Below are 72,089 nucleotides of genomic sequence, written 5' to 3'. Positions count from 1 at the left end.
ACTCAACGAAATCGAGACCAGAAGAACTGTGGAACAGATCAACAGAACCAGGAGTTGGTTCTTTGAAAGAATTAATAAGATAGATAAACCATTAGCCAGCCTTATTAAAAAGAAGAGAGAGAAGACTCAAATTAATAAAATCATGAATGAGAAAGGAGAGATCACTACCAACACCAAGGAAATACGAACGATTTTAAAAACATATTATGAACAGCTATACGCCAATAAGTTAGGCAATCTAGAAGAAATGGATGCATTCCTGGAAAGCCACAAACTACCACAACTGGAACAGGAAGAAATAGAAAACCTGAACAGGCCAATAACCAGGGAGGAAATTGAAACAGTCATCAAAAACCTCCCAAGACACAAGAGTCCAGGGCCAGATGGCTTCCCAGGGGAATTCTATCAAACGTTTAAAGAAGAAACCATACCTATTCTACTAAAGCTGTTTGGAAAGGTAGAAAGAGATGGAGTACTTCCAAATTCGTTCTATGAGGCCAGCATCACCTTAATTCCAAAACCAGACAACGACCCCACCAAAAAGGAGAATTACAGACCAATATCCCTGATGAACATGGATGCAAAAATTCTCAACAAGATACTAGCCAATAGGATCCAACAGTACATTAAGAAAATTATTCACCATGACCAAGTTGGATTTATCCCCGGGACACAAGGCTGGTTCAACACTCATAAAACAATCAATGTGATTCATCATATCAGCAAGAGAAAAACCAAGAACCATATGATCCACTCATTAGATGCAGAGAAAGCATTTGACAAAATACAGAATCCATTCCTGAACAAAACTCTTCAGAGTGTAGGGATAGAGGGAACATTCCTCGACATCTTAAAAGCCATCTACGAAAGGCTCACAGCAAATATCATTCTCAATGGGGAAGCACTAGGAGCATTTCCCCTAAGATCAGGAACAAGACAGGGATGTCCACTCTCACCACTGCTATTCAACATAGTACTGGAGTCCTAGCCTCAGCAATCAGACTACAAAAAGACATTAAAGGCATTCAAATTGGCAAAGAAGAAGTCAAACTCTCCCTCTTTGCCGATGACATGATACTCTACATAGAAAACCCAAAAGTCTCCACCCCAAGATTGCTAGAACTCATACAGCAATTTGGTAGCGTGGCAGGATACAAAATCAATGCCCAGAAATCAGTGGCATTTCTATACACTAACAATGAGACTGAAGAAAGAGAAATTAAGGAGTCAATCCGATTTACAATTGCACCCAAAAGCATAAGATACCTAGGAATAAACCTAACCAAAGAGGTAAAGGATCTATACCCTAAAAACTATAGAACACTTCTGAAAGAAATTGAGGAAGACACAAAGAGATGGAAAAATATTCCATGCTCATGGATTGGAAGAATTAATATTGTGAAAATGTCAATGTTACCCAGGGCAATTTACACGTTTAATGCAATCCCTATCAAAATACCATGGACTTTCTTCAGAGAGTAGAACAAATTATTTTAAGATTTGTGTGGAATCTGAAAAGACCCCAAATAGCCAGGGGGATTTTAAAAAAGAAAACCATATTTAGGGGCATCACAATGCCAGATTTCAGGTTGTACTACAAAGCTGTGGTCATCAAGACAGTGTGGTACTGGCACAAAAACAGAAACATAGATCAATGGAACAGAATAGAGAACCCAGAAGCGGACCCTGAACTTTATGGTCAACTAATATTCGATAAAGGAGGAAAGACTATCCATTGGAAGAAAGACAGTCTCTTCAATAAATGGTGCTGGGAAAATTGGACATCCACATGCAGAAGAATGAAACTAGACCACTCTCTTTCACCATACACAAAGATAAACTCGAAATGGATGAAAGATCTAAATGTGAGACAAGATTCCATCAAAATCCTAGAGGAGAACACAGGCAACACCCTTTTTGAACTCGGCCACAGTAACTTCTTGCAAGATACATCCACGAAGGCAAAAGAAACAAAAGCAAAATGAACTATTGGGACTTCATCAAGATAAGAAGCTTTTGCACAGCAAAGGATACAGTCAACAGAACTAAAAGACAACTTACAGAATGGGAGAAGATATTTGCAAATGACGTATCAGATAAAGGGCTAGTTTCCAAGATCTATAAAGAACTTCTTAGACTCAACACCAAAGAAACAAACAATCCAATCATGAAATGGGCAAAAGACATGAACAGGAATCTCACAGAGGAAGACATAGACATGGCCAACATGCACATGAGAAAATGCTCTACATCACTTGCCATCAGGGAAATACAAATCAAAACCACAATGAGTTACCACCTCACACCAGTGAGAATAGGGCAAATTAACAAGGCAGGAAACCACAAATGTTGGAGAGGATGCGGAGAAAAGGGAACCCTCTTACACTGTTGGTGGGAATGTGAACTGGTGCAGCCACTCTGGAGAACTGTGTGGAGGTTCCTCAAAGAGTTAAAAATAGACCTGCCCTACGACCCAGCAATTGCACTGCTGGGGATTTACCCCAAAGATACAGATGCAATGAAATGCCGGGACACCTGCACCCCGATGTTTCTAGCAGCAATGGCCACAATAGCCAAACTGTGGAAGGAGCCTCGGTGTCCATCGAAAGATGAATGGATAAAGAAGATGTGGTTTATGTATACAATGGAATATTCCTCAGACTTTAGAAATGACAAATACCCACCATTTGCTTCAACGTGGATGGAACTGGAGGGTATTATGCTGAGTGAAGTAAGTCAGTCGGAGAAGGACAAACATTATATGTTCTCATTCATTTGGGGAATATAAATAATAGTGAAAGGGAATATAAGGGAAGGGAGAAGAAATGTGGGGAAATATCAGAAAGGGAGACAGAACATAAAGACTCCTAACTCTGGGATACGAACTAGGGGTGTTGGAAGGGGAGGAGGGCGGCAGGTGGGGGTGAATGGGTGACAGGCACTGAGGGGGGCACTTGAGGGGATGAGCACTGGGTGTTATTCTGTATGTTGGTAAATTGAACACCAATAAAAATAAATTTATTTTAAAAAAAATCCTAGAAGACAACACAGGCAGCAACCTTTCTGACCTCAGCCATAGCAACTTCTTGCTAAACACATCTCCAAAGGCAAGAGAAAGAAAGGCAAAAATGAACTATTGGGACTTCATCAAGATAAAAAGCTTTTGCATAGTAAAGGAAATAGTCAACCAAACCTAAAAGCAACTTACAGAATGGGAGAAGATATTTGCAAATGTCTTATCAGATAAAGGACTCATGGAGCACCTGGGTAGCTCAGTTGGTTAAGCCTCTGCCTTCGGATCAGGTCATGATCTCAGGGTTCTGGGATGGAGTCCCACATTGGGCTCCCTCCGAGGCCCTCAGCCTGCCACTCTCCCTGCCTGTGCTCTCTCTCTCTGTGTCAAATAAATAAATTAAATATTTAAAAAAGATAGAGGACTAGTATCCAAAATCTAAAAAGAACTTACCGAACTCAACACCCAAAAAACCCCAAAAAATCCAGTCAAGAAATGGGCAGAAGACATGACATTTCTCAAAAAAATACATATAAATGACTAACAAATACATGAAAAAAACGCTCAACATCACTCAGCATCAGGGAAATGCCCATCAAAACCACAGTGAGATACCACCTCACACCAGTCAGAATGACTAAAATTAACAAGTCAGGAAATGACAGATGTTGGCAAAGATACAGGGAAAGGGGAACCCTCTTATGCTGCTGGTGGAAATGCAAACTGGTGCAGCCACTCTGGAAAACACTATGGAGGTTCCTCATAAACCTACGACACAGCGATTGCATTACTAGGTATTTATCCAAAGGGTACAAAAATAGTAACTTGAAGGGACACATACACCCCAATGTTCATAGCAGAAATGTCTACAATTGCCAAAATATGAAAAAAAGCCCAGATATCCATCAACAGATGAATGGATAAAGAAGATGTGATTATATATATATATATATATATATATATATATATATATGTGTGTGTATGTGTATATGTATGCCTATATACGTGTATATATATGAAATGGAATGTTACTCCTCATCATCAAAAGAATGAAATCTTGCCATTTGCAAAGACGTGGATAGAACTAGAGTGTATTCTGCTAAGCAAAATAAGTCAGTCAGAGAAAGACGAATACCATATGATTTCACTCACATGTGGAATTTAAGAAACAAAACAGATGAACATAGGGGAAGGGAAGGAGAAATGAAATAAGATGAAAATAGAGAAACAAACCATAAGAGAACTCTAGGAAACAAACTAAAGGTTGCTGGGGGTGGAGGGGAAGGATAATTGGGTGATGGGCCTTAAGGAGGGCCCATCATTGACTACATTGATTGATTACATTGATTACATCATTGATGTAATGAGCAGTGGGTGTTATATGCAACTGATGAATCACTAAATTCTACCTCTGAAACTAATAGATAAATACATACATACCTACATAATGGGACCATACAGCACTGCCAAAATTAAGGCTCATAGATATACCAGTTGACAGGAAGACAAAACAGAATTATATTTTTCAGGTTTAAGAAATCTTATAAAACAGTATGCCCAGTGTGATTCTATTTACATAAATTTGCCTGTGCCATAGAGTAACATCTAGAAGATGTTCACTGAAGTACTCAACAGTGATTACCTCTACATTGGACCCATGCCTGTGTGAATGAAACATCTCTTCCCCTTCCTTCTACCTGGAGGGAGCAGACTGTGTAGGCTGGATGTTAGTTTCCACTGGCGCTTTGAACCAGATGCCTGCATGGCTACATAACTTGCCAGTGTATGGGGCACCTCCCTTGGGGTGCTGTTAAACACATTTTATCAGAAAAGAAAGATGCTTTTATTTTGAAAAAAAAAAAAAAAGAAGAAGAAATAAAAGCATACCCTTCTGAAGTTTTCCTACACAACCCATGATTTAGTTTGTAGTTTAATTCTCTAATTCCAACCCATAGTAATAAATAGTATTTATTGGCCTCACCATTTTAAAATACATAATTGATCACTTGAACTACCAATACTCTCAATTCTGCTTTTATGCCAGAACCTTCCAGGAATTCTCTGGTCCTTAGTTAATTTCCAAATTCCTCTCATCCAATCCCACACCCAACATACTGAGCTCTTTCTAATATTGTACATTGTGTTTTCAAATGTTTTGAATGTTTTCAAATTCAGTGGGTCTCAACCTAACCATATTAAAATGTTTTTACGACTCCTGTGTCAGATGTGTCTCTCACTTCACAAAAAATTCCAAACTTTTACCACCCTCTCCAAGGATTCTACCTAATACTGAACTTTCCTTTTTTATTTTTTTTCAGAAGGCTGACTTGCCACTTAACAAGAAAATTTAAAACATCAACATGAACTACCTCAAACTAGAAGCATCTCCTTCATTCATTTTGTTTTTCTTGAGGTCAATCTCCATTCCTGTTTGCTGCCTCTGGGACTTGGCTGCATTTCTTTTTTATCCCCAAGTTCTTTCTCTCTAATATTTCTTTTCCCTCAAATATCTCTCAGCACATCATGCCATCTCTCCATCTAGAGTACCTCCATGCCTGACACCCCAACTCTTCTTCCTTAGTTAAGCCCATTGAAAAAGTGTCATATTCCCTTTTCTCTTACCTTTCCTTCCACTTACCTCCAGCCACTCCTATTATCTGCCTTCAGCGGTCTTCACTTCTCTGACACAACTGTGACCGAAGTCATGAGAGACCAAACCATGCATTTTGCAAAATCCATTGAACACTTACTTCTTGCAATCCTATTTTATTGGATCTCTGCCACTTTTGATATAGTTTTGCAGTGATTTCTTCTTACTTTCTATTTTTTGTGGCTTCTGTGACATATATTACCTCATAGTAGTTCACCTAACCGGAGACTGTGTTAGCCTATTTCATGTGTTTACCACTGTCTTTCATTCTATCATTCCCTCCAGGTTCCATCTTTAGCTTTTGCTTTAGACTTATTTACCACATTGCCTATTTTAGGACTTAGGGACACAGAATGAGCAACACAAAATCTCTACTCTTGAGTAGTTTTCCTAGTTTGTGAATAGTAATTGAAGTCAGAGACAGAGAGACAATGTAATAAAAATAAGCAATAGAAAACAACAGATTACAATACGTGCTATGCAGAGAATTAACTGGATGTGATAGAAAATGATTGGGGGTCTGAAGGGGTTTCGTTAAGGAGGTGGCATTTGAACTGAGATTGAATGACAAGATGAAGGCAGCCATGTGAAATTGTCTGGAAGAGTAATTCAAGCAGAAAGAATGGCTAGTCCAATGTTGTAAATGAACTGATCATGTTTGAGGAAGACAGAGATGTTTATTGGGTTGTGAGTCTTATGGATAATAAGACATGGTGTATGTATCAGAAAATGTGTAACTTCAGTAGAGGTTTTAAAGCCAGTATGAGGAGGATTTAATGGGAAACAGAACTTATATCTTTATCAGATCACTCTGATTGTGAGAAATGAATTGCAATCAGGAAGGGGTGGTAACAAGGAGACCATTTAGGTGGATAATTTGGAGTGTTTGAGATATAACAACGGTTTGCTAGAGTAGAGTGGTACCAATAGAAGTGGCAGCAATGGCCATTTGGGGTACATTTGTATATAGTGGCAGGAGTCACTGGTACTGAGAATAGTGACCAAAAGGACAAATCAAGGCTCGATCAATGTGATATAACCCATTAAAATCACGGATGTGTGAGTGGTAGTGGTATCAAAAGCGTGTCTTGGGGTGCCTATGTGGTTTAGTTAAGCATCTGACTCTTGATTTCACCTTATGTTATAATCTCAGGGTGGTGAGATTGAGTCCCACATTGTGCTTCATACTCAGCACAGTGTCGGTGTGAGATTCTCTCTCTCCCTCTCTCTGTCCCTCCCTTCACGCATGCTAGCTCTCTTAGAAAAAGAACTGTGAGATTATTATTGATATACCCATGGAGGTGTCAGGGACTTGAAGTCCAGTTTGGAATTCAAAGGAAAGTAAAAGGCAGACGATATAAATTTAGAAGTTACTGCATATGACTTATGTTTAAAGCTGGGGACAAGATAGGTCTACTAGGTGGATTATGTTGCTATAAAGGGAGGGGATAATGGAGGACTGGTTCACTCCAAGGTTTAAGAATCACAAGAGCAATTGAGCTTAAGAAGAGAAATAACAAGAGTATTACAGGTCAAGAAAAAAAAATGTGTTTTAAGATGGAGAGAATGAATACCTGGGGTAATGCTGCTTTGAGTCAAATAAGATAAGTAATGAAAATACTCAGTTTTGACAAAGTGAAAGTCATTTGTGACCTACACATGGTCTCAGTGAAATAGTGAGGGTAGAGACCCTACCAGAGTTTAGAGGACAGGGGGAGAGAAAATGGAGTCCATCCTTTAAATCCCTTTTTTTTTTTTAAAGGAAACCAGAGTCAACCAGGTACAACTATTTCAGTACCTTGCATAAAATGGCTATTTCTCAGTGTTTACATAATTAAGTTCAAGCATCATAATTTGGGACAGAAAGCCTAATCAGGTTTCCTTGTTTCATTTCATCTCACTTCTTGTTCCAACATTTATCAGTGCTGAGGAAAATTAAACTACAGCTAGTTTCTGTTGCATATGCATATAGTTTGGGGCTGAGAAAGTTCTCTGAGCCACTTACCCACCCATTCCTTACTGCTGAAATTATCTACATGAGTATTTGTCTCCACCACTAGTGTGGGGTCCTTTACGACAGGGACCATTTATTATTCATTGTCTTTGTCTCAAACCATGATTGGTACTTTAGAAGCATTGAGTAGGTGGTTGCCAATCTAAACAATAGCCCACTAAGGAGATCTAATGCTCAGTGATATTTATGTGTTACAAATATCCTCTCACAGATGGAATTTCCATACTTGGAAGATAAAGGGCAAGTTACTTTAGCAAAAAAACCTATGGATGTTGGACACAGAAGAAATTGCCTTCAAGTTCCAGGATTACTGGGATCCCTGGGTGGCTCAGCGGCTTAGTGCCTACCTTCAGCCCCGGGTGTGATCCTGGATACCTGGGATCGAGTTCCACATCAGGCTCCCCGCATGGAGCCTGCTTCTCCCTCTGCCTGTGTCTCTGCCTCTCTCTCTGTGTCTGTCATGAATAAATAAATAAAATCTTTTAAAAAAAAAAAAGTTCCAGGACTACTGTTCATCAGCTAGTCTGTAAGTCATCTAGACTCTCTGAACCAGAGTTTCTTCAACTGGAAAAAAAGGGGTTACTGATATTTATTTTTCTGATGTTCTAATACTCATATTTTGATAAATAAAAGACATAATATTTATAAGACTGTATACTAGGATAATGGCCAGAAAATAATGTGTGGTCCACTAATGGTAATTTCTCTCTCATCTATGAAGTTCAGAATCATTCATTCCCTAAATATTTATTAAGCTTCAACTATAATATAGAAACCATTCTAGAAAATAGAATTCGACAATAAGCTAGACAGCCATGATTCGTACAGTAATAAAATGTATATACCCTAGTGTGAAAGACCAAAGCTCAACAATTACACGTTTTGTTATTTAATTAACATTCTGAGAAATACAGCCAAGTAACATAGTGTGATATGAAAGCACCAACCGTGCCACCCATAAGTTCTTTTCATTATTTCCCTTATATGTCCTTTGTTACTAGAGTTCACTTAGGCATTTGCTCAACAATATTACTTTTGATTTGAAAGCAACCTATCAGTAATCAAATATATATCAAGTGCTCATTAAAGCAAAGGTCTGGGCTACTCACTGTAAGGGATAATAGGAAGTGTATACCACAGTCTCTGGTGTCAAGGATATCAATAGTGGAAGATAGCACTAAAAATCAGTAAATAAGTGCCATAATAATTTAAGCACACAGATTCTCAGATGTGGAAGGCTTCAACCTGAAGGTGGTATCTGAAATGGCTAATAACTATGATCAATTATGCATTGTAATCTCTCAGAGCCTTCCTTCCTACCCAACAGTCACATTAATTTAGGCCCTTATTATTTGTTACCTAGATTATGAATAGGTCTTCTAAATGACCTTCTTCTCCAGTCACTCCCTTCTTTGTTGCTAGGGTATTCTGCGCAAAAACAAAAATCTGATCTTGTCACATCCCTGCATTTAGTCTATCAGTGGCTTTTTAGGTTTTCAAATAAAACCAGCATTCTCAATATGGCAACTGAGCTCTTACATGATCCAGGTGTCGTGGTCTGGTATTGCAGTGAACTTCCTGTGGACTGAAATCTAGTTACAGTGATGCTCAATTTCCAAATTGGCTCATGCTCTCTCAGATCATTCTACTCATCTCCATTCTCCTTTTGAAATTCATTTTCCAAACTCCTATTATGCTTCTAGGTTCAGATCATGTGCCATCTTTTACAGGAGCATTTACTGTAAATTGCTAGTTTCTGATAGGAGTGTTCTGCTCCTGTGAAACTTGCTGCCTACTTGTCTTAGAGAGATCATCTGTACCCACTTGTCTATTTGTCACTTTCCCCCATTAGACTGTAACTTTTCAGAGCAAAGACTATGTTTCTTGTCTTTTTCTCTCTAACACCTAACAAACTTTCTGATATCACCAGAACAAAACAAAAAAGACAAAAAATAATCATATTTTTGTATGGATAAATATATGAATTCTTCAAGTAGTAAAAGTATTCCAAGTCATAGTGTTAACCTGAGCAAAATGGGAAAAAAGAAAACAAGGTGTAATCTCTTAGATAATGGGAACAAGTCTAATTTGCCAAAAGCAGCAATTATCTGGAGCAAACAGTAGATAACAAGTATAGGAATATTTATTAGAGCTTTCGGTGATGATGAATATTTTCTATTTTGCATTGTCTAACATAGTTGCCGTTAGCCACCTAGTCTATTGAGCACTTGAAATGTGCTTACTGTATTGGAGGATCTAAATTTTTAACTTTACTCAATTCGAATTTATTTAATTTTAAATTTAAATGGCCACCTGTGTGGTCTACTATATTGGATAGCACAAAAGAGACAAGTTTGCAGTCATGGTAAGGAGACAATATTTTCTGGAGGTAAAATTTGAAAGGCTCTAAGTAGGAAACTGACATAATCCAAAGAGTATCTTAATGCACCATGAAATCTAAATACTAATAAGCAATAATATAAAACTATGAAAATCATATATTGTTATAATTAGTATTTTGGTTATTTCTAACCATTTTATTTTGTCCCTCACTTTAATCATGTAATGAGGTGAAGATAATGGACAGTAATTTTTTATCTAACTTACTAATGTAATATGATGCCATCATTTTTTGGAAATCTTACTAATAGAATTGTAATAAAAAGCTTGACTATCAATTACTTCTTTATAATCAAATTAACTGGATAGTAAAATGCATAATTTGTAATTCCGAAAATATTTTAACTTCTCATTGCATGTATTTCATATAATAGGTAAATAACATGTCACCTAATTGGTCTGCATCCAGAAACATTTCAGTATTATATAGCGAGCTGACCATGGCTTAGGCATAAGGTGACCATGTTTCTTACTCTCCTGGGGACAGTCTCAGTTACATCTGATGCATATGCATTGACACCTGTTAACAGATTCTTAATGGCCACATTCAGCCTTAAAAGTGTCCATGCTTTGGTGATAAATTATATGGTCACTATTTATGCACCCACCACAAACTACAGCATACTTTTACTATAGCAAATATGTGCATTAGACTACGTAATAGTAAAAACATACAGTATGCTTCTCCTATTTGTTTTTTCTCTACCAATGTAAGCATGAGCAGAGAGCCTGAGATTCTCAACTATGTAAGAGAGGACCAAAGGCTGAAGTGAAGACATTCCTAATATATTTGAAATGCTTATGGATTTCAAATTGTGAGATAAACTTCTTAAATTTGTAGACACAAGTCTATCTTCCTATGGTTTATCAGGATGAGCTAAAATGATTGTATAAAGTGCCCCACACAGCACTTGGCAGACCCCGATTAGTGAATATCAGCTGTGAGAATTCTTGCTGTTATTTTGTATTATTGTTCTTAATGTTGGCTTCTTGCTCTAGTGACCCTTTGGGCGGGCACAGCCACCCCAGGGTGAGATGTGGCCAGCAAGAACATGTCCGGCATTAGGCTGCTCAGACAGTTCCAGTCCTAGTAGGACACACAGGACACCAAAGGTTGGGTTTCTGTTTTTTCTTCAGCAGTAGAGTCTAGTATTTGTCAGAACAGGGCAGGTGCACAACTAACCTGATCAAACTTAGCAAGAGAAGCAACAAGACTCAAGTGGCTTGTGAGTTCTCAAGTAGGGTTGCCTGCATTTATATGTTGATATAATACTCCCCAAAGTGCTGCATATTTCCACACCCAAAGCAGGCTTGCTCATGCTCATTTCAAATTACAGAGGCATTGTCGTATAGGTGAGACTAGGGGTCCTACATCATCTTCTTTAAATAGTTTCCCTGCCTCTGAAGTTGTGATAATTAAAGATAATGTTTAGAAAATACTGTTTCCTAGTATTTTTTAATAGTAGCTACTATTTTCTAGTTGATTTAGAGATCATAATAGTTAAACTGTATGGAAAATGTGAACATATGAGAAAAAGAAAAAAGAAAGGCAAAGAAATTAATTCAAAAGAGTAGGCATTTCTAAAAAATCAAAGAAGTGTATCTGGAATTTAAAAGTATACAGGCAAGCTTAAATTATTTACTATATATATAATAAAAGTATATAATATAAATTAATATTAATATATTAATATATTAATATTGATATATATAATATAAGTATAATCACAGGAAGGCAACAAATTCAAACACACCAAAGATGTTTGGAAGAATTCAAGGCAGTGGATGAACGAAAGGCAGAGTAATATGGATATGCTCTGAGAGTTAAGGTGAGGTGTGTGTATATTATGTGAACCTGCTTGGCCATCAGCTGAAGACCAGGAACTAGAGAAGAGGTAGAGAATTTTGTTATGACATGCCTCAAAAGAAAATTGTAGGCTTCTAGAAGAAAGAATGCCAGGATCTAAATGATGGTTCAGGAATCCATTTTTCACTGCTGTATGTAGGGTGACTTGCACATGATAAGAAGCTATGGGAAGGTAATAATTAAATGGAATTAAGATGAGAAAAGCAGCAATTAAGATACAATGGGGGCAGGGTGCAATATGAGTGATTTAGCCTTCTTGTTTGTTCTTATAAGAGAAGAGAAAGCCATTCATGTTATTTTCAGATAATACTAAATTGGGACATGTTAATAACCTCAATGGGGATAGAAAAACAAAGCAATGATTCCCATATAATAAGCACATGAACCAACATATTAATTAAATTTAGTATGGAAATTCATCTACAAAACACTATTTTAATTGACATAGTCAAGCAGAGTAAAAGGAAAGTTGACAAAATAGATTGTTCATGTTTTCTTTTTGCTCCTCCCTGCTGCATGATACATAGCGAGTATATTTTTATATTGAATCACAGTATTTTCCCTTAAACTTGGGAAGATATTTAGTCTTTTGCTCAGTGTAAGATGTTGACTTTAATTAGTCTGAAAGGAAATATGTTCTAAATTTAACATCAATATTATATTTGATAATGCAGGCTCATTCCTCAGGGCAGGGAACAGGATGTATGGGAAAATGTTGCTGGATGTTTTTGCCAAGAAATAGTCAGGAGATCAGGACATAAAGGGAAAGAGATGGAGTGCAGCAAAAAACAAAAAAACAAAAAAAAAACAAAAAAAAACAGGGAAAATGGGGAGTTTCCTAAGGGATTATAACCAAGATATTGTCAAAACCAACTCAGACTTAGATAAGAGATTTTATTCAGGAGAAAAGCTATTGCATTAGGGAGAAAACTCTGATCTCAGAAATCTGCAAGCATCTCAAAATCAACAGAAAAGGCTTTTCTGTTATAGGTAAGGAGGAGTAAAGGAGGTAAGGAGGAGTAAACATAGATAAGCAGAATCTTTTATTTATTAGTTTATTTTTAATTTTATTTATTTATTCATAAGAGAGAAAGGCAGAGACGCAGGCAGAGGGAGAAGCAGGCTCCATGCAGGGAGCCCGATGTGGGACTCGATCCCGGGACTCCAGGATCACGCCCTGGGCTGAAGGCAGGTGCTCAACAGCTGAGCCACTCAGGTGCCCCAAGCAGAATCTTTTAAAGAGAAGTTGGACAACAAAGAGAAATGACCAATTGGATATGGCAAGGAAGGTGTCTTGCTGATTCCCAAGAGGAGCCAATAAGGAACACATTCTACTTTTTAGTGCTTGCTCTGGCGTGTGGGCAAGCAGAAGTTCAAGGACCTATAGGAAGAGAGAAGGCTGACTAAAATTTGGTCAAGACAAAGAGAAGGTTAAGAAATGGTCATTTGTGGGGAGTGTCTGCCTTAAGCTCAGGTCATGATCCCAGGGTCCTAAAATGGAGCCTGGGATTAGGCTTCTGGCTCAGTGGGGAGTCTGCTTCTCCCTCTCCCTCTGCTACTGCTTGTGCACACTCTCAGTCTGTCAAATAACTACATAAAATCTTAAAAAAAAAAAAAAAAAAAAAGTACTGTTTGTGAATGCTTGGTCAATATCTTTCCAATGGTGTGAATATTAGATCTCTATTTGGGTAGGAGGCAGTATACAAAATTCAAGAAGACAGGATCACTAGGGAAAGTAGTATAGAAATTAGGCCTTGTTTCTGAGCTGAAAATATAGGATGATGGAGGCCAGATTTTGGAACAGTTATCACCAGGGCCTGAAATCCTTACCTAGTTTCCTATAAATAATGTGCCAAATGCCCTGCATAGTTGAGAGGATTGCCCAGCAAATGGAGAAGAGTTGAGAGCAATAAAGGAGCCCCTCACTGAAGCAGACTGAGAAAATAGAGCAAACTCCTTGGTTAATAAAGAATGTGTATTCATAATGTGATTCCAATATTGGATATGAAATTTTTCTCAGATATCTCATTGTAGTAGGTAGTTTTAATGAAAAACTGACATGTGGAACACCATCTGACAAAAGTTTTAAAAAATTGATTTAGGATTGTCCTGGGTGATTCAAAGAACACAACTGCCAAGCTATGTTCAACCAGATACATATATATTCACAACAATAATAGTAATAGTGGCTAATACTTATTGAGTATTTGCTATGTGAGAACCACAGAGCTGAGGTCTTTCATTCAATATAACATCACCCTCTCAATAACCTGATGGATAGGTATTATTAGTAGTAGTAGTAGCAGTAGTATTAGTATTTTGTAGATAGTGATAACCTCTACTACAATCCCATCATGTAAGTAAATGAAGCTCTAAACATTTAATTAATTACTGAAGTTCACATAGTTCCTAAGGGCAGCACCAGAAATTAAAACCAGATGTTTCCAATTTCAAAAGCCATGTTCTTTTCCACTGCTCTACACTGTGTAAGAGACCCAGTTACATTTCAATGAGTGTGTTTTCACTATGTGATATTCTGTGCTGTATTCAGATTGCTGATACCCCTACACATACATACACGTTTGGACTGGACATGTATATTAAATATGGTCCCTTCATCATTCACACTGTGATCACTGGAGGTCTACCTTCTTTGGTTTAAGTCACCGTATTTCATAACTCTTGTACTATGCTAACTCTTACTTATTTCTAAGTGCTTGAGTTTTCCACACTGAGTCTTGTCTGCTCGAGTATCAGGAACCTTGAGAGTAAATACAATACTGTAGCATCCTTGACATTTCACAAAGATTCAAAGACATGCGTTGATGATACCTTTCTGACAAAATTACACACAGAGGTTGATGAAATAGCGTGCATCGTAGAAACAATGTCTAATGCGCATAATTCTTAACTACTTGCAAATATAATAACTGTTATGCTTCAGTTCTAGATTATTCAAGGATTTGGGGATTAGAGAAAGGAAAAGGAACTAACATCTACAGGGAGCAAACGACATGCCAGCCATTTCATATGTATTCTTTCACTAAATGGAAGCACTGCTGCCCTCTTACCAAATGAGGAAACCAGGGTTCAGAGATCAAACAACTTTCTTGAGTAGACATTGTCAATATGTTCATAAAGCTGAGACTTGAGGTTGGATTTCTATAGCATTAACACCTGTAAGTTTCTCCCCTTCCAGCTCCTCCATTTAGTTATCTAGTGACCTCCGCAACTTTCGTTTGAAGATTGCGCATCACTACATAGCAGAACAAACTCAAGAGCTAATTGACATGCATTTCTAAATTAATTTAAGTAAACTAAAAGGTTTCATTTTATCTTTCTTCCTTTGTAAGCATTCAGCTGTCCATTGCTAAGTGAGACATGAAAGAGATTGACAAACATGTAAAACAATGCCGCCCTTCTATTTTTTCTTTTGGGAAATGCAGTTACTATTAATAAAAATATGCTGTTTGTGTTAACATGTAATAGGGTTATTGCTGTTATTTTTAAATGATTTAAAATCTTCATTGTCCATTTTAATGTCTTTCTCCACCTCCCCCCTCCCAGGATATTTATTTGGGGGTTTAAGATATTTTTAGATTTTTTTTCTATTAACATCTTCTGAATTTCATGTATATAGTTTTTCTTCTTCTTTCACAATAATTCATATTTTCTCTTTTAGTTTTTACAACTTTTTCCTTTATATTTTTAGAGTTATACTCTTTTTTCTATATTCAGAGGGTTTTCCAGCTAGTTTGATATTCACACTTAAAGTCTAAAGTTAGCCAGTATATTTTATCCTTCTTCTTAACATATCAATACAAAGATCATAGAATACTTAACAATGATTAACCTTCCAAATTTAAATAATATTTTGTTAAAATTTTTTTGTCTAAACCCACACATTCCACACTTCATTGTTGTTTGTCAAGTCCCAGGTTTAACTGCTGATACAGAAAATATCTGTAAATATAACCCACATAAAAAACATTCTGATAGTCTCAAGAATTTTTAACAGTGTACAGAAATCTTGAGACTAAAAATCTGAGAGCTCTTCTTCTAACTCAATATTAGTGTTTTTTTTTTTATTATTATTTCTAAATCCAATAGGGGAAAAAAGTTTAATTTCCCACTACCCTACCCAGTGTAATCAGACAGTGCTTATATTCCTTTGTTTTATATTTATTTGGGGGCTACTATGGAGTCTAGAATCTATCTTGTGCCCCAGCAGTAAATAATTCCTGCTTAACAAATAAATTGAATCATTTAATACCCTGCCTCCCGGATTCAGCTATACATTAGTAGGCAGTATGCCCAGGAGACATGACTGTGTGCCTGAAAAAGAGGGAAGGTAAAGTTGCAATTTGAGGTCACATCTCAGAAGATTATTTTAGATAATAAATGATGCAGGAGAGCTTAGTTCTTGTCTCATGGAGGCGAAGATTGAGTCTTCGTGGACAAAGGAAAGTGAGTAAAGCGATAGAAATTTATTAAGTAAAGATAAAGAGATAGCTCTCAGAAGTGAGAGGGATCCTGATAGGGTTGCCACTGAGGACTTGTAGCGTTGGCCTTTTATTCAAAGCCAACCTGGGAACCTAAATCCTTTTAATATATCTATTGACATCACCATTGAGTGATAACATCTTTAATGGCTTACTTCTTCTTTGGGCTCTGGCTATTCTTTGTTGGTCATAGATGACTGTCATAAAAAAAGACACTGTCTGCCCACACCTAGGGCAGGGTGGTCTGGTTTGTTCCCTTATCTCTTGTTTCCTTACACCTCAGCATTTTTGGAATTTATGTGAGTCTGATTCCATGGTATCCTACCTAGCCCTACTTAACCCCATTTGTTCCTGATTCATAAATATGGCTCATTCACTTCTTTAGCAAACATTTATCATATACTACTCAGTGTGGGCCTTATTGTTAGACCTCGGGGAGACAGAATTGAATATGCTTGACACAGCTCCTGCAGTCTTGTCTTGGAACTTATGTTTTGGGGAAAGATAGCCATTAGTAAATGAATTGTACATTTAATGGTTGAATTATATTTGTAGTAATTATATTTGCAGACATCTTTAAGATGTTATAAGATCCCATAAGGCATATAGAGTTGAACTTATATTGCCAATTACATGCCTGGATAAGCCACAAAAAGGGTTTAGGCAGTTTCTTCCTGTTTAGAGTAATGCTAGAGCAGAGTGGCTCATTCCATGTAACCCTTGGGAGGGGCAGAGGAGAGGAAAAGAATCTCAAAAAGACTTCCTGCTGAGCATGGGACCTGATGCAGAGAGTGTGTGGTTGGATCTCACTACTCTGAGATCACCACCTGAGCCGAAATCAAGAGTCAGTGCTTCAACCCACTAAGCCACCTAGCCACCCCACACTTATCAAATTCTTATTCAGATTATTGGTTCAATAATTTGATCAATTTCTGTTTTCTTCACTCATATATAAGTTCCATGAAAGAAATGGCTATTTTTTATTTGTTCACAGCAGAACTCCCTGAATCTAGCAAAGCATATGATATATGGTGTATGCTTGATAATACACTTTTGTTGAGGAAATGAATAAATACCACATCTATCCAGAAGGCTTAGTAGAGCTTCCTAATATATTCCTACTAGAAATATATTTTTTCTTGATATATAAAATTTCTAATTAAAAGGACTAATAAAGGCTAAGGATATTTTTGATATTTTATTTATTTATTTATTTATTTATTTATTTATTTATTTATAGAATGAGCAAGTGGAGGAAGAGCATAGGGAAAGAGAGAATCTGAAGTAGACTCAGAGCCCTCATTTCTGGTAGGGAGCTCCTAAAACCCTTGGAACTTCCCAAGTGAAGAGAGAGATTAAGGTATCTTGTTATTCATACTACACCTGAGTTTATGTTAATTAATGGTCATTAAAGTGGTACCTGGAAAGACTCTTTTATTATTCTCCTGAAATAGTATACAATACTTAGTGGTACTGGTGCTGATTGCATTCTGCTTTAGGACCTTCACCAAGACTACAGATTTATGTTTGTGTGTGTGTGACCGTGATATTGTGATTATAAGATTATAAGAAGGCTCTAATAATAAGATTCATAGTAATTCTATTATTATAAGATTAAAAATTATAATCTGTCCTCATTTCTAGCACAGAGCTCCTAAAACCCTTGAAATATTTTAAGCAATGAGAAAGATTAAGATGTCTTTTGTTATTCATACCACATCTGAGTTTATGTTAATTAGGTGACTTTTAACAAGCCCCCCAGTATTTTAAAGATGGGGGCTGGTTGCCAGAAGAGCTAACCATAATTAGAGGACTAGGACTTTCAGCCCCACCTCCTGATCCTCAGGGAGGACAGAATGGCTAAATATTGAGTTTAATCAGCAATAACCAGTGGTTTAATCAAACATGCCCATGTAATGAAGCCCCCATAAAAATCCAAAAGGACAAGATTTTCTGTGTCGGTAAACACACAGAGATGCAGGAAAAGTTGCATTCAGAGAGAACAAAGAAGCTCCCATCCTTTTTTCATACCTTGCCCTATGCATCTCTTCCTCCTGAATGTTCTTGAGTTATATCCTTTTATAATAAACTGATAATCTAGTGAATAAACTGTTTTCCTAGTTCTGTGAGTTACTGTAGCAAATTAATCAAACATGAAGATTAGGTCATAGAAAACTTTGATTAATAACTGGTCTGTCAGAAACACAGATAACAACTTAGACTTGCTATGGGCATCTGAAGATTGGGGGGCAGTCCTGTGGGACTAGCCCTTAATCTATGGGATCTGTCACTATCTCCAGGTAGGTAATGTTAGAACTGAGTTAAATTAGGAGCACTTAGGTGGCTCAATTGGCTAAGAATCTGACTCTTGATTTTGGCTCAGGACAAGATCTCAGGGTTGGAAGATGGAGCTCCATGCACTCTCTCAGAGCTGACTCTGCCTGAGATTCTCTTTCTCCTTCTACCTCTGCTCCTCCTCACCCCTGCTGGCATGTTTTGTTTCTAAATAAATAAATAAATAAGTCTTTGGGGAAAAAAATTGAGTTAAATTGCAGGACACCCAACTTGTGTTCAGAGAATCTGAGAATTGTTTGATGTGAGAAAAACTACTCACATTTGGTGTTAGAGAGTGGCAGCAGTGAAATGGAATATTGAGAATAGAGGAGATACATAAAGGAGTGTTTTTCCTTAGAATGGTGGTAAGTAATTTATAGCAGTATTGTTTTATGAAAATAAGTATGTTCGCATAAAGATTTTATATAGTTTTTCACATAAATATAAGACTTCAAAGAAATCCATACTTGAGCAGAAATTACTCATCAGATCAAACCTACCCCCCCACCCCATGGTATATGTCAGAAGAAAAGGTGTAAATTTTCTCACTGGGTCTGTTTACTGAAGAGGGAAAGGGAATTCCATCATACCATAGAAATTGTACAAAGTAATTAAAATCCCCTTATCTTTATAATGTAGATAGATAATAGATCATTAAAACATGAAGATAATATCAAAATTCCTTTCTAAGTTTCTCTCCATGCTTTTCTAGCTGTTGAGTGGTACTGGCAACTGGTAGCAAAATTAACTAGTTTTAGTTCAACCTTTTATCTGCATCCCCATCTTCAGAAAAATCCTCCTACACAGATCAAAACTGTTGTGCCCAAGATTGCGAATCTGAGAAACGACCAAGGAGCCAACACCGATGCAAGCACACGAGGGCTTATTAGCAAGCTCAGGCTTGGGTCCAAGTATACCCGACACAGTGGAGCAGGGACTTGGACCCTGAAGTGGGTTACAGCTGGGTTTTTTATAGGCTGGTCTAGAGGATTTTTAGAAGGAGTGGAGGAATTTCTCAAGTTCTGTTTACATTCTGATATGGGGCTTTCAAGGGCATTGAGCTCTGTTCTCATTCTAATATGGGACTTTCTACCACGGGCGTGGGCTCTGTTGTCTTTCTGATATGGGATTCCCTGCCGAGGACATTCTGCGGTTTTTTTTCCTGTAAAGTTCAGCTCTTATTCCCAGGGGCCTAAGATGGCTGTACTTGTGCTAATGCTAAGCTTTTGGTGGGATGGCCTTAATTTTTCTCGGGCTCCACAAAAACATGTGGACAATCTAAGAACAAGAAAACTGCTATAATCTGAATGTTTGTCCCCCCCCCCGTCCCCCACCCACTATTATTCATATGTTCAAAACTTAATGCTCAGTGTAATAGTGCTAGTAAGTGGGGTGATTAGTTCATAAATGGAATTAGTGCCCTTATCAAAGAAGCCCCGGAGAGCTCCCTTCCTCTTCCTCTTTGTGAAGTTCTAGTAAGAATACAGTCTTCTGTGAGGTAGTAGGTCCTCAGCAGACACCAAACATGTTAGTCCCTTGATCTTGGGCTCCTCAGACTCCACAGAATTGTGAGAAATCATTAGTTTATGGTATTTTTGTTATGGCAGCCTGAACAGACTGATACAAAAACCAAAATTGTGAAAAATAGTAAAAAAGATTACTGCAAAGCCAAAAAGACTCCTGCAAAAAGATGGAAATCTTCAGTATTGCTGGGGGAAGAAGTCATGTGTTGTTTTGTTCTTTTGGCCATTTATGATGTTTGCTGCATGGAACATATGGCTCAGACATTTCTTGTCACTTCCGCATTCCTTCCAACTCAACCAGAAAGAAAACTTGTAATGAAGACAAGTTCACTCTTCTAATGCTAACAGCTGTTAAGAGTCTCATTTGATTGGGATATAAATAGATTTTGTGAAGACTGGTGGGCTTACCAATGATAATACTTAGGAAACAAATTAGGGATATAAATTGTTGACTAAAAATAACTGCTTCATAGGGACCCAGTCCCACAGTGAGTGGGAATGAGTAAAGCACGGTTCCTTCTGGGAATAAAGAACTTTCTAAGATGAATTACAAGTAATAAAAGAAGAAAGCCCCACATTCTTAACTGATGAATGGAAATCCCTGAGGAGAAGAGTGCTCATTTGTACTTTTCTCCTTTTGTGTAAGGCTGATTTTGAAAATGTTGATTTTATTGTGTGAACTACTTCTTTTCTGCTCTCAGGTTTGTCTGGACAGAGAAGATTGTCGTATAATTGCTCTGATTACTTTAACTCAATTTTACTAAGTGCTCCAGTATTAATCATTTCTTTTCATCCTTTAATTGATATATCATTTATGTTAGAGGCTATTAAGAAAATATATAAAAGATGCATTAACCAGAATAACAGAGATCTTTCTTCTCCTGCCCATTCTCATTTATATTACAATGACTGCCTCCCCCATCACCTTGACATATCCCACACCTCCCCCTTTTTATTTTTTTTATTTTTTCCCCTTTTTATTTTTTTCCATAATATTTGTCATCATCTGCCATATCATGTGTTGGGTAAGCATAAGTCCACGATGACCCCTTCCCCTTCCCCATGAATCCCATCCATGTATAATGCCCTACTTTTGAATCTAGACAGGATCTGTGACTTGCTTCTACATAAGAATAAGGCAAATGTATAGGGATGTCACTTCCTTGATTAGGTTATATTATGTAAGACACCTTTCTTAGCAAATTGAAGTCAGAAATTTTCCTGATAGCCTTGAAGAGGGAACCTACCAGATTGTGAAAAGCCCACACAGCAAGGAACTGAGGGGAGGGAGGAGCTCCAGAAGCTGAGAATGGCCCCTGCTGATAGTCAATAAGAAGGTAGGGACTTCAGTCCTATAGCTTCAAGCAACTGAGTTCTGCCAACAACCACGTGATCTTGGAAGAGAACCCCAGGCTCTAAAAAGGACCTCCCCACAGCCAACACTTTCATTGCAACCTTGCAGAGGACCTAGCTCAACTGTACCATGACACTTGACACTTGCCCATGGACACTGTTGGGTAATAACTTCATGTTTTGAACTGCTAATTTTGTACGAATTTACTACCAGGCAATAGAAAACTAATTTGGTGTGCATTTTATTTATCTACATATCTGCATATGTATTATCTGGCCCCTCTCCCACCCAACACATTCATTAGCTTGTAATTATCATGAGAAAAGGATTTTTTATTTTTTCCTGATTTCAAAATTGCTGCATCTCCAGTGTCTGAGAAGATTACTCAGCAGCTAGTAGGCTTTCCCTAAGTATATGTTTAAAAATTTTTTTTTTAATTTTTATTTATTTATGATAGTCACAGAGAGAGAGAGAGAGGCAGAGACATAGGCAGAGGGAGAAGCAGGCTCCATGCACCGGGAGCCCGATGTGGGATTCGATCCCGGGTCTCCAGGATCGCGCCCCGGGCCAAAGGCAGGCGCTAAACCACTGCGCCACCCAGGGATCCCTCCCTAAGTATATGTTAAGTGAAAAAATATTTTTTGTAAAGTTCCAGGTTTTCATCAGTGAATATATCTTACATCTAAGCTGTTATTAAATAAATGTCAGGATAACGTTGTTTTAAACTGAATGGCTTATTATAAGTTTATTGGGGTCCTTTTGTCCTATGGCTCTATTTTAAATTTTGATTTGACATTTTTTTAAATAGAAATAGGACATTTAAAAATTATTTAATCACACATTTATCTATTGCATCAAATACTTAGAGTGACTGGAAAACTATACTGGGAATTGTATTTGGTAGTACAAGCTGAAGGTAACTCACTTTTCTCTTCTTTTTAGTCCAAGATGGAAAATAATCAAGTAACCGAGGACTGCATGCAATTGCAGGAAATTCCATAACAGCAATATTAGCAAAGTGCTGTATAAACGGAGGGACAAGAATAATAACAGCTGGCATTACTGAGTTTTTGTTGTGTACCACACCTTCTTGCAAAGTACTTTACATATATTATGCCATTTTTATTTCTCTACTGTTTGCAGTGTTGTTTTATAGCTAAAGGAAACTAGGTCCAGACAGTGTCACCAACCCACAGTTACCTAGTGAGTGATCAAGCTGAGGCTTGAACTCATGCCTGCCTAATCACTGTACCAGTGATTCTCCAACACTACAGTGAATCGGCATTACCTGGAAAGTGTGTTAAACATGAGGATTCTAGAGGCTCCTTCTGCAGCAAATCTAGGAAAAACTCAGAAATAGATTTTTCTTTTTTTCAAGCAGTTATCCAATTGATGCGGATTCAGAGCATCCGGGACTATAAGTAGCATGGCACTTTACTGTAAGTTCAGTCTTAGGGAGAGGTAAACATGAAGGCTTCCTCCATGGGGTAATACTAAGGTATAAACCAGGTAGAAAAGGGGAAGGGAAATCAAGAGCCTAGGCCAATATTATCCGCCAAAAGGAGGAGAAGAAAAGGAAAAAGAGAAAGAAAGAAAAAGAGAGAAAATGGGTGGTTTCACTGACCCAGTTCCCTGGCTGTGGCCTGGCTGCCAATATGCTGTTAGGTTCTGAAAGTGGACATTGGATTTTCCCCCCCTTTTGTTGACTGATACAGAGGGCTGGTAATGTTCTCTATCCTGAAACAACATCATTGCTTCATGTGTTCCAGAGACTAACACAGCCGATTTCAGTTTTCAGTTCCTTCAAGTAGCCTTGGCCTTGCTTCTGGCTATATCTTGATTTACATCAACATACTTAAAGCCTTGTTAGTGTCACCCAGGCTAGACTGTCAACTGGGATGAGCTTTCTAGCAAGTTTTTTCCCACCTCCTCTCACTTTCAGGTTCATCAAACAAGGCATATGTTTCTGTCATTGCTAAATTACTGCCATACACCACAGAAAGTGCATTCCCATTAATTACAGGGCTGTGTCAAAAACACCTTGACACTGGAGCTGTCGAAGGTACCCATTATGCATGCACTAATGGTATACCTTGTACCCATCCCCCCAAAGCCTGGCTACAAAATGCCAAGGATTTGTCATCATGAAGTGAAATCATTAGAGGATATGGTGACTTCTGACAAATGTCTTCACTTGAAGAATTTTTAGGGAATAGCAAATCAAGGTAGCATATTTTGGAGAGAGTGAATTTTACAAAAAAAAAAAAAAAAAAAACCCAATTTTTATTTTAATATATATTGGTAAGTACAGAGAAGTCCTTGACTCTATAGAAGGCTCTAGCCCCGATCCCATAATAACAACCTTCCTCAGTATATCCTGTTAGTTACTATTGAAGAATCAGAGCCAATAGGCTGCAGGTTTATATATAAACATAAGGAATGTCCATGGGAAAGAAAGTCAACAATATAGGAACCAGTATATATTTTACAAAATCAGTATGTGGCAAGATAAAGGATGGATTTGGGGAATAAAAATGGGAGCGGCATCGATCATTTGAGGAATTACTGCTGAGTAAGAAAGGATGAGGGCCCAAAGTAGACCAGTGACTGGGGAGATTAGTCTAAATGTCAAAAGAGGTAATACAAACACAGTTTATTGCTTTGCCAGAATCCACAAGTATTGGTCCACAACCTAAGATCATCTCCAGTGGTTCCCCCTTCTAAAGAATAAAATGCAACCCTGTTGGTATCACAGCTTTATCTTTTGCTCATTAAACGGGCCATCCTCTGAATAATCTTCACCCCTTTTATTCTATGTTTGTCACATCGGATTAGATTTATCATGCTACTTCTATTAATTCATTTAAAAACTCATTCAACAAATATTTAGAACACCTACCATATTGCATACTTGTTTTTCCTTCAGCCTTTGTCCTAGTGATACAACTCAACATGAATTAGAAATCTAAAAATCAGTCATGTATTGAGCACCTATCATGTTTCAGGCAATGTTCTAAGTACTGGGAATGTGATTATAAACAAAACAGATTTAAGAACCCACCTGCAAGAGACTTACAGTGTAGCTAAGGGGAGCACAGTTAATAAACAAAATAAATAAAATATTTGCTGGGCCAGATGCATCTAAATACTGTGGAGAACAGCAAGCTGAAGAAGTTGGATAGGAAGTGAATTAAGGGTGTCAGCTTGGAGGAATCGAATTTTAAATAAGTCCGGGAACACCTTACCAGCAAGCTGTGTTTGAACAGGCCATGTAGAAGATGAAGAAGCAAGCCATGCAGGTATCCAATGGCAGAGCATCCCAGGGGGTGGAAAGTGTAAATGCAAAGTTCTGCAGTGGAAGTAAGTCTGGGGTATTCCAGGAAAGCAAGGAAATGCACTGTGACTAGGGCAGAGTGAGCATGAAGGAAAGTTAAAGCGATACAGGAAACATAGGTCAGATTGTATAGAACATTGTAAGGATTTAGGCTTAACTCAGCAAGAATTTTGAGAATAAGAATAATGCAATAGGATCTAGATTTCAACAAAGTACAAAGATCAAAGCAGGGAGGCTGGTGGGGAGGCTAGTGCAACCATCTTTACAAGAGGCAACATTATTGTGGACTTAGTGGCAGTTAGCTGTGCAGGTGGGAAGAACCAGTTAGATTCTGGACAAATTTTAATTTGATTCATTTACAGATAAGATGTAGAGTATTTGAGAAAGAGAAAGAAGAAGAAAGAAAGAAAGAAAGAAAGAAAGAAAGAAGAAAGAAAGAAAGAAGAAAGAAAGAAAGAAAGAAAGAAAGAAGAAAGAAAAAAAGAAAAGAAAGCAAAAAGAAAAAGAAAGAAGAAAGAGAAAGACAGAAGCATAAATCCGCCCTCCCCAGAAGAAGAAGAACGAAAGCCCACTACCTCCCGAAACCCTCCCTCCGCCCTCGATCCCGCTCCTTCCTCCAAGCCTCCCTCCCACTCTTTACTTTCTCCTTCCTTCTCCTGACTTCCTGCCGTCCTTCCTTCCTTCATTCCTTCCCTTTCTTTCTTTCTTTCTTTCTTTCTTCTTTCGTTCTTTCTGGAAGGAAGAACTCAAGGAGAACTCGTAAGTTAAGTTGCCATTTATTGAGATGGGTAAGACATTAGGAAAAGCAAGTCTAGGGAAAAGTCCAGAAGTTAGAGTTTAAACTGCTACAGGTCTGATGTCCACTAGAAACCTACATGGGGATAATGAGTAGAAAGTTGGATACAGTCTTGTGGTAAAAGGAAAGATCCAAGTTGAAGACAGAAATTTAGGGGATGTCATTTTTACTGCCTAATATGGGAGTCACCAGGCACATGTGGCTATTTAAATTTACAGTAATTTATGAAATAAGTAAAAAATTTAATGAGCCCCACTAGGCTCATTGCTCAATGTGGCTAGAGGCACATGTGCCCTGTGGCTATCATATTAGATAACCCAAATATAGAACATTTCTGTGATCTCAGAGAGTTCTTTTGGACAGCACCAAATTGAGAGTACTTAAAGACATGAGACATGAGACTTGCTGAAATCACCAAGATATTTGTTTCTAAGCTTGGAAAGAGAGAGAGAAATGTTGGCGAGGCTTGGGGGTGGGGATTGATTCTTTTTCTCACAAAGCCACAAATAATGGGTTGAAAGATTCTTCAGATTTTATACTCTTAGAAATTTATTTTAGTTAATCCCCACTTCTCTCCCTCTGTCTTCACTTTGTATTTCTGGCCTTCTTTAAGCTCCTTCAAGAATGATTACAGTAGCCTCTTAACTGATCTTTGTGCTCGGGTCTGTATCCGTCATTTTCATCCCCCACAGTCTTAAAATAAAAAATCTAAGTAATCCTTCAGTTTAAAAGCTTCCAATAGCTTCATTGCCACCTACAGAGTTAAGGTGGTAAATATGCTATTATTGAATATGAATATGAAGCTTCTATAACCTGTCCCTTCCTTCTTCAATCTCGTATCTCATATTCTCTATCTTTACAGTATGATCCAACGATAATGAACTCCTCTTCTAACTTCTGTTTCTTAGCTCCTTCTGGTCTCTTCCTGAGATAAATGTTCCACCTTTGACAGACTTTTAGCCACCTTATAGGGCAGAGTTCAAGTGTTGCTTCCTCTCTACTTGGGTGAGATGTTCCATTATATCTGTGCTCTTATAACACCCCATACTCCTACCATAATATTTAACACCTGTTACCAGAATGATCTGTTTCTTCATCCCCCCAGTAGACTATGGCTCTCAGAGGTTAGTGCCTCTACTTTCCATGCTTTTCATTCTGCAAGGCTAACTACACTACCTAGCATGTAGGAGGTAAACAATGACCACTTTTCAACTGAAAATGAAAGTAACAGAAAGATTTTGTGATTTCTCAGCAATACATGAACCATTCTCATGTTGCTCACATTACTTCAATATCCTTCTAATGCCCTGAATTGTCCTACTTTTCTTGCCCTTCAGCACTCAACTTCAATGTCATTTTCTCTGTGTACCTATGTGTCCTCACCCCAACCTCATCTTTTCTTCTTAGCACTATTTATATATCTCCAAGATCCTACTTTTTACAGTGATAATCATATCTCTTTGGCTTTTGTAAGTATGTTTTCTGGAAAGGGAGGGTATATGATTCTTGCTTACAACTTGTCTTTTGTACATAGTACCATTTAGCACATAGTAAGCCTTGAATAAAATACTTGTTGAATAAATCTCTTAATTTATATTGATTTCCTAAGAGATCCTGAAATGGATATCATTATATAAACTGATTACAAATCAAAAAATGATTAAAAGTACATATGAATATAGAGGATTTCATAAAATGATTAAATCTGGAATGAGCTTTGAAATGATCTGATTTTATAGGTGAAGGAAGTTAGTGCCAGGGAAGTTAAAATGCCAGGAAGTTATAATGCCAGGGAAGTTAAAATGAGTTTGGGGGCCAGAAAAAATTTAAGTATCTTGACCATCACCTTGCCTCCTGCTTTGCCAACTCTATATCCTGCTGCTTTGTTTCTCCTCAATTCTTCTTCACCTGGCTTCTCACCTATGCTCTCAGCCGTGCAGTGCTTGCACAGCCATTTGATATGATGGACAAAGATAAATATGTATTTCCCCAGCTTTGCATTACAGTGGCATTTTGATTATGAGGTTAAGATTTCTGCCTGAGTAAAAACAAAATCTAACACAATACTTAATTTAGAAATAATATTCATCACAAGCCCACTCCCTTTCTCCTCATGGGAGTCTAAACCCATCCTGTACTTATTCAATAAAGAGAAATGGAATGATCAGGTTTCTTGCAATAAACTGTTTCAGGCCAGAACAATGCTTATAGGGAACTGGAAATTCTCTCTCTCGAATGTGCAGTAACACTAACAACTGGCACACAGAGAGCTGAGCTGACCATACCCATTTTCTCACATACAAGTTAATTGCATGAGAGTTGAGTTTTCTAAGAGAAAACCTTCCATAGACACGATCTCCACTATTTAGCCTCGCACACATACACACACAATGGACAATGTGCAGAAATAAATTATAGTAATTTCTCCCCCAAGAAACTACCAGAGAGGGTGGTAATACCAAGAACATTAAAAGACTTAATAATGAGCATTTACTGTGAGAGCCACTGAGCTAATTACTACTTTCTAATTAAACACATTTGGACAAATAGAAAAATACTCATAAATGTCATTGATCCAGAACCTTAACCTTCAAAATATATATTTGTCTTTTCTTTTGGAAAGTGGAAGGGGGGTCACATATCTTTAAGAAATATTCTCTAAAAGCATTAAGGAAAGGATACTCAATCGTTATTCTAAATCAAAATTATTGAGACTATTTTTAGTTTTCAAAGAAATCAAATTATAGCCTGAATTTTTTGTCAGGGAGTTCGGGGCAGGGGTGGTGATATTTTGCTGCAAGATTTTTGTCTTGAATAACCATTTTTTCAATGTTTTTCTTTTATGGAAAATGCTGTTTTGAACTAATTTTCTCTTTTTCTCGTATGTATAATGAGCATGACTAAGAAATATAAGTGAGAAGCTCCCAGAACTTTGTTTTCTTTGTGGTTGGGGAGTGGAAAGTGGAAAAGGGTCTGAAAAGAATAGGTTTTAGAGCTAAGATTCTTTAAATCGAGTGCTCCAAACACTGTGGATTTGGTTACTCTTGATTGACAGATCACAAACTCTGGTCCCAGTTCAAAAGATGAGCTCAGTCCACTGTTGCATTTACTATGGTTTACTCTCAGAGCAACTAATGTGTTTTAGAAAACATCTAAACGGATAAAAAAGCACAAGGGTGGACATAGATTTCCATTGCCTCCTTGTATTCCTCTTAATCATGTCCTCAAGTTCAGAGCTCTCAGAAGTCTGTATGGAGAGAGAAGTCCTCTGGGTCAGAGGCACACAGAATGGTGAGCTCTGACTTTTATATTCAGAGCCACATCGGCACATAGCATCAACTCATATTTTTTTACTCAGGACACCACATCACAAAGCCTGCTTTCCAAAAATCTGGTTCTTGAAATTCTTGTCATGTTGACACAGGGATAATGCCTCCTTCCCTATGTGTGCCTGACTCACAGATCTTGCATGCTCTTTTTGTTTTGTTTTAACTCATTTCCATATGAGGACTTCCTGGAGCAGACCAACCATACACTACTATAGTGCTCAAGAAAGAAAGTTGTACTTGCATTTTTATGGGACAATAAATAGCGGCTGTGTTTGGATCCTTGGTCCTAGGATCAAGCCCCACATTGGGCTCCTTGCTCAGCAGGGAACCTGCTTCTCCCTCTCCTTCTGCCCTTCCCCTTGCTTGTGCTCTCTCATGCTCACTCTCTCTCAAATAAATAAATCAAATCTTAAAAAGAGAGAGAGAGATAACATTAGGTGAAAAGAAAAAGGAATTCAGTCTCCATGTTCTCAATGTCAATTATATAAAAGGACCTCCTGATGAAGTTCTGCAGTGATTTTTAAAATTTAAGCCTGTTTTAGAGATTGCCAAAAATCTCAGTTACTACCAAGCATCACATTTTAATTTTAAAGCAAAATCTATTTCACAATAAGCCAATGTATGTTAAGTACTTTATATTATCCAGCTGAGCGAAAACTAGAAAAAAGGGGAAAAATTAATATTCTTGCAAACAATTTTGATGTCTACTTCCATGAATTATTCAAAAACTTGCAAGAGGCCATTATGTATTTCCAAGGGATATTTTAAATTAAAAAATTATATATTCTTGTTCCAGATGTCATATTGTAAATAATATGACAGTCACTTTTACATATTTCTCCCTTGTCAAAAGAAAGGAAGAATTATATATAAATCTCCTTTAATATCCTCTGCCTAATGTATGATGTTCTGAGCAGGTAGGGACTCAGTCTATCTGGAAGGAATATTATCAAGATTAAAAAATAAGGATCTGTCCCAGATTCTACAGAATTGATAGACTGACCCAGGCATGTAACCAAAGGCACAAAAACTCCCCAATATCACCAGCCTTCCCCACCTATAAAGAAGGCTTCCCCATTGTCCCTAAAACACAGTCTGGCCATGTGAATTCTGCACTAATTTTCATATCATTTCACCACTGTTAATCTCTAGATCACAAAGTGATCAGTGCCATAATAGATGTGAAAATAGTGTGTAATGGAGACATATTGGTGATGTTCCCCACTCAAATGTCTGTTGTCTGTTGGACAACAGACATGGAAGGAAATATATTATTTACTAGGCAAAGAATAGATGATGGCCATTTTAGAAAGAGGAATGATTGTATGAAAAGGAATAAAATTGGTATTTTGTAGGAGAAAAGTTAAGAAATATTGACTAGATTTAGGTTTTGGAGGGTCTTGTGTGATTTACCAAGCCTGGATTATATTCAGAACATTAGAATTTAAAAAGCATTTGAAAAGAAGAAAGAAAATATACACAATTGTATTTTGGAAAGAGAATTCTGGAAGCAATGTGGAGAATAGATCCAATCAAATTAAGACTAAAGACTTAACTTAGTTTAGAAGTAACTAAAATGCATTCCTTCCCCAGAGAGAAATGATGAGTGATTGAATTAAGGCAATGGCTATGAAAGCAGAGACAGGATGGGTCCCAGAAATGTCATCTAGCCTAGTGGCCAACAAGATGGGGAAGGTAATGGAGGGTGAAGAATTCAGAATGATTCCCTAGCCATTACCTTGAAAAATTGTGTAGATGATACTACTCCTCACAGAGATAGGGACTTGAGGAACCAAAAGTTTTCTTTGGGTAGAGTGGTTAAAAAAAAAAAAGTCATAGTCAAAGTAAACGTTGGGTTGTCAAATAATAAAAATAATAATGTAAGCTAACAAGCACTACTCAATCTTTATGTCATTTTTTCCTCACAAAAAACCTCTGTGAGGTTATTACTATTCTTATTACTCCATGTTACAAGTAAAGGAATTTAAAGAAACTAAGTAATCTTTCCAAGGATAAATTAAATTCCTTTTACATGCCCAGTAGACTGTTGGATATGCATGGTTGAGCGCAGAAGAGAGGGCTCACCTGCACACGTAAGTGTAGAACTTGTTAACTTTGTATCTGATGTCATGAGAGTAGACCCATCACCCCAGTCATCATGTGTGGAGTGAGAAGAGAATATCAACGGCAAATCTCTGTGGTAGACAGATTGCCCAGGAACAGAGGAACCAAAACATGGAAAGGCAAGAAGTGTAGGTAGAAAATATTATCCAAAAGGATGAAATGCTTTAAAGTTTCAAATTTGCATATTGGGCAGGCAATGCCATGTCTTCAGATTTGGTGTTCAGTAGGTCAGCAGCGATATGAAGTAGAGAAAGTGTAGGGGATGTTTCAGTGCTGAAATCAGATAACAGTGTGTGCAAACATTATCAGGAGGATAGCAAGTGAAGACAGACAGAAAGCCAAACTTAATTTTTAAAGATGCCTCACTGTGAATGCAGAGATTAGTAAGATCTGGGGAGTAGGTTGATATATTGCATCATGGTGGTTTTAAGATGGGTAAAATTTGGGGAGAAAGTGTCAGAAATAGGCTTAAAAAAGGGACAACTGCTTGAATGATGTTCTTTGGGAGAAGGAATTTTAGCAAAAGGAACTAATGAGCCTGAAACAAAAGCAAGAGTTCCTTTTCTACTAAGCAGAAGGAAAGTTCTCTGCTCTCAAGACACACATCTTCCATTCAGGCTTTCTAAACAAAATAGAGGGATGTATGAGTGAAGTTGTTTATTTTTGTTTTAATGCTATGTATTTTGAGTATTTTCAAGAATTTGAAATTCCTCTTCCCGACAATAGTCTTCAGCTAATGATTGTTTCAAGACCAGAGTCTTTCCTTTTTGTGTATCATTGACTTTCATTTTTATATCTCTTTTACTTGTGGCATAGCTGTGGAATACATAATCCATTCAATCCTCTAGCAGACATGTTCTCTTTCTTCTTTCAAAATACATTCTTCTATTGGAAGCTTAATAGCAATTCCAGGTAAGGGAAGAAGTACCTGAAAGGGATGGGGATATGCATTAGAAAGTTTTGACTGTCCCTGTTGCCTTTGAATTCTAGATACATCTACTTTTCACTTCCATGATTGTCTCTGTGCCTCCAACTACATTTCTAATCCTTGGCTGCCTTAGTCTCCTCAGACTGCCGTAACAACCATAACTGGGTAGTTTAAACAACAGAAACTTTTTTTCTCACAGTTCTGGAGGCTAGAAATCCAGGATTAGGGTTCCACTGTGGTCCAGGTCTGGTGAGAGCTCTCTTCCTTGCAAACAGATGCCTTCTCTTTATGTCTTCTCATGGTAGAGACCTATTTCTTCCTCTTCTTATATATCTGCAGTCCTATTGGATTAGAGCTATACCCTTAAGATCTCATTTAATCTTAATGATTTCCTAAAGACTCTTTTTCCGGATATAGCCAAATTAGGGGCTAGGGCTTCAACATATGGATTGGATAGGGTGATGACATCAGTCTTTAGCATTGGTATTTATTACAGTTAATACCATTCACTAAATGACCAACCTGACCTTCTAGCATGATCATAGTTGATCATTTAAGAGCTCATAAACAGCACATTTGCCACACCTGGGTCAATATTTAGTAAAGGAAACCTAATAAGGAATTCACAGTCCTCTCATTGGCTGCAGTTCTGAAGCAGCACAAAGGGGCTTAACAGGACCTGTGGATAGGGAGAGGAATCCTGACCCTTGGGCTTGGAACTTATCACCATATGAAAAGGAAGTACCAATGCGGTCTCTAAAAAGATGAGGGGCCAGTCCAAGGCTTGAAGTTAAAGTAGTAAGAGGTGGTGAAATCTTGTTTTGCCTTCTAAGTAGTCTGCTGGGATAGGTATGCCTTATGTCCTAATTCAAGCAGTTTTTCTATGCATTAGGCCAGCATTTGCTTTGGGCTATGGGTGCGGGGGGGCCAGTCTCACACCAACTTAACCCCAACCTCTCATTTTCCTACCCTACTCACATACCAGCCACTCACAGCCGCTTTTTTTCTAAAGTAATTGAAATGTTTCACAAACCTAGTGTTTAAGTTCCCTCTTCTCTCTCTAAGTTGCCTAGGATTTCTCTTCTATTTGGGGAATATCTTCTAATCATCCTTCACTTATGAGACATTCTCTATCCACCACAACACAACCAAGAGAAATCTCTTCCTCAGACGTTTTACCACAGCACTTGGAGTATTCCTCTATGACGGCACTTACAATATCATATCAAAGGTATTTATTCTATTTATTGAATATGAAATTGCTGAAGGCAAAAATCATATCTCACCCTTTCTTCTATTCACAGGCTTTATTACCATGCCTGGTTTATGGTAGATCCTTGATAAATGTGTGTTGAGAAAATCCTTACATAAAAGAATTTCTTCAGTCTTAGAATTCCTAAAAGCATGTGTAGTGTATACCTTACATTGTGTTTCTTTTTTCATTGGATCAAGGATTTCAACAAAGAGTTATTTGATATTCTGTATGTTCCAAGCATCATACTAGGTCTGTGGATAAAATCATAAGGAGCAAAGTGGAGTCTGGAGTCAGAAGGACTGAGCACACCGTGGGCTCATCCAATAGCTCATGACTTTGGACAAGATACTTTATCCCTGTAAGCTCCAGTTTCATTATATATAAAATGGTGAGGATCATAGTGCTTTCCTACACAATGTGCTATGAGAGTTAAATATGACAAATCAATTTAAAATGTTTAGTACTATTGTGACATAAAGTCAGTGAAAGATATTCTTCTTTTTCTTCTTTCCCTTCTTCTTGTCATTGTTACTCAAAGAATGATCACGAGTCTCATGTATCCCATCCTGAGTAAGTACACAGGAGTTGACATTTTTTCACATGCATAGATATTACATGTTTGACAAGATTGTATACTCCTTGGAGGCAGGGATTCTGTAAAAACAGACCTCTTTGTGAAGAGCAATTTTTTCCTCCATGATAACACCGTAGTATCATTGTTAAACTCAGGGAAAATATTTAATTGTTTGATGTGTGCATTAAAGTATGCAATGAAAAAAGAATCAAGGTTGATTCTTATCCATTGGGTGAACAACAGTAAGTACAACAATAAGAATATGCTTTGAGGGAATGGTTGCCATGAATCAGGCACAGTGCTCTACGTGAATTATATTGTTTTCTCCTCCCAGCAAACACTTGATATAAATATGCTTTATCACTGTAGAAACTGTTTTAGAAATCTTAAATAACCTGCCCAGTCACTTCCTCATTTACCCATAATTCCCCAGGATAATGAGTCCCAGTTTTTAAAAGAGTTAACAATGCCCTGGCGCTTTATATTTGGTTTTGTGATATCCTGTCTCTTCCCAGCCCCACTTGTATCTTTCTGTTCATCCCTAAACTATAAAGCAATATGTGACACATCACATATTTGTCTCTTAGAAATACACTTAGAATATTTTTGTTTTGAGGCTTTTCTTTAAAAAAATGTGGAGCACTAAAGAAGGATAGAAATCTTCTGAGAAATGGGGAAATCATCATGGGAAATAAGCAAGGATAACATCGCACATGTTGTATTTGGGGAGCATCAAATATATACTGGTGCAGTCTGTGCCATATTTGGTCTCCAGCATGGGCCAAAAGGAGCAAGTGTACACAATGGATGTGACAAGCAGCCTCATAATTTAGCTCAGTTTATGTTATCTTAAAATAGTTCATAGTCTTTGTGGTGACTGTTATATATTTAGATTTGGAAAGTTTTTGTGAGTTGCATTTTTGTTATGAAATATGTATATATTCTCAAGTGAATGGTCATTGGGTATGGTCACCTTGTGTCCTGATTTAGCAAATGCCCTTCATTTTCATTTTTAAATAAAGTGTTGTTGTTCATAATTACAATAAAATAACCAAGCATGGGTTTGGAAGACTCCCATTTTATTCCTCCTGCTGGTAACATGCTCACATCTGCTGATTTGTGAAGTTGTATGTAGTGAACATAAATCACACTTTAACATTTGTTTAAACCTGAAAGATGACCAGAGATAGTTGATCTTTTTCCCCCAACTCTTATGGGTCAATGTATCTAATAACACCCTTTCAAGGGAAGCATGTTGTGTATTCTCTGATAAGGTGAAGTGCTCTTGAACACTATGGATAAGAGCAGCAGATTTCTTCCAGTCTTGGATATAAGTGGAAAAGTAGTCAACACTGTTGCCCTTCCTTCTGAGACATTTGGTAAACCTGCTATTATGCAAGGGCCCATGCAGTGACCTAAGAATGCACAAGCCTGCCAGACTCTCAGACTACTGGCCTGTAGTGTGCCGGATAGTCAAAATATGACAGTCATTAAAGTGTGCATCCTAGAGGCACCTGGTTGGCTCAGTGGGTTAAGCATCTGCCTTCAGCTCAGGTCATGATCCAGGGGCCTGGATTCAAGTCCCAAGTTGCTGGGCTCCCTGCTCAGTGGGGAATTTGCTTCTGCCTCTCCCTTTGCCTTTCCCCCTGCTCATGTTCTCTCTCTCTTTCAAATAAGTAAAGAAAATATTTTAAAAAGCAAAGTGTGCATCCTAGAACAATGGTCTCCTCAGATCTCTTTATGTGATCATTGCTCTGGTGTTAGGAGAGAGTCAGAACTGCTGAGTAGAGGTCTCTAGTATTACTTACAACCAAAATAGACCTGTTCTCTCAGATAATGCTTCTCATTGTTAGTAATCCATTGATTATTGTGCCCATTGGTAAGAGAGATTGGTGTTTAGATTCCATCTACATCATAAATGTCTCTGGTTATAACAACCCAGGCCTTTTCTGGACTAGAAGTGTGACCATGACAGTTTTGCAGTTGTCTTTCTCACGAGATGAAGCTCTGGGCTTCTGCTATTTATGATCATACCTCCTGAACATGAAAGGTACACTCATGTGGACTCCTAAGTGTTGAGTCATGTACTCTGAAGTCCTGGCGAGAACTTCTCCTTGTTTTAAACTTTGGGGAAAAATTACTGATGTAAACTTTGAGGAAAAATTACCTTTAGGTTGTATGCTTTGGCCTACAGAAACTAGATTGCTAGTTTTAAACAAATTCTCTTGGATTCAGTTTTCTCTATCAGATGAATCTGTGTTACATACAGATAAGAACTACATGGAAAAAATAAAGCAGTGAAGAGAGATACAAAGTTCTATGGATTTCAATTTTAGATCAAGTAGTCACAGACAGTTTCACTGTAAAGATAATGTTGTTTTTTTTTTTTTAAGACTTCTAGGAAATGAGGAAGATATCATGATATAGAAGAGGAAAGAACCTTCCAGACTGAAGGAAAATGAAAATACAAAGGCCTTGCAACAGAGGCATGCCTGGTGGGCTCAAAGAAGATGATATGGTAAGACATAGTGAAGGAGTAGCAGAGAAAGGAAGTCAGAAAGATAATACCAACTGCTTAGAGTGGCAACATCTGGTAGAAATATAAGATGAGTCACATAAGTGATTTTTCAAAAGATTTATTTATTTATTTATTTTAGAGATAGAGAACATGTGAAAGAGTGGCAGGAGGGGTAGAGGGAGCCAGTCTTCAAGTAGACTCCCTGCTGAGTGAGGAACCCCACACTGGGGATCTCAGGACCCTTAAATCATGACCTAAGCTGAAACCCTGAGTCAGATGCTTACCTATTTACTGACTTCCAGTCACATAACTAATTTTAAATTTTCTAGTAGCCACATTAAAAAAGTAAAAAATGCAAAATGCAAAATTAATTTTAATATGTTATTTAATAAACATGTGAAAAATATTATCATTTTAACCTATAATAAATTCAAAACATTGATATATTTTTAAAAATTTTTGTACAAAGTGTTTTGCACAAATCTAGTGTGTATTTTCTGCTTATAGTACATCGCAATTTGGACTCTACCTCTGGAGTACTCAGTAGCAACCTGTGGAGATGGCTACTGTGCTGGACTTAGGGACTACAAAGCTATTTTAAGGACCTTTGGATTTTACTCTGAGATAGGTCCTGGAGGATTTGTAGAATGAAAAAAGAAGTATGCTTTGACTCATACATTTTGACAAGATCATTCTGACTATTGTGTTAAAAAACTGAAACATGGAAAGGGATCAAATTTGAAGACTATTGCAATATCCCACATGAAATAGGATAGTAGCTGAGGTGTTGGTCATGGAGGTTATGAGGAATGGTTGAATTCTAGATGTTTTGAAAGTGGAGCTGACATAATTTGCTGGCAGATTGATTGTCAGATATGATAGCAAAGAGTCAAACAGATAAATTGTCCCAGATATGTATGTTTTTGAAAGTGTCTCTTATAACTGCAAAGTGCAACGTTGGTCAAGAATCATTGGTCTGGGGGCACCTGGGTGGCTCAGTGATTGAGCATCATCTGCCTTTGGCTTAGGGTGTAATCCTGGGGTCCTGAGATCAAGTCCCACATTGGGCTCCCTGGATGGAGCCTGCTTCTCCTTCTGTCTATATCTTTGTCTCTATGTGTCTCTCATGAATAAATAAATAAAATCTTAGAAAAAAAAAAGAATCATTGGTCTGGTGGCAACTCCTGTGTATCTTGATGTAATCCCCACTGCTTGGCTTCCCTGATGAATCTCTAAGTCTGGAAAGTTATTTATTTTGGACAGGGAGGTAGTAGGATTTGAAGCAGGGAAAGTAGGTTAGGAGATCAAAATACCTTCAAAGTTAGGCAATGATAAGATAGGTTAGAAGCAGCAAGTGCCCAAACAAAGGGGTCCCGTGATTAAACTCTGATTCAGAAAATGCCAGTGAAGGGAAGGAGGGAGGTTGCTGTGAAGTCTGTTCTGAGGGCCAATGTAAAAGGTTCTAGAAGTTTGGACTTGGGAACTCTGGTGGGACTGATCATTTCTGTTTATAGATCAGGATTCGGTTTATATGGGCATTGTCACTGTCTGAAATTCATGGAACTATACAACTATCATAGGTCATATATATGTTTCATAAGAAAGTGAAATAAAAAATAAAAATAAATTGACCATCTCTCTGAAATGTGCCACCATTCATCAGAATAGTAACATAAAACCTAAAAGGCCAATGCTTTAATTTATAGTGAAAATACAACTATATTATTTAGACTGAACAATTGCCTCAGTTGAGTTTGGCAAAATGACATAAGATGCAAAAATATAATCAGGAGGTGGCTGGGTGAAAGTGAAAACAGAAGAAATAGAGTCATTAAAATGAATTGATGGCTGGTGTTACAGAGCCTTGATAATGTAATTCACTCATTCTTACCACAGACACGGAGCTTCAGAGCTCAATGTTCTTTTCTGTGGAGACTGTTGAAAATGGTTATGTCTCACTGACCCCCTGCCTTTCACTGTTCAACCACCTACCCAGTCTGACACAACTTTTGTTATTTTCTTCTTGAAATGCTCTAATGTCCTAATAAGATCTTGGAGATAAAGCTCTTTTAAGATTCCTTTCTAGGTCCTATTCTAGAATAGTCATATTATAATTTAACTAAAAACAACTTCTAAATTTCTTGAGGGAAGCTACATTGAGATTCTCATGTAAAATCCATAGTATCTTGGTGACATGCTAGATAGGACACCTAGAGGATGTTGAAAAATCAAAGATGACCTGAAAGGTCCATGCCTTGGAAAAATATTATGTTCTTCCACTTACTGAAACAAACGTAGCAGGAGTAGGAACAGGATCAGGGAGGATGGTGATAGGTGTGTTTTGAACACGTTAAGTGAGAGATGATCTAGCCAATTGCGTTTGCTCTGTTTCTCAAAATTCCAGAAGAAAGTCTGAGATGTAAATATGTTGATTACTTTCCTCTGAAGGAGGCTACAATTGTGAGAATTGTTGAAAGCACCAAAGGAAGGAGGGGGAGGAAAGAAGAAGCCTGGATCAGGCAGGAGCTTGTGGAGTATGACTATTTATAGAAGGAAAGAAAAAAAAAAAAAAAAAGAGAGAGAGTCTGAAACTGCAGAGAAGATAAAATATCCTAGATCTAGAAAGATAGGGGGACATTTTCAGGAGAATGTGTAACCTGCATTATAAAAGTAATGCTAAATTTTACAGAATATTAAGACTGAGATTTGGAAACTTAATTTTTCTAACTTAAACATTCAACAGAAGGGTTCCTGGGTGGCTCAGTCCTTTAAGTGTCTGCCTTCAGACCAAGTCTTGATCCTAGGGTCCTGGGAAAATGCCCCTCGTCAGGCTCCCTGTTTCTCCCTCTCCCTCTGCCCCTTCTGCTCACTCATGCTCTCTCTCACTATTTCTCTCTTTATCAAATAAATAAATAAAATCTTTTTTAAAAATGTCTTAAAGATTCAAGGGAATCTACTCAGTAAATGAATGGTCTGCAAAAGTCACACTTTGTCTCTTACTCCAAACTGGATATATCAGGAGTCAGAAGTTATCAAAAAAATAATACTTTCTCCCATTGTTTTGACTTATGTTGAATCATAATATTAATATATGCTTTATTCTTAAATACTATTATTCTTAAATACTATTATTCTTAAATACTATTAAAAGTAAGCGGGAAAGTTACAACACAGTAGGTTGTTCCTGTTGAGAGATATGAATATCCTCTGTATAAGTTTATTGAGTAGAAATATCTACATAGATATTTTTCGCTTTTTGCCTTTAATTTAGGGGGGAAAGTGTATTCATATAAGGGAAAGAAACAGTGAAAGAAAAGTCCAAAATAGTTAGAAGACAATCAAACCAGGTAGGTTAAAGAGGAAGTGTAGAGAAATTGAATGAGTATACGAGCTGAGAAAGCTTTCAGTAAGAAAACACTGTCTTCATCCTAGAGAGCAGAAAGAAGAATGAGCAGAAAACCTGAAAAGATGATGAAGTGCAAACATTAAGGAACCACTTTCAGATGGTCTGAAGATTTACAATGACATAATATGGAATATCTGATATTAAGGCCATTGGTTGACAGAGTACTTTAGTATGTTGAGACAATTTGAAAAGATCTAGAACAGCCTCAGAAGAGACTATGTAGATGTACACAGGGATTGCTGAGCAGTTTTTAAAAAGCCCATAAAAGGTTAGACTGCAAAAAATGTATACTGGAGTCTTTTTTATTTTTACAGATTTTTTTTTTAAAGAATTTTTTTTAATTTTTTTTATTTATTTATGATAGTCACACAGAGAGAGAGAGAGAGAGAGGCAGAGACATAGGCAGAGGGAGAAGCAGGCTCCATGCACCGGGAGCCCGACGTGGGATTCGATCCCGGGTCTCCAGGATCGCGCCCTGGGCCAAAGGCAGGCGCTAAACCGCTGTGCCACCCAGGGATCCCCTACAGATTTTTTTTTTAAGAACAGCTTTAGGCACCTGGCTGTCTCAGTGGTTGAGCAACTGTCTTTGCTCAGGTTGTGATTCCAGAGTCCTGGGATCAAGTCCCACGTCAGGCTCCCCATAGGGAGCCTGCTTTTCCTTCTGTCTATGTCTCTGCCTCTCTCTCTCTCTCTCTCTCTCTCTCTCTCTCTGTCTCTTATGAATAAATAAATAAAATCCTTAATAAGAAAAATATAGAACAGCTTTAGGCTCATAGCAAAATTCAGCAGAAGATACGGAGATTCTCTGTATACCTCTTGCCCACAGTGGAGTCTTTTAACATGTTTAAATAAGTGTGTTAATGCATCCCTCAACAGCTATTAGTAGATAATATTTTATAAATAAAAGGAAATAAGGAATATAAAGGACAGGCAATAGAATTTCTAAGTTGAATTCCTCAGAAAACTCAGGGTTCAAGTCTTGAAAGTAGTCAGATTTGGTTTGCTTTTGTTTTGCTTTGTGTTTGATAATGACTAAAAGATACTAGTGGGTTGATGAAATGAGATGCTAAAAAAGTTCATTGGAATTTGGGACATTAAGTAACTGAGAGTCCAGGACTTTGGAAAAGTTGTTGATATACCTTTTTTAAGTCATTGAAAATAAACACACAGAAGAGGAATGTATCTGTCCGCTATGTGCTTCAAGGAAGTCAAGGTATTGTTCAGGGATGAGTGTTGAAAACAGAAACAAAGATTAAAGAAGGTTGTGGAGCAAGAATCCAAAGAGTGACAGAAGGCAACTAAACAAGACAACTTGCAGGGAAGCAAGAAGAATACCACTTATTTCTTGCATTCAGGATTCTGGAGGTAGCATGTCTACCACAACTAGAAAAGAATTAAAGAAAAACGTGTCAACAACTGTAATGGCTGAAGCTGCATTTAGAGAATTTCTGTTGCCATCTCATTAGATATTTTTCTGGATTATTTATTCGTAGGTTTCAAAGGTGAGTTTTAATAAATTTTTACATTTGCATTCAATTCAGATGGAAAAGCCATATGTTGATAAACTTACTGACACACAATCTGCTTATCATTGTTTCCCTTCAAACCCCAAATTGCATATAAACAGAAAAACTAATCAACTGAAGCAGAAACAGTATCAATTAGGCTGGTGCCTGGGAACTGAAAAAAGAGCAAACAAAATTAATTCCAATCAGTTTGGTAATAAAAAAATCAAAAATATGTAATAACTCAAGATGACTATGCCAGAAAGTTGTTGTGATTTGGCTAAGTATTTTTACATGAACGTTTATAATCCTTCAAAACAGTATTCGTATATGTATCTTATCATCATTTTAAAATTATGCTTAGAATCACTGTTACAATAGTTAAGACTATATGAAAGAGGAAATTGAAATTTTCAAACACACCTCCATGTCTCTTTTGTGGCTACAATCACATATTGCAGATATTTCAAAATAATAATGATAAACATATATTGAACATTTATTTTGTACTTTATACATTTTTTAAAAATCATCATACTAGTCATTCAAAGCATGATGGACTTCATTATTATTGAACGACCTGCAAGTCTTTAAGAGGATTCCAGTGAGAGAGGGTTCTCCAAATCACCTTCACAAGTGCCCTATGGGAAAAGAGTAGGTTTCAAAGCCTAGCAAGCCAAGAGAGGACCAACTCTTAACAACCTGGATGGAACCAGTCGAGTAAGATTCAGGAGGCTTACATACCACCTAAGAAGTGGCAGAGAAGAAAGAGCACAGATTTTATAGGAAAAACAGGAAGATAATGACCATGCCCCCTCCTGCTTGCTTGCCAACCTTGTAAGAGGGTTAAGCTACAGAGTGGACAAGAGTTGAGTGGGGCGGGAAGTTTGGATTACCTAGGATTGAACAGATTAATTACTGAATTGGTGTTTTTCACTAGAATTCATTATTTGAATGTCTAGAAAAGTTACTGCAATTTTTCTTCAGTTGAATTCCATGAATATAGAGGTTCCAACTGAGTGGGCTTTCCAAGGCATTAAAAAAAAGGACGCAGCTGTTTTCTGATTTTAACCTATGTGTTTTAATTCAATCTAACAATTATATCTACATAACTCTGGTTGCTTAGCATAGCATTCAAGGCCTATAGAAAGTGGGACTTGCTTGCCTTCTCTGCTTCATGCATTCCCCAAACTATTCTTCTCTCCTATATTTAAAGTATATGTGCAACCCCTAGATGCCAGGCAATTTTATGAGTCTGTTCTATGTTTGGGGTTGATGAATGAAAATTTCCATACCTTGTTACTAAAATACAATTTTCAAAAAAAATTGCATTATTGTCATGCAAATATAAAATGAACCAGAGGGAAAAAAATACATATATATAGACCACTGGGCCTGTACACACATACACACACACACACACACACAGTATTTAGTTAAGAAGCTGAAATAAATTTGCATATATTTAAGTCTAGTTAATATCCCATATCCCATAAGGTTATAAAATGCAATGTTTAGTATTTTCATTTGTGCTAGATAGAAATCAACTCTATCTTTCCTGGGAAAAAATTCATTTTCATTCCTATGAATGAATCATTTGTACAATTCTTAGTTTTCTAAAGTTAAACCCTATCCCTTCAACACTGAAAATAGAGGAAGTCAACCAAAGGTACACAGCTCTGACCCAGTAAATATTACTCAGCACTCCCCTGAAAAGATAACCAACAATTTCTTTTGCTTTATTTCCATGTCTTGGACGATTTTTGTGATACCATTACTTTCCTGGTAAACTCACTCATCTGTCAAGACTCAGCCCAATGGCCGCCTCCTCTATGAAAATGTTTCAACCGCCTCCAGGAAAACTCTTGGTCTCAATTTACCCTGATTCCTCTGTCACCAACATCTTTCTATAGATCGAGACGGTAGTTATTTTGTATGTCTTTTCTCTCTTGTTAGTAACCAAGAGTATTCTTGGCATGTGAAACCATAGTCAAGTTGCTGTGTAATTAGATCTGAAGTCTGGCTTCATCGTTTAGTAGCCATATAAGCTCAGTCCAGTTATTTAACCACTCAGAGTTTAATTGATCTCATCCTTTAAATAAGAATGATGTCTAATAAACACAAAGTTTTATCATGAGGGGTAAATGAAACAAACTATATAAAAATTTATTTTGATGCTGTCTCTCCATAAATAGTAGCAATAGTGATAAAGATATCAAGAACATAGGAAATGATAGAAGGAAGTGGAAGTGAAATTTTCATATACATGTTTAAACTCGAGTTTTGAGAACATCTCAGAATGTGTATTTTATGTGTGACTTGATATATTTCACTGGACCATCCTTAAATTTGAGTCAAAAATGTCAGTTTCAAGTCCCACTAAAAGTAGATGGTAAAAAAAGGTACAAATCATTTACTTATTCAGTCTATTAATCATAGTAATTCGCAAAACAATTTAAGCTTTTAAAAAAATTTAGATTCCAAAGAATTTTCTAAATGCTTTTTTCCCATGTCCTTTTCATTTATAAACTACACAAAATTAATTTCCTGCAACTGTATAATTTGCAGGACCTCCTACTCACATATTAACATTTTCAAAAGAAAATGAAAAACTCATAAATTATCTCTAGGAAAACATGACTTAATTAGTGAGAAATTTTTATTTTAATTATGGCATTAAAGAACACAATTCTAGGCACAAAGAAGAAGTTAGAAACCCTCTCTGTGGTTCCTGCAGGGTACTTACACTCACCTGAGTGGGTCCCAAGAAGGGAAATACAGCACTATTGGATCTAGAGAACCTACTCTAGATTTTCTTCCAAACCATCGGCTTTCTCATTTTAGAGGGAGAATAAAGAAAAAAAGTGACTGTATTCTAACAAACAGACAAAAGGGAGTCTGAAATATGACAACAAATCACCCGCATTCTTCATGGAGGTTTATCTTCAACCCAGCAGAATAACTGCTACCAAAGCAAGTAGAAAACTGACAAAGAGGTGCACCACCTCCACACGCTAGTTCAATTCTAAAAAAAGTTTTTTCTAAGTTGGATTTTTGTAAATTGAGTCATCCTTTAAAAGCATTAGAAGGACTAAGGATTTAAAGGAATCCATAGTTGAGCCTGTTTTTATAATACAAACATTCAGTGGCTTTTTCCTTTCTTTTATTAACTTATATTTTCATAGAACAGAATCAGAAGTTGGCTTATTTGTTAGGTTATTTGTTCTGAATATTCTACATTCTCCTACTAGAGCTGGAATGCCAGTATATAACCATGAATTATATTATCATGAATAATAAATACATCTCACACACTGAGTGCCTGCTTTGTGTGAGGCAATGTACCAAGTGCTTTGCATGGATTATCTCATTTGACCTATAATGAGGTGTATCTTTATTTATCTTGATTATAGAAAAGGAAGTATATGTCCAAACGAAATTATGTACTCTGGATCAGAAATAGTTTAGTGACAAAGCTAAGTTCTTTGACCCTACCATCCAAAGTAGGTGGTAGAGTCCAAAGCTCTACCATCCAGCTTTCTTTATCTTAAAGAGCCTGATAAAGTAGTGACTTTGATTTGTGAAAAAAACATAAATTCTTCATTAAATATCCAAGATAAAAGTCCTCATTTTCAGTGGCCCAGATGACTAAACTTAATAAATAGTTATTTATCTTACAATCTTGAGGGGAATTTTAAATGCCCTTTATTGGCAGTGTGGAAGAAGCAATGATTATTTTTCATTTTTTTGTGAAAGGATTTGGGTTGCTTTGACTCTGAATTTGTGTAAATGGAAAATGCATTTAGAAACTTGTTACCTACAACTCGTGGGGGTCAATTTTTAGCTGTAATGACATTCAAGAGAGTAAATAATGAGATGAATGTGTGCTTTCTCACATAAAACTAACAAGGCTCATAAAGAAGTCGGCTTGGTAGAATTTTGGGATGTCTCATCAAGATGGCCATAGTTCCTTTCTCATTTATCTTTCTCATCAGAAATACTGCATAATTATACATTAGCTATCCAAAGGAATAAATTAGAAATCCTAAGGGGAGCAAACTTTCTTTAAAAATAATGACTAATTAACATAATAATAATCTCAGTATTTCAATTAATAATCAAGAGATTCTGTTGAAACCCAAAGGGGTTGCAGACATGAGGTCGAATACTAGAAGTGGTGTGGGTGGGTAAATAACTTTCAGTGATTGTATTCCCAGATATTTAATTTCTCTCTTTACTAACCCTTCTATGAAATCATAAGCAGGAGCCATATGACTGTCAGCATTGATTTGACAACAGGACTATAATCTAACAGAAGACAAAACAGTGAGAAATTGCCAGAGATGGGTTGTAGTTATTGGAGGGATCACTTTGTTGTCTTGGAAAATCAGTGAAGCTTAAATCTTAATAGAATCCAAATTTTAGTTGTCTTTTTAAAGTTTAAAGGTGAAAAAGACTCACTTTAGTGCCCTAAGCCTATAGGCTATAACCTCTGACATTTTTAAACTTTGCCAAAAAAAAAAAAAAAAAAGAAAAAAAAACTAATAAGAGGATCCATTAATAAATGGAAAAATTCATAAAATGATAAATTTTAAAGCTTGCTTTAAAAAGTGATTAACAGTATTAGTATGTGACTGAGTCTATCACATGTGGTGATCAAAGCATTTTAAACCTTGGAGGATTAACATATTAAAATAAGAGCTAATCTAGCTGTTTTAATTGCCTTGTCAATTATCCAATTATTTAAACTGGCTAATTTATAAATCAGATTTAGAATTAAACCTTTCTTTCAGAGTTGAACCACGGATCTAAGATTAGCAGCTAAAATCAAGCAGTTCTATTTGGCTGATCTTGTAAATGTAGAACCTTCCAAATCACAAACTGCTTTTGTTGTTTAATTATTCTACAGGTAAAAGGACTGTGGATGTGTGACTGTGTGAGGAACCATTCTACTTCTCATTTCTCCAAGAGATGAAGCCTAAACAGTTCCACATCCTTTTTGTCATCCTAATTTACTCATTGACAATAAGTACATTTTCCGTCTTCTTGCTAAATGTAATTCTCAAGCCTTAGAAACCAGCTCTTTTTTTCATGCCACTAAAGGCCATGTCACTTAGAAACCAATCATTAAGAGCAGAGTGGAGGCTGCTCCCACCCACCAAGATTGATGAATCACCGTGAAGATGGCTTGACTGTAATCCATTATCTCCAACATAGCCCATAACATAACAAAAGGAAAAAGGAAAAACTAATGTCCTTTCCATGGATAAAATCTCTCTAGCTGCACCATCTTCTTTTTTTTTTTTTTTTCTACTTTACACTTTCAAAAAGAAAAGTAAAACTGGAGTGGCATTCTATTCCAAAGCAATGCTAATGTATCTACAATCAAGAAAGAAGAAAAAAAGAAACAAGATTTTTTTGTATTATAATTACAACCGGTGCATGTTGGGATTCTCAAGTTGGAATGTGCATTGTGGAATAATAAAATAAAACGTATTTCCTTTCATCATCACCATCAAAGTACATACAGCTAAGAAACTTGCCATTAGATAAAAGATTAGCAGCGAGAGTGATTTTACTGTTTACATGATTAAGTGCCCTTGTGTGGTCTAATGTATGTTGGGAGATGCCTCAATCTCTGAAGGTCAGGCACTGAGAATACAAAGTAACAGTGAGGAAGAAGATAAAAGCTTGCCTGTGGCAAAAACATTTCATAGGAAAAGAAACATCTGGTAGTGACTCATATTTATGGGACTAGAAGCTGTCCCCAAGTACCTTGAGAAAACTCGTAGACTCATGCAGTTATTAAAATGAAGAATGTCTTCAAATCTTTACTGGGAATATATTCTCCACATAACACAAAACAATTGTCAGTTAATTTTTACATAACTTAGAAGCTATATGTTATTGATCAGAAATAACAACAAAAATATGACAGTGTGTTGGTATCCAACTGCTTCTGCAAAAAAAAATCACAAATTCAGGGGCACAAAACAATACAAATCTATTCTATTACAGTTCTGGGTGCAGAGTCTAAAATCAGCGTGTCATTTGGGCTGTGTTCCTTTTGGAGTTATCAGAGGCAATTCTGTCTCCTTTCCTTTTTCGACTTTTAGAGGCTACTTGCATTTCTTGGACCACGGACCTTTCTTTGCATAACTCCAAGTCCTTCCTTCTGCCATCACATCTTCTGCCCCTCATTCACCCTCTTGTCTTTTTTTTATTATTATTATTCTTTTTTCTTATAAGACCATTATTGGTCTTATATAGATGTGGATAGCATAGTTGATTAAGCATCCAACTCTTGGTTTTGGCCCAGGTTGGTCATGTCAGGGTCCTGATCAGGGTCATGAGATTGAGCCCCACCTCAGGCTCTGGGCTCAGCACGGAGTCTGCTTAAGACTCTCTCTCACCCTCTGCACTTCCCCATGTGTGCATGTTCTCTCTCTTGCTCTCAAATAAATAAAGGAATCCTTAAAAAATAAAACCATTATCATTAGATTTGCCTCCTCTTTTGCTCCCAGATAACCCCAAATAATCTGAAAATTTCTGATTTAATCACATCTACAAAGTCTCCTTGGACATATGAGGTAACATATTCACAGGTTACAGGAATTAGGACCTAGTCATCTGGTGGGAGTGTGGAGCAACATTCAGCCTACTATAGGATGTCCTCTGGCATCCAAATATTCATGTCCATCCCAAATGCAAAATACATTTGCCCCATCCCTGGGTCCCCCAAAGTGTCAAACCATTACAGCATCAACTCAAGCCCCAAATCTCATTAAGTGTCATCTGTTGAAAAATCCCAAACCTCACCATTTAATTTATCTAAATTAGGTATGAGTGAGTCTGAGTTTAATACATCCTGGGTAAAAAATTTCTCTCCATACGCAAACTTATAAAACTTAAAAAACAAGTTATCTGCTCCTAAATCACAATGGTGTCAAGCATAGGTTAACAGTTACAGGCATTCTCACCCAAAAAGAGATAAAATGTAAGGTAAAAGGAATCCTTGGTCCCAAACTTTCAAAATCCAACTGGGCAAACTCTGTTAGGTTTGAAGACCCAGGAATAGTCTTCTCTAGCAACTGAGTCTTGTTTCTAGCCTATTTTCTTCCTATAGAATCTTGGAAGTCTAAAAACCTCCTTTCATTTCATCTTCTCTCTGTCCTTTTCAATCCAAACTGACAGTGTTTCTGCTGGTATAACATTCTAAACAAACCGAAGGTCTTCTGTGTATATTCAAGGATTCACTCCATTAGATAAGAAACTCCTCACAGACCCTTCCCTGATAATCCTCTCTCTATTCCCTGCCTCTGCTGGGATGACTGACGGGTCCATGAGTGACATGCCTAATCTCCTCAAAGAGCTCTCTGTGTGGCTGGATACTTTGACCTTTTGATCCATTGGAGACACTGTCAAGAGATTATGCAGCCAAACACTTGACTTCATCTCTAGAGTATGCTTTCCTTACAATGAATCCTCTAATGTTAGCATCTTTTACCATGTGGATAGGCTGAGAATTTCTCAAATCAAGTTTGGGTTTCTTTCTGGGTAAGAGGTCTTTCAATTTATCTCTTTCCTCTTGCATTTTACTATAAGCAGCAGGAAGAAATGAAGTCTTGCCTTCAATATTTGCTTGGAAATCATCTCAGCCAAATATCCAAGTCAATCTTCCACAAATTTTGCTTCTAACACAAGTGTAGGACATAATTCTGGTAAGTTTTCTGCCACTATGTAACAAGAATCACCTCCCCCCCCCCCCGCCCCCCGCCAAAAAAAAAAAAAAAGAATCACCTTCCCTCTGGGACTCACTTCCTTCTGAGCGCTCAACAGAAATAATCTTCAACATTCATATATCTATATGCATTCTGCTTTTAACTATTTTAGTATTCCCTAAGATGACACAGGCTTTCTGTGTTCCTCACTTCTTTCTGAGTCCTTCCCAGCAACATCTTTAACATTGACACTTCTACCAGTAGTCTGTTTGAGGCAAAACTAGGCCTTTTCTATCATTCTCTCAAACTCCTCCAGCCTCTGCTCATATAATTCCAAAATCATTTTCACATTTTTAGGTATTTGTTAAGGAGCTCTCCACTTTTACGCACCAAAATATGTCTTAGTTTCCTATGGCAGCTGCAGCAAATTATTATGGAATAGGAAGCTTGAAATAACTCAAATTTATTCTCCCACAGTTTTGGAGGTCAGAAGCCTAACATCAAGATGTTGACAAGAATGCGTCTTTCTAGAGGCTTTATGGGAAAATTTATTCCTTGGCCTTTCCCAACTCCTAGTCTGTCTACATCCCCTAGCTAATGACCACTTACTAGACTCACTACTACCTCTTTCTCCTATAGTCACATCTCCTATTCCACATGGTCTCCCTCAAGGACCACTGTGACTATATTTAGGACCCATCCAGATAATCTAGGATAACAATCTTTGCATCTCAGAATCCTTAATCACATCCTCAAAGACATTTTTGCTGTATAAGGTAACATATTCACAGGTTCTAGAGATTAGGACATAGATATCCTGGAGCGGGCATTATTCAGCCTGCCATAAATAACCAATGCTGACTGCTAAGTGGTAAAACTATCAATGACTTATGCTTGTACATTCATTCATTTCACTCATTCATCAATTATTCATTCATCATCCTCAGTTCCTCTACATGAAAAATATCAAGCTTGATGCTGGAGATGCAGAGAGAAAAACACAATTCCCATCCTAAGGAATTTAGTGTCTTATCTGGAGAAAGACAAAAAGATAAAAAGATAAAAAATTGAAACTTAATGGATCTCTTTCCTCTTTTAAGAAAACTTTTAACTCAGACCAAAAGAAAAGGATAGGTCAAGGAAGATTCAGGGATCAGGATGACATGTGATGAAAAAGTTGAAATCAGTCAGCCAAATTATGGGGCATAAGGTGAGTTCAGGCAGAGGCAATAGCATGAGAAGGAAAGCATTATCTTATCTTCAGTTACATGTTTTAATATTTCAGAGAAAACCATAAAGTTGCGATAAATGTTAACCATTTCTTTTTCCTTTTTTGATCTGTACTTTTCAATCTTTTATTTTATTTTAAAAGATTTTATTTATTTATCCATGAGAGACACAGAGAGAAGGGCAGAGACACAGGCAGAGGGGGAAGCAGGGTCCATGCAGGGAGCCCAATGTGGGGACTTGATCTCAGGACTCCAGGATCATGCCCTGCGCCGAAGGCGGCACTAAACTGCTGAGCCACCCAGGGATCCCAGTAAGAATCTTAAGTAAGAATACGTAATAGTTCCTATCACTACTCATTGATGATTAGTCTGTTTTTGGACATGAAAATAAGCAAACTATTACTGGCTAATAATTATTCAGGTTTTCTCTCTCATGTATTGAGACTAAGAAACACAGACTGAGGTTAGTTGGTGGTAGGCACTGGAGCTGAGATACTATGATGTAGTGCAATGGTATATAAGAATCACCTATAGAACTGTCTAAAAATGTAAAAACACCAATTAGCCAACAGATATTCACTGGAACAGGCCAATTTGAGAATAATAGTCAAAACTAAGGGGTTTTCCCCCACTATAGTACATGAGTGAACTCAAGAAAGGCACACCAAGATTATCTGAGGGGCCAAAGCAATCTGTCCCCTATGAACTCTCAAACTGATCCACCAGAGCTCCTTTCCAGAATGTGAATCCACGTTAAAGAGTAAGTACTAACAGTACTAATGGCAGGATCAAAATTTATCAGGATAGAACAGAAGCAGAGGAAGAAAATGATCCAGTGGGGGAAGTAGACAGAGCCATAAAATCCTGCAAAGCAAGCTGCCATATGTAAATTTCTTAAGCATTAAACACACACACACACACACACACACACACACACACTCATGCATGGAGAAGAAAAAGTCTGTGAAGTTAGACAAGTTACTTAAACCAAGACCCTTAATGAAAGTACGGGAAAAATAACATCACACACACACAAAATGAGCAAAATGTAAGTATCAACACTTAAAATTCCTTACAAACATCTGCTGTTTACAAAAGATTTAAATGAAGACTTTGTTAAAAATAAGAATATCTGGCTCCTGTACCACGAGGTCTTGTCTATTAGTTACTGTAACAGCTGCTTCCCCTCAATATCCACATTATTTACTTTGTTATGCAAATATTCAAGTATCTCCATCTTAATATCAACAACAAACCTCTAACCATGTCTGTATTTTATGTCTGTATTTTACTAGTTTAATTCTCAGAAGATAGCATTTCTTCTACCTTTTTTCTATAAGTTCATTGCATCCCACTACATTTATGTGGACTCTTCTTATCCTCTTAAAAAATGGTTTATATCTCCAAATGTATCCTAGTCTACTTTAATGAGAAAATGTAGAAAAAGAAAGGAACCAAGGTTAAATTTCCTATAGATATAGTGAGTGAAATGTACTTTTAAACAAATTCAAAGGGGTTAACAGAGTGTATGGTAGAGGACACAGAGTGAAAAATATTATTTAATAACAGATATAAGAAAACACATCAAGAAAACTGATTAATGTGGTATAACTCTGACTATAAAAAAAGTAATAAAATGTAAATAGAACAAAGATAATTTCACTATGTGGTGTTTCAAATGGCTATGACAAATGGCCTCTCAAACTTAATTCCTAGGTGATGACTAAAAGCATACATATCATCAATTGAAAAACATTTTATTAAATTTTTGAGCTTATATTTTTGGATTACAGTTCAGCATAGTTTAGGTAGATTGGCATGAATTGTATATAAAACCACCAGTTTCAATATATTAAAACAAAGCACCAGGGAAATGGCAGGTTAATGTGTAACCAGACAAAAAATTTCATCTGTGATAGAGTCAAATGCATTTGCATCTACTCAGGGTAGATGTTAAAAACAAATGACGGTATGAGATGTTCCTTCCAACCCTTAAATTATGCACTGAGGTTGATGAGACCAAGCAGGACAAACATTCAGAGAAGTATTCAAGAACTTGATGTGTAAAATGGATTTCTTGCTGTATTTTCTGTATTATTGTATTCATTTTCATGACTATACTTAGAATTTCTTCAATTGCTATAAACAGAGGAAAACGCAGCTTTCAGAAGACTGCTTATCTCATGGTGGGTTTCTCTGTTATATTCAAAATAAATTTATAAAGTAAATATAATAATACGAAATGTATGCAAATTTGTGAGTGTAAATCTTATGCTGGCAATTTCCATTCATAGCAACTATGAACATCATCAGTCTCCTCTGCAGACCTTATCTACTGTGTTAGTAAGTTTAAATATACTAAGCATTATATTACAATCAGTACCTTTGGCTCGTGTTATGTATTTCGCCTATTATGGTACTAAAATCCTTTGATTTAAAGCCCTAATATATAATCTGGTAACCTAAATAAGAATTAACACCAACACTGTTCAATTTTATCGCATCTATATTTTACTTAGTGGAGCAAAGGCAATTAGCCAGACCCTTTGATCAATATTTACAGGCAAACTTGTCCAGTTTGGCTATTACCCTGAAAATAGACATTGGAAATTTGCTTTTCATTTTTATCCTTACTTTTTTATGATTTTTAAATGGAATGTTTAGTTTACTTCATCTTTTTCTGACTTTCGATTTTATGAACTCAAAGTAGGAAGCTGTGAGTTTAGTTTAGTATTCCCTGAATTTAGAGTGAGCTACAACCAGATCAAAAAAAGATATTTTACTTTTCTCTAGTCTAGAAAACATTGATACCATCTCTATATTTGAAAAAAAAATTATAAAAATAAAATATAGATTCTTTGTACTTATTTTAACCTATACCACATAAGAGTTTTTTTCCCTCCAGATTTAAAATGAATCTTCACTCATCAGGATTCCCAATTGGGACACCTGGGTGGCTCAGTTGGTCAAGTGTCTGCGTCTTGATTTCAGCTCAGGTCATGATCTCAAGTCCTGAGATTAAACCCTGCATTGGGCTCTGAGCTCAGTAGGGAGTTGGCTTGAGAGTCTCTCCGTCTCTCTCTCCCCCTCCCATGCTCTCCACACATGCCCTCTTTCTGTAAGAGAATAAATAAATAAATCTTTTTTTTAAATTCTCAAACATTTGATTAAATGTCTTTCCTTCACAAATCAACTTAACACTAGGTTTTGTCAGATGGTTTAAATGAATTGTGTCCCTCTCATATGAAAAAGAACTAAATCCTCTGTGTCTGGAATCTGTCCATCATAAAGTTTGAATCTGGTACCTAATGCCTTCTGTTATCTACTGCTGTATGTCCTTCCTTTAGAACTTGAGAACTGCGACCATAAACGTGACTAGTGTAAGATAGCAGAGCAATCCTCCAAAAGAAAATTAATTTAGTTACTTTATGACATACTTATTTGGATGATTACTTATTGATAATTAGCATCTGTTTATTTTTTTAAGAGCAGTCATTTTAAGTGTCAATACATACTTGGCTAATAGAAAGAAGTTAAAACAAAACTCTTTCTTTCAAATTCTCAAAGTCATATCTGATAACACGAGAGAAAGCAGATCTGACTTGTTCCAATCATGTTTTTTATCAAAAAAAAATTTTCCTGACAAAGATGAACTTGGCTCATCATAGAAAGAAGATTCTCTGGAGACTGTTGCTAAACTCACTTTGTTTGAAAAAGTAAATTTCAAGACATGATAGTTCAAAGGGTAAGTTTTTCATTTGTAGACTAATTATAGAACATTCATACACTATTTGTGCTTATTATTTAATTTCTAATTTATTTTAAAGAATAAGAATTATGCTTATAATTTTTACTTTGCCTAAATATACCAGTATATCCATGAATAGTGACAGAATTAAGACAATTTGATATTCTTTTTTTAAATCTTTTTTAAAAAAATTTTTGAGAGAAAGGAGCAGAGGGACAGAGGAAGAGGGAGACAGGCAGACTCCTTGCTGAGTAGGAAGCTGGACACAGGGCTCCATCCCAAGACCTTGAAATCATGACCTGAGCCGAAATCAAGAGTTGGATGCACAACTGACGGAGCCACCCATTAACAATTTGATATTCTTAATGATTCTCTGTTGAAACCTGCACACTGGGTCAAAGGGTGTGACAAATGCGAGGCTCCTACAAGTTCTGTGCATAGGGATTCTCCTCTTTGGAATCCAGGCATCTGAGCAAGCAGCCTCTCCCCAGATTAAGTCCTCAAAATTTTTTTCTCAACAAGTAGTCAAGTAGTCAAGTAAAACAGTGCTAAATGGAGAGTTTCTTTTCTTTAGGTAAACCTAGGAGATCTGAGTGTTCCTGGAACCCCCATGGGGATGTCATGGGCTGTCAATCCCTCGAATCTGAGTAGTTCCTATTAAAGATTCTATGGGAGTCAGTCATATTTTTACAATCACTGTTAAATGATGTCTCAACTTTGTCTCCAGCTACTCTGAGGGAAGGAAAAAGGACTTCTCTACTTCCAGGATATTTCAGTCTGGCTTTGGTGGAAGCAGAGTTCAAAGAGCCCATGATTTGAGGTCCAGGTGTAAGGGTATAATTTTCCATGTGAGAATCCTCAAAGCACTTTCTTTCTTTTTTTAAAGATTTTATTTATTTATTTGAGAGAGAGAGAGAGAGAGAATGAGCAGGAGCTGTGAGGAGGGATAGAGGGAGAGGGAGAAGCAGACCCTCTGCTGAGCAAGGAATCTGATGCAGGGCCCCGAATTCATGACCTGAGCCAAAGGCAGATGTTTGACTCACTAAGCCACCCTGATGTGCTTCAAAGTACTTTCTTGATTGTATGGGTGCAATCAAAGAGAGAGAGAGAGAGAGAGAGGAGGAGGAGGAGGAGGATCAGAGGCACCTGTATCTCCCAATATGCTTCTACCTTTGGCTACACACCTAGTTATAACATCTGAGGACCAAACCCTGGTTTCAAATTTTCAGATGGCATCTGTCTGCTTAGCATCCTCACCTGCTACAATCTTCTTTTGTTCCTTATGTTTTCCCTCTGAGTGATTTGTCTTCTTAATATTCTCACTTCCGCCCGACAAGATTCAACAATTAGCTCAGTCTTTCTCATCTGCACACACTGGCTTGTGTGAAGTGTGTTATAAACCTGCAGATCACCTTGATGTCTTTCATTATTCTATCCTTGTCAAGAGTCAGTACCCCGTTCTTTAGTAACTTTGCCCTAACTCTGGGAAGTATCGAATGACAGAAGGCCCTCTGCACTCTTGCTGGCTAGTATTGCCTACATTGGGAAGAACAAAGGATTTTTTTTTTAGTTCCTTCAATTTGGTCTACAGAAAACACATTAATTCTAAAGAATGAGTGGGAGTGTTGGTGATAGAGATGAAGCTGAAGAGAAAGAAGATGAGATCCTGCACACAGGGGATGCAGATGAGCCACTCATGGAAAACCTGTTCTCTCCATGTTTCTACTGTATGTTTCATTGGTCTGTACCACCAACAACTTTCTTTCTCCAATCTTTAAAGATCCCATCCAAGCTCTTTTCACTAATTTTGCTTGTGCAGTTATAAAAACTCAAAAATTTTGAATAAGGCTGATGACAGATCTCAATTGTTTGCAAAAATTCTGTGCTGCTGCTTTGTGAGTCACCAATGCTAAAGATTTCATGTTGTCTTACCTCCTGCACCAAAAATCCTTCCTTGAATGATCCCTTACAAAGAGCAGTCCCCAAATAATAGTCATGCTTAGGCTGGTACCTCCATGGAGAGGGTCAGTCTTGTCCTGGCAAGAAAGGGCAGAGGGAGGCAGATGAGGCTCTGGTTGACCTATGCCTGTGCTCAGGACTCCTGACTCCTGATAAAGGTGGATCCAGGTCCACACTGACTCACATACAACACTGTGCGACCTCTAGAAGTCCCCATAGGTGTCTCTATATAGATTTATTAAAAAGCGTATTTCCTTTATATGTATTTTAATATTTATTAATTCAACTTAAGTTTCTTCCTCTTTTAATAGAGGTTTTTAAACCACTTAAACTTATTCTTCTAATTGTTATTTAGATGTCAATCTTCTATAATTCTATTTTATGCTCTTGTTTTACTATTTCTTTCTTAATAGCATAATTAATCATTTTATAATGTATTACAAGTTTTGAAATACAAGAATAGTCTTTTTCCTACACATCTTTGAAAGAAGAGAATTTGACCACTTTTATAGTTTCTCTCTTACCTTCTGACACTTCCCATGTACCTTTATTTTGAAGATAGAGTCCATTAATTTTCACTTTTTTTCCCTTTATGTCCTATTTGATCCAGCAGTTATACAAGGTAAGGTTTTCTAGTCCTAGCTCTCCTTTATGGGTTCTGTATTCTAATTTATTTTTATTAGTCTTTTTCTTATCTTTATGATATTATTTAATTAAATCCAAATGTTTCTTCTCAAAAACAACAATCATGTTTAGTGCATAGTCCATTATTGGTACAAAATTGTCCCTGTACTTTGAGATACCAGTATTACTTAACTTTTTTTTTTTAAGATTGTATTTACTTATTCATGAGAGACACAAAGAGAGGCAAAGACATAAGCAGAGGGAGAAGCAGGGTCCCTGCAGGGAGCCTGATGGGAGACTTGATCCCAGGACCCAGGGATCAGGACTTGAGCCAGAAGCAGATGCTCAACACTGAGCTGCCCAGGCACCCCAGTATTACTTAACTCTTGAACGATCATCAAAGATTCCGTGGGTCTTTTTTGAGATGTCTTGGGACGTATTGAGATATAACCTGCACAATATGTATTTATAGAAGATTAAAGAATGATCAATTTGGATAAAATAGGAACTTGTACTGAGTGAACTAGTGCTAGGAAAATTCAAAAAGAGGGGCACCTGGGTGGCTCAGTGGTTGAGCATCTGCCTTGGCTCAGGTCTTGATCCCAGGGTCCTGGGATTTAGTCCCCCGTGGAGTCTCACATCAGGTTTACAGCAGGGAGCCTGCTTCTCCCTCTGCCAATGTCTCTGCCTCTTTGTGTGTGTGCCTTTCATGAATAAATAAATAAAATCTCAAAAAAAAAAAAAAAGAAAAGAAAAGAAAAGAAAAGAAAACTAGAAAAGACAAAAGACATTGTTGCTCAGTTCAAAGTGTGGAATTCCACCTCTTCAGATGCTAGATCATACCTGCTAGGGCTTTACGCAGGAAGAGGTATTTGGTAAGTTATTTAACCAGTATTTGTTTGATAGGCTGTTTTATTGTATATTGGCATTGAAAATTAAAGTTAAAAATTGTTAGGGTCTTTTCATAGTAATTTACATTTACACACTTTATTTGGAACATAATAGGTCTTTTTAATTTTTCTCAAGTCCCAATCTTGGGAATTATTTACTTTAGCTCAGAATTTTTGTCTCTTATGATTATTTTTTTTTTATTTTTGTTCTTCTTGTTTATGTAGTCATCTCTCTTTGTTCTATGTTCTTCTCTGTTGACTCCTATTACTCACATAGAAGTATATTCTCATTCTCTATCTTGCCTTGAGATTATTTATGTACACTTTTAAAATTATTCCAGTCAGCCTTCTATTCATTATCTGATTTTCTTCAGAGACAGTTCTAGCGTACTATATTAAATGTTACAGTGCTGATTTGATATTTTATATCTTAGAAATAATTTTAGAATATTTAGGGTATATTGTTGAGACCCAGTTTCAGTTTATTAAGCATTGGTATGAGTTGTTTTTATAAAAGTTTCTAAGAATTCATGTGAAAATTTCTCTTTAGGAGTTCATATTACCTTTGACATTTTTGTAATTTCTCCATTTTCTTTGATGCTTCAGAATATTTTGCTTGTTTCTTTGTTTTAAACTGAGAACAGGTTTTCTCTAAACCAATACTCTCTACTAATTAGCTTGCTACTTCTGGGAAACAGAATTTGAAACAGACTTAAAAGCCCCAATTTTGGAAGGGGAAGTAAAGCAACTTAACTTAAGAAGTGTCCTTTCCTTGCTTCCAACCTCAAATATTTGTACAACACATTCCTGTATTTTAAAAAAAAAATTAAAATGCAATTCTTGATTTCACATTGGCAATTCTATGTCTCAAGAAGAGGATTAAAGAATGAATAAAAGTGTACATATATGTATTCTTACTGGAAGCTATATATTAAAATGCACATAGGTGCATACTCATAGCCCCAGACTAGTAAACAAAACAAGCAAACAAAAACAAATTTTCAGCAACAGTAGAATGAATAAATAAGTTGTAGTTACCCATAAAATGGGATATTAAATAACAGTGCTACTGAATGTACCATGAATAATACTGTACTCACATACATAATATTGAGCACAAGAATCCAGATACACAAAACTAAAACTTCTATTTGGTCACGAGAGCTGGAGTGGTGTCACCTTGGGGAGAAGATCTGTGATACGGAGGGAGCACAAAGGCCACAGTTTAGGAACTGTTAGTATCCTACTATAGCTCTGGAAAAGGATTATATAAATATATTCCCTTTGTAAAAGTGGTTGAGAAGTATATTGTGATTTGTACACTTCTTTGTATAAATGTAACACAGAATAGTTTATTTTAAAAATGGGTGGGATGACAGAGGATCCGCACTGCATCTGTATCTACCATTAAGTATCAGTAACCAATTATCTGCATCATCTGTAATGAATACATTATCTAATGATAACATATATCACGTTCCCTAAAACAGGAGTAAGTGTGGTGCCTTAACGACAGGTTGAGATAATCCTAAGGAGGAATCAGAAATGGTGTCACAAAGGAATGGGCAGTTAGAGGATTGATGGGTGCATAGAGAGGCAAAACGCAAGGAGATTAGCTAAGACACTACTGCAATACTCTAATATTATATCTTAGTATTTAAGGGCTGAGCATTGTGCCACATGCAGCTAGGTAATTCAGAAATATTTGCAAACTGTGTGAACAATATAGGGCTGAGTCTTACCTTTGACCATAAATTGAGTTACCACAGGGGAAAAAGAAAGTACAAGCTTTTTTCTCATTACTTACACTAATTATCTTTTGGGGGAAATTCTGGACACAGGCATAGGTTTTGGGGATTTTGATTCTTAATAAATAAAAATGCGTGGGCTAAATGTTGTTTATGTAGTTATTAGCATGTTGGAAACATGGAAAATGACAAACACCACAAAAGTGACAAAATACTTGCAAATTCATGTTGTGAAGATTTCCAGTTCAATGAACTACTAATTGATTTATCTTTGCATTTATTTTTTGATAAAAAACATAGTGATATTTTATAAATGCAGATATAAGAAAATATGAGAAGAAAAATTATATGTACCCAAGTCTAAGGTGACCTCCCTACCATGGTCTAAATCTATCTCCTCATCCACTGAAACAGCACCTGCTAAGAAGGTCTAATTTCACTTTCAGCAGCATTACTCAAAGAACAAACAGAAAAACCTAGCAAGTCCACTAAATGTGGACTTCATCAATCAGCTAGCAAATACAACCATGTCTAAAACAAGTCAATGATAATTTCTATTGGGCCGGAAAGCAGAAAATCAAATATAAGTACCGAGATTTATCTGAGGCCAACGTGACTTTCCACAAGTATTCTTTCTCCCTGCAAAATATATTATCGGTTACCACAGGGGAGACAACTCTGTCCTCTTCAAAGGAATTTGGAAAATGATGTCACTTACAACAGATAAACTGTGAAATGTAAATGAGGGAGGGAGCAGATGTAGTCGCAAAAAAAGAAAAGTATCATTAAAAAAAGAACTTCAAAATTAATTCTTACCTCATGGAGCTGTGACAAATGAGGAGCCGTGGAAGGGAGATAAAGAAGGAGACCAGTGGGCTGAGACTGGATACAGGGAGGCAGTCACATCGGCAGAAAACCACGCTCCCTGTGCCATACTCAGTCCCTCTTCATACTCCACAGCTTTGGTACCCCATGCGAGTATGCACCTGCCTTGCATTATTTCCACAGATTTCCTCCACTCTCCAAAGAGGTTTGAAGAACTTCTTGAAGAGTGTGTGCCCACTTGCTCACAGTGGGCAACCTAGTTAAATAAACTTGTTTTATTGCAATCTCCAGTTGCAAGTCAACAAAAGCAAATGAGGTGTATATGAAAAAGTGGAATGGATAAATGTGGAAAAGAAAGGTCACTACATGCATATATAGTGAAAAATTTCTAGTCTTATTATTTTGCACACCGCCACAAAATTAATTTCTAGATGTTCTAGTCAAAACTGTACCCAATCACTGGCATTCTATAAAGCAGAACAAATCTCTCTTTGGTAGCATTGATCACCCAACTGGATCATTCAGATCAGCCTGAAGGCCATGGAGCTTCACTTAGTAGCACATGGTGTAATTCTTACCCATACAAAGCAGAGACTTTTTGGACAGAAACCCTCCAGGGAAAGAAATACAGTAATATGTTTTCGTTTTGTTGGACTGGTTCATTTCCAGGCTCCTGTACTCAGCTACATTTTAACAAAAGCAAAAGCAAAAGCAAAAAAAACACCACATGAGCAGAGACTGAAGGAGAGAGAAAGAGAAATGCTCACGTTGTCTTTTGTTTTGAGTGGAGGGAATCTATATAATATCTATCCCCAGTACCTAAAACTTGGGATACTAGTGAAGGGAGCAAGTGCCCAGTATTCATGGCAGTGAGGCAATGCATGTAGCCTTGTTCAGCATGCACTTGCTGCACCACCTTAGACAAGTCATTTCCCCCTCTCAACTTTGGTGTACCCTTTGTAAAGTATGGTTGGTAATAATACCCCTTCCTGGGATTGTTTCAAGAATGTAATTAGATAATGCCTATGAAAGCACTTTGTGAACTCTAAAGTGCTCTGCAAATATAAGGGACAAAAGATTGGAAAGTTGCCCCTGAGTGGCTCCTTCTCAAATATGCCCAGATATTAACATTTTAGTGGTGAAAAAGGAGTGCTAATATTTCTCATTGGCACTTTTCTACTGCAGAAGGAAGTAATCTAAGTAGAAGAAATATATTTTTCCTTGAGACTCAATAAAGCTATTTTCATTTTAATTGGAAAATTGTGGCATATAAACATTTTTATTTTCCCTGAATTGACCCTTTAGGGAAAAAAATTAAAGGTTGCTCTCGGCTTGTCTAATGGAAAAATCTGAAAGACTGTCCAGGTCTTGCCATCCCCTGTGTCTGTGTGACCTTGAACAAGTTACTGCTCTTTCCATCAATCAGTTCTGTACAACAGATATTTATCTAGCCTCGAATATATGCCAAGTTCAGTGCAAGCTCTGCTTGAGGAACAAAGAGCAAAAGACATAGTCCTTCACACCTATGTAAACCTATGAAGTTTACAACTTGGCAATTGTTTTTTCTCTCAGATGGAAGTGGTAATCACTGCTACCCACGTGTCAGGTTTGTTATGAGGATGAAAAGCTAGTACAGGAGAGTGCTTGGCAAAATTGAAAAGTGGTGCATAAATGCAAAGTAGTTTTATTACTAGATATAAAACCATCAGCAGCATATAGATGGTTAAAGAATTCTTAACAGAGAATGATGACAAATGGATTAATATTTATAGAGCCTCTGCCCCGTATATACACAGAGATCTACATATATTATTTCACCCACACAACAGACTGGTTGATATTAATTGCTGCTTTTGACCAACGGGGAAATGGAGACTTACATCAGTTAAAACGACTCAGCTAACAAATCAGAGCCACTGCAAAGACTCTACAGAAACTATTGATGTAAACTGTGTTGCTTCAGAAATCCACACAGAGTTTTCACTAGGCAAAGGAGTTGCCAGAACTTCACAAGCAGCATAATCAGCTGTAGAAATGGTTAAAAACTTATTTTGTCTACTTATTTTAAAAAAGGCATTTGAAGGAAAGGAATAAATGGAACTAAATTAATGTGGCAACATAAAGGAATCAAAAAATATATCATTATCTTTTCTTAACCCTCTAAACATAACTCAGGGCTAGAATAATTTTTATTTAAAAGTGAAACAAATAATGTTTTCTGAATCCTTGAGTGCTTGGAATGTATTGCAAAACTGCACATTTCAGTACTCACATGGTTAAAAGAATCATTTAGAGAGGACTTCATAAAATCAAAATTTCTGTACTGCTTTCTGTATGGATTAGCATACCAAGCAAAATACAAAAGGTAGCTTAATGCCCAGATATATTAAAATCAAGAGCTTAACTTCTAATATCCTCTCTCCAATCAGGTACGGATTTACAAAACATTTTACTATGGTTGTTATTTTCCCTAGCTAAGACTCACAACTAAATCCACCAGCCTGAAAGATTGTTGAGTTATATTGGTATGATTTTTCAAAATTTATTTCCAACCTATATAGCAGAATGAGATAAACTCTAGGGGTATGCAAAAGCTGGAAACTGCTTAGGAGCAGCTAACAGGAACACATATAAATCAAGCAGCCTGGAATTATAAATATGTAATGACTATTTAGAAAAAAAAATGTTAAATGATTGGATCTCCTGCTGACCTAAATGGCTACGAATTAACACTTCTCCCTCACAGCAGAAAGAGAACTACTAATATTTATCTAGCGTCTACTAAATGCTAGAGCCTGTGGTACATGCTTTTTATACGTATCTCATTTACCTCCCACAAAAACCCTGTGAAGCGAGTAATGTTGTCATCATGTTTTAACCAGATGATTGAAATTCCACATGATAGAATTGAGATTTAGAATTTAAATAATGGTCCACAAGCACACAACTAATAAATAGAGCCAAGATTCATTTCCGAGTCTATCTCTTTACACTTCGATGTCCTAAGTCCCTCTTGCATGTTAAGTACCTGAGAAGATCACATCTCTTCTCTGTGTGCCATTAGCAAATATAAAAAAGCTCAAAAAGCTCAGTATATGTTCATTCATTCATTTAACAAATAATTATGAGGCACCTGCCCTCTGCCAAGCCCAGTGATGAGCAAAACAGTGATGAAGGAAACCTACACTAGCTCTGTTCTCATGGGGTTGATTTTAGTCTGAATTATTCTTCATTTTGAAGCAGAGGCATCTCAAAAATAACCCAGAATTGAAAAGAAACTAGACTCTATGTAGTGAACCAGATATATGTAGTCTGTCTGTCACCCACTGTCTGTTGACTCAGGCTAAATAGGAAGCACATGGAGCCCGGTTGTGTCATCTATGAAACACAGATAGTAAAAATTGTACTATTTACTTCAAGGTGGTATTATGCCATATATACCAGAATAAACCATATAATGTATATAAAATTACCATGAGTCTTTAAAAACAGATGATAAAATACACACACACGTATGTGTGTACAAGGATTAGCATTCTGCTTACGAAGGAAAAGCTAATACGTCTTTAGCATATAAAAAAAACGCTATTATGTGATATGATGGCAAGTTTTTACCAGACTGCAAAGACTTGAGGCTCCTGCTCGTGTAGACAATGCAGAGGGTTCAAGCAGCAGGAGTTTGCAGCAGAACATGGAACTGGAGAAAGGAACAAGGGAGAGGAGCAGTGGACTTAAGTACTTGGGAAGATATGTTAAGGAATGTGGAATTTTTCCTTGTGATAAGGCAACTGAAACTAAGAGTCTCTGATTTTGAGTTTAATATTGGCTTGGGGGCAGGCAAGGAGGATCACAGTCACACCTGCCTTTAAGAGACACCCCACCGATTTCTGGGCGGGAAGTGGGCTGGCAAAATTAAACCAGGACGCTGATTAGGAGGATGTTGAAACCTTTGACATAGAGCCTTTGCTGAGTTACCATGACTGATGACTGAAAATAAATGAGTGCTATAGATATACACTATAAGCTGAGTAAATAGTTTGCCAATGAAATGAAACACTAATTGAAAAGCCAGAAGAGTACTGAGCAAGGTGAGGAGGGGCACAGAGGTGATTAAAGCTGGATCCACTGGCCCAGGTTTATACGGACTTTCAGATTTGACTGGAATAATCTCTCTCTGTCCACCCCCTCCCCCCCAGACCTCCCAATTACCCTTTTTGTTCAGACTGGAGGAAAAGCGTGATTGCTGCCCTTTGGTTAAATGAAACACAAGCACCATCTGTGGGATGGTCAAGGCCAACAGGGTGCAGCATTTCCTTAGCGGGGACAGGCTCAGAACATCTCTCTGCACACAGTGCTCTGTAGAGTGAGGTACTTCTGTCTCCCACAGGAAGACAGATTTATTCATTTTTGTGGTATCATAATATTAAACAGCTGGTCATTGCTTCTCACTGTCTCACTTCTCATCCACTTCTGCTTTGTCAGCTGTAAGTCCCGTGGCTAAACACTGTGGAAACCAGAGGAAACGTGTTATGAAAGCAACTACACTGGTAAGCAAAACATATAAACCCCCTGGATATAGGTGAAAAATCCAACAATTCACTTTTCCCAAAATAAATTCTTTTTTTTTTCCAAAATAAATTCTAAAAAAAAAAAAAAAAAAAAAAAAGTCTGCTGATATAAAGCCTCATATTTGAATGATCTATCTTGTAACTTCATAGTTCTGATGACCATCAATCTGATTTAATTCATGATTTTAAGAGGTATATATATTACTAGGGAGAACAGTTATGCACCTGGAGCATGGAAGTTAAGTAAATACTTCAGTGTCCACAGATTGATTTAAAAACTGCTGGAACTTAAAGGTAAGTCACCTGACTCCAGGATATATTGCCAACTCCTAGTCTAGGTGTAGAGGCAGGCTCTGGTTAGCTGAACTGGCCCCTTGATCAAACCATATGGTAGGCTCAAAGGCAATCTTTGTTCAAAGTCAAAACTCCATATGTGAGTTTTCCCATTATTACCTTTGTATCATCTGTCGGCTTTTTATTGATACTGGGTTGATAACAATAATATGGTTGTAACAAAAACAATGATAATAGAGCAGCTGTGGCATAATGGTTAATATTAAAATAGCAACAACAATAATAGAGCAGCTATAGCAAGGTAATTAAGCATGTAGTCTCTGGATGACACTGACTAGGTTCAGTGCATTGGCTCCAACATTCTTTGACTATATGTATGAGGTTAGGCAACTTAGCCTCTTCGTTCATCTCTCTCGCTCCCTCTCTCTTTTAAATTAACTCTATCCTTCAGGTGTAAGAAAAAATAGGTATGGGGGGGGTTGGAACAATACCATAAAACAGAGATTTATTATAAACATTAAAAGAAGTAATACACCTTAAGGATCTGGTATATCATAAACATTCAGGAAGTGTTACTTACAATCATTATTTTATTTTATTTTTTTTTATTTTTTTTTACAATCATTATTTTAAAAACAAATGTATGTATCTATCTTATCATGTTGTTAACATATAATTAGTATTATTGTTGTCATTACTGTTATTGTAACTACTTTCCAATTCCCAACAGTCCTATGATATAAGTAGTGAATAAAGCTCTATAATTATTCAGCGATTAAGGGACTGAGACAGAATTTGAACTAGATATCCCCAATACTGAAGTCCATAAGGCCTTGTTTATTGGTCCCATTATTCCTATAACAAATTACCACAAACTTAGCAGCTTAAACAACACAAATTTATTATTATACAGTATTGTAGGTCAGAAGTCTAGCATGATTTCACTGGGCTAAAGTCAAAGTTTAGCAAGGCTGTGTCATGTGCCCTTCTGTCTCTTTGCTCATTCAAATTCTTAGTAGAATTCAGTTTCTTGTGGTTGTCAGACTGAGGTCCCCATTTCCTTGATGACTGTCAGCTGAGGACAGTTTCCAACTTCTAAAGGCCAACCATTATTTGTCTCAAGACTTCCTTCACTGGCAAATTGAACAACGTAGGGTCAAGTCTCTCTCATGCCTCGAACGTCTCCTGCCTATTCTAACATTACATTTCTCTGACTGATTCTTCTGCCTTCCTCTTTCATTTTTAAGGGCCCATGTGATTATGTTGAGTCCATGCAGGTAATCCAAGATAGTTTCCCCATCTTACAGTCCATGATATTAATTCCATCTTCCAAGTTATTTTTGCCATATAGTATGTAACACATTCACACGTTTCAGAACTGAGGGCACAGGCATCTTTTGTGGGCCACCACTCTGCTTATTACCTCTGATTTGCACTACAGGCCAATTGCAGTCAGAGGACTAAAGCTGCTAGTGACAGAAAAGGAGAATGAACTTTATAAGCAAGAGTATAAAATTAATCAAACTTTTTAAAAGGCAATTCTAATTGCATACTAAACCTGTGGCCAATGGAGAAAGCAAGAGCTGGGTTCAATAGGTCAGTTTTGTGGGAAACAGAGCAAATTACAAATGTATTAAAGTGGTAAATTGGGGAAAGTAAAGAAAAAGCTAAAAGAAACTATAGGCAAATATTAATCTGACAGTACTAAATAAGTTCTTAGTTTAGAAGAAAAGGAAGGAATTATTTAAAAAAAAGAATTGGGATCCCTGGGTGGCACAGTGGTTTAGTGCCTGCCTTTGGCCCAGGGCGCAATCCTGGAGACCCAGGATCGAATCCCACGTCGGGCTCCGGGTGCATGGAGCCTGCTTCTCCCTCTGCCTATGTCTCTGCCTCTCTCTTTCTCTCTCTCTCTCTGTTACTATCATAAATAAAAATTTAAAAAAAAAATAAAAAAAGAATTCGGTCCAAGTCCCTGCTCCGCTGTGTCGGGTATACTTGGACCCAAGCTCGAGCTTGTAAATAAACCCTCGTGTGTTTGCATCGGTGTCGGCTCCTTGGTGGTTTCTCGAATTCGCAATCTTGGGCACAACATTTGGGGGCTCGTCTGGGATCCAAGAAACCTCCAGGACCCCATCCGGAGGGTTTCACGCATGGTGAGTACACTCAGCTTTTTCCACCTTTTGCGTGCATATTTTCTGAGAGCTCTAAACTGTACTGTACCTGTAGGAATTCCAATCTGTATTAGGTTGGCATTGGCTTAGGTGGACGTGCTGGCGGGCTGTCAACCGGGGGTCTTGAGGAGACATCCCTTGCCCCTGCCTGGGGTCCTCATCTGTAAGGAGGACGGAGGTCCTCATCTGTAGGAGGACAGGAGTCCTCATCTGTAAGGAGGTCTGACTGTCAGCCCTTCGGGTTGCTTTCTGTTTTGTCTCTGCGGCCGTACTGGAACATTTGTCTGTGTTACTATGTCCTTGTTAACTTTTTTTGCATTTGTCTGTGTTGTTCTGTCCTTGTTAATTGTCTTTACTGTCTGTGTCTTGATGTGGATTGGGGACATAACGGGGGAGACAGAAACCACTCCCACTGTCTCTTATGCTCTCCCACTTCTCAGATGTTAGGGAAAGGGCTCGTATTCTGAGCATAGACATATGGAGAGAGAGATTCCAAATTTATTGCATATCAGAATGGCCAACCTTTGACGTGGGATGGCCCCAAGAAGGAACTTTCCACCTACCTATTATCTTACAGGTTAAGGCCATGATCTTCAGGGACAAACCAGATGGCCACTCTGACCAGGTGCCCTACCTACATCCTGATCTGGCAGGACATGATTGAGAATCCCCCTCCTTGGCTAAAACCATTTTGACCCCCCAAAGCAGGATCCACTAAGATTCTAGCCCTGCGGAAAGCTGAGAAGGCGACCGACTCTACGCCCCAAGCGCCCCTTCATCCGGTCTTCCAGGATTCCTCCCCGGAGGACCTGATTCTCCCGCGTCCTACTGGGCACCCCCTCCCCCTTCCACCCCTCCATTGGAGACACCGGGGGCTGCAGAAGGGGCGCCACCCCTCCCTGAGGAGGGAGTCCCTGTGCGCGGGCCAGCAGCAGGGACACGCTGTCGGACCCACCGGATGGCCCCACCTCTGAATGTGGGGCCACCCGACTCCACCGCCCTTCCTCTCCGCGCCATGGGGCCCCCTGACGAGACTGGCGAACAGCTAATGTTATATTGGCCGTTCTCCACCAGTGATTTATATAATTGGAAAACCCAAAATGCAAAGTTCTCTGATAATCCGAGAGATCTAATTGGGCTTTTAGATACTGTTCTCTTTACCCACCAGCCTACTTGATGACTGCCAACAGCTCTTGCAGGTTCTCTTCACCACCCAGGAGAGAGAACGAATTCAGGTGGAGGCCCAGAAGTCTGTCCTCGGAGAGGACAGACAGCCGACTCAAAACCCAGACCTCATAAATGCTGCCTTCCCCTTATCCCACCCCACCTGGGACTACAACTCAGCTGAAGGTAAGGAGAGACTCCGGGTCCACCGCCAGACTCTGCTGGCAGGTCTCCAGGCTGCCGCGTGCAAGCCGACCAATCTGGCCAAGGTCTATGATGTGAGGCAGGGTAAGGATGAGAGTCCAGCAGCCTTCTTAGAGAGAGTCACAGAGGCTTTTAGGCAGTGCACCCCTATGAACCCAGAAACCCCGGAAACAAAGGCCGCAATTATCATGGCTTTTGTTAACCAGGCCGCTCCGGACATTAAAAAGAAATTGCAAAGAGTAGAGAGACTGGGAGAGAAGAGCTTGCAGGACTTAGTGATAGTGGCAGAACGAGTCTATAATAATAGAGAAAGTCCAGAAGAACAACAAACCAAACCAAGTGACCGGCAGACCCGAAACCTGGCCAAGATCCTGCTGGCCACAACCATGGATGACCCACAGGAAAGACGGAGGCACCTCAAAGAAGCTGGCTTCAGGGACAGGTAAGGAGGATGGCCCTGGTCCCCCTTGGGAGCGCCCTAAGATGAACAAAAACCAATGCGCCTATTGCAAAGAGGAGGGCCATTGGGCAAAAAGCTGCCCTAACAAATGATCTAAGGCCCCTGCCAAGATCTTGGAAATGGAGGACTTGGACAATTAGGGGAGTCAGGGCTCGGCACCCCTCCCTGAGCCCAGGGTAACTCTTAAAGTGGAGGGACAACCTGTTGAATTCCTAGTGGACACTGGGGCACAACATTCGGTTTTATTACACCCCCAAGGGAAATTGGCAAACAAAACTTCATGGCTGCAAGGGGCCACCAGGCACCAGCAAAATTTTGAATGGACAGAGGCCATGAACAGAGCCTTTAATGACCTTAAACAGGCCTTACTGTCTGCCCAGGCTCTTGGGTGGCCCGATCTAGCCAAGCCCTTCTACCTGTATGTGGATGAGAAAGACGGGGTGACAAAAGGGGTCCGTGTCCAGTACTTAGGGCCCTGGAAGAGACCCATAGCCTATCTCTCCAAAAGTTGGACCCGGTGGCTGCTGGATGGCCCCCGTGCTTAAAAATTATTGCTGCGGTGGCCACTATGGTCAAGGATGCAGACAAACTGGCCATGGGGCAAGAACTGCATGTTACCCCCCCACATGCTATTGAAGGGGCACTCAAACAGCCCCCAGACCGCTGGATCAGCAATGCCCGTCTGACCATTACCAGAGCCTGCTGCTAAACCCCACCAGAATTTCATTTAAGCCACCGACACCCTGAATCCGGCAACGCTACTCCCTAACCCAGACTGGGACCCCCCTCTGCACGACTGTCAAGAAATTGTGGCACAAGGGCACGGAGTCAGAGCTGATCTCCAGGGCCAGCCACTGCCGAATGGGACGTCACCTGGGACACGGCCGGCAGCAGTTTTGTCCGAGAAGGAGTCAGATGCGGGGCCCGTAACCACGGAGACGGCGGCCGTCTGGGCGGGGCCACGGGCAGCCGGACCTCGGCTCCCGGCAGAACTGACGCACTGGCCAAGGCGCTGACCATGGGGGAAGGTCAAGAATCAGCATCTCCGCCGACAGCAGGTCCGCCCTGGCCACCGCTCACGTCCGCGGAGCCCTTTACAGGGAGGGCGGGAGGGCTCCTGACAGCGGAGGGAAGGACTGTTCAAAACCAAACGGAGATTCTCGAACTCCTGAGGGCCCTCCGCTGCCCAAGGCCCGGCCGTCACCCACTGTCCGGGGCACCAAAAGGCAGACACGCCAGTAGCGGGGGAAACCTGCGAGCCCATTTAAAAGCAAAGGAGGCGGCCCTTTTGGTGACCCAGGTCTTAGCAACCAGGCGACCTGATCCGGGGGCACCGACCCTGCCGGACACCCCCACCTATACTGATGCGGACTTACACTGGACCAAACGCTTGCCTGTGACCCAGCGCTTGCGTGGCTGGTGGAGGGCCCCAGACTCCAGCATCATCCTGCCAGAGGAACTGGGACGGCGAGGCCTATCCCAAATGCATCGGAGTCGTCACATGGGGACAAGGAAGACGGAAGACCTCATACGACATGCAGAGATCACTATTAAAGACTCTCGAGCAAAGATCGAGCAGATTGCGGCGAGCTGCCACCCAGGCCAGTTAACTAATGCCACCGCCCATGGATCTAACCCGGGCACCCGGCTCCGGGGGGACCGCCCAGGAGCCTACTGGGAAGTGGACTTCACTGAGGTAAAACCTGGAAAATACAGATCCAGGTATTTATTAGTGTTTGTAGATACTTTTTCAGGATGGACAGAGGCATTTCCCACCAAACACGAAACGGCACAGACCGTGACCAAGAAACTGCTGGAAGACAACTTACCGAGGTATGGTTTTCCTGTTAAGACTGGGTCAGACAACGGCCCAGGATTCGTCTCTAAGGTAACACGGGGAGTGGCACCAGTACTTGGGGCAGATTGGAAATTACATTGTGCATATAGGCCCCAGAGCTCAGGATAGGTAGACAGGATGAACAGAACATTAAAGGAGACCTTAGGTAAATTAGCCCTGGAGACTGGCGGGGACTGGGTGACTCTCCTCCCCTTCGCCCTATATAGGGTGAGGAACTCCCCATATAAGATGGGACTGACTCCCTAGGAGATCATGTTCAGTCTTCCTCCACCTGTTATCCCCAATTTAAAACCTGAAGTGCTTGCTGAATTTGATGATCACCAACTTCTTTTCTCCTCCAAATGTTACAATGAACCCATGAGCAGGTGTGGCCTAAGCTGAGGGCCCTCTATGAGACTGGGCCACCCCCGGACCCCCATCGATATCGGCCAGGTGACTGGGTGTATACCAACACGGGACACTTCAACCTCGCTGGAAGGGACCTTCCATCGTGATCCTGACCACTCCCACCGCTCTCAAGGTCGACGGGATTACTCCCTGGGTCCACTACACCCACGTCCGGCCAGCTGACCCACACGCCGTTCTCAAGGACTTTGTTCCAGAATGGAAAAGCCAACCGGACAAGGACAATCCCCTAAAGCTAAGACTGCGCCGTTCTCACTTATTTCCCACCTCCAAGACTCCCTAGTCTGAGGTTGTCTTTCAAAATAGAAGGGGATTAGACTTAGTCTTCTTACAACAAAAGGGTCGGGTGGGGTTGGTTATGTGCTGCCTCAAACGTAAGATGTTGCTTCTTCCCTGGGATGTAAATGAGAGCGAGAATAGCAACAAGGTTGGTTAGAATCCTGGTTTAATCATTCCCCCTGGCTCACTCTGAGAGCAACCTGGACCCATGATTGGGTCCTTCCTTAGGTTCCTCTGAGAGGGGGAAATGTGGAGGCTGAGAAAATTAAGGCCATTCCACTTTGAGTTCAGCGTTATCACAAGTGCAGCCATCCCAGGCCCCTGTGAATAAGAGCTGAACTTTACCTTACTTCAGTTACATGAAGAAAACAGCTTGCAGCTTAAAGTCCTAGAAAGCCCCTATTAGAATGAGAACAGAGCCCAAACCAAGGGCAAGCCCAAGCCAGGGGCAGCTCTGTTCTTATTATTTCCCTATTAGAATAAGAACAGAGCTCAACGCCCTTGAAAGCCCCATAT

At 38.2% G+C, this 72,089-nt stretch overlaps 1 long non-coding RNA gene across 1 annotated transcript; it reads right to left on the bottom strand.

Annotated features, from left to right (window-relative positions):
• Positions 1–31,917: 31,917 nt before the first annotated feature.
• LOC119872249 lies at positions 31,918–58,888 on the bottom strand. The gene is made up of 3 exons (XR_005361068.1): positions 58,698–58,888; positions 56,057–56,160; positions 31,918–32,168 (listed from the first exon to the last, which is right to left on the bottom strand). It is a non-coding gene; the product is annotated as an uncharacterized LOC119872249 (long non-coding RNA).
• Positions 58,889–72,089: the final 13,201 nt, after the last annotated feature.

The sequence above is a fragment of the Canis lupus genome, chromosome 6 (genome assembly GCF_011100685.1).
Source record: "Canis lupus familiaris isolate Mischka breed German Shepherd chromosome 6, alternate assembly UU_Cfam_GSD_1.0, whole genome shotgun sequence".
Taxonomy (NCBI): domain Eukaryota; kingdom Metazoa; phylum Chordata; class Mammalia; order Carnivora; family Canidae; genus Canis; species Canis lupus.
This window is presented reverse-complemented; position numbering and strand designations above follow the sequence as displayed.